The sequence below is a fragment of the Somniosus microcephalus genome, unplaced genomic scaffold (genome assembly GCF_052327205.1).
Source record: "Somniosus microcephalus isolate GS21.2 unplaced genomic scaffold, FLI_Smic_1.0 unresolved_chr4, whole genome shotgun sequence".
NCBI classification, from domain to species: Eukaryota; Metazoa; Chordata; class Chondrichthyes; order Squaliformes; family Somniosidae; genus Somniosus; species Somniosus microcephalus.
The window spans coordinates 1895328-1966278 of NW_028225182.1; the positions used below are offsets into that span (position 1 = coordinate 1895328).

General features: G+C 46.8%; 17 non-coding genes across 17 annotated transcripts; all 17 read right to left on the reverse strand.

Moving 5' to 3' along the window:
* Window positions 1–13466: 13466 nt before the first annotated feature.
* Window positions 13467–13538, reverse strand: trnaq-uug (transfer RNA glutamine (anticodon UUG)). Its single transcript has one exon. It is a non-coding gene; the product is annotated as a tRNA-Gln (tRNA).
* A 1275-nt stretch (window positions 13539–14813) lies between these two features.
* Window positions 14814–14885, reverse strand: trnaq-cug (transfer RNA glutamine (anticodon CUG)). Its single transcript has one exon. It is a non-coding gene; the product is annotated as a tRNA-Gln (tRNA).
* Window positions 14886–16846: 1961 nt separating this feature from the next.
* trnaq-uug (transfer RNA glutamine (anticodon UUG)) lies at window positions 16847–16918 on the reverse strand. Its single transcript has one exon. It is a non-coding gene; the product is annotated as a tRNA-Gln (tRNA).
* A 1283-nt stretch (window positions 16919–18201) lies between these two features.
* On the reverse strand, window positions 18202–18273 carry trnaq-uug (transfer RNA glutamine (anticodon UUG)). Its single transcript has one exon. It is a non-coding gene; the product is annotated as a tRNA-Gln (tRNA).
* A 598-nt stretch (window positions 18274–18871) lies between these two features.
* Window positions 18872–18943, reverse strand: trnaq-uug (transfer RNA glutamine (anticodon UUG)). Its single transcript has one exon. It is a non-coding gene; the product is annotated as a tRNA-Gln (tRNA).
* Window positions 18944–19549: 606 nt separating this feature from the next.
* On the reverse strand, window positions 19550–19621 carry trnaq-uug (transfer RNA glutamine (anticodon UUG)). Its single transcript has one exon. It is a non-coding gene; the product is annotated as a tRNA-Gln (tRNA).
* Window positions 19622–20227: 606 nt separating this feature from the next.
* On the reverse strand, window positions 20228–20299 carry trnaq-cug (transfer RNA glutamine (anticodon CUG)). Its single transcript has one exon. It is a non-coding gene; the product is annotated as a tRNA-Gln (tRNA).
* Window positions 20300–20906: 607 nt separating this feature from the next.
* Window positions 20907–20978, reverse strand: trnaq-uug (transfer RNA glutamine (anticodon UUG)). Its single transcript has one exon. It is a non-coding gene; the product is annotated as a tRNA-Gln (tRNA).
* A 4672-nt stretch (window positions 20979–25650) lies between these two features.
* On the reverse strand, window positions 25651–25722 carry trnaq-cug (transfer RNA glutamine (anticodon CUG)). Its single transcript has one exon. It is a non-coding gene; the product is annotated as a tRNA-Gln (tRNA).
* A 2638-nt stretch (window positions 25723–28360) lies between these two features.
* On the reverse strand, window positions 28361–28432 carry trnaq-uug (transfer RNA glutamine (anticodon UUG)). The gene has a single exon. It is a non-coding gene; the product is annotated as a tRNA-Gln (tRNA).
* Window positions 28433–29715: 1283 nt separating this feature from the next.
* On the reverse strand, window positions 29716–29787 carry trnaq-uug (transfer RNA glutamine (anticodon UUG)). The gene has a single exon. It is a non-coding gene; the product is annotated as a tRNA-Gln (tRNA).
* Window positions 29788–30392: 605 nt separating this feature from the next.
* On the reverse strand, window positions 30393–30464 carry trnaq-uug (transfer RNA glutamine (anticodon UUG)). The gene has a single exon. It is a non-coding gene; the product is annotated as a tRNA-Gln (tRNA).
* A 1283-nt stretch (window positions 30465–31747) lies between these two features.
* trnaq-uug (transfer RNA glutamine (anticodon UUG)) lies at window positions 31748–31819 on the reverse strand. The gene has a single exon. It is a non-coding gene; the product is annotated as a tRNA-Gln (tRNA).
* Window positions 31820–35814: 3995 nt separating this feature from the next.
* On the reverse strand, window positions 35815–35886 carry trnaq-uug (transfer RNA glutamine (anticodon UUG)). The gene has a single exon. It is a non-coding gene; the product is annotated as a tRNA-Gln (tRNA).
* Window positions 35887–39202: 3316 nt separating this feature from the next.
* Window positions 39203–39274, reverse strand: trnaq-cug (transfer RNA glutamine (anticodon CUG)). Its single transcript has one exon. It is a non-coding gene; the product is annotated as a tRNA-Gln (tRNA).
* Window positions 39275–39880: 606 nt separating this feature from the next.
* On the reverse strand, window positions 39881–39952 carry trnaq-uug (transfer RNA glutamine (anticodon UUG)). The gene has a single exon. It is a non-coding gene; the product is annotated as a tRNA-Gln (tRNA).
* A 1294-nt stretch (window positions 39953–41246) lies between these two features.
* On the reverse strand, window positions 41247–41318 carry trnaq-cug (transfer RNA glutamine (anticodon CUG)). Its single transcript has one exon. It is a non-coding gene; the product is annotated as a tRNA-Gln (tRNA).
* Window positions 41319–70951: the final 29633 nt, after the last annotated feature.

The following is a 70951-nucleotide window of genomic DNA, read 5'->3' on the forward strand; positions in this document are numbered from 1 at the left end:
GTAGGATATTGTCATATATCCCTATTGCCCTTATTGAGGTCTTGGACTATATTGTCATATATCCCTATTGCCGTTATTGAGGTATTGGAGGATATTGTCATATATCCCTGTTGCCCATATTGAGGTATTGTAGGATATTGTCATATATCCCTATTGTCCTTATTGAGGTCTTGGAGGATATTGTCATATATCCCTATTGCCGTTATTGAGGTATTGGAGGATATTGTCATATATCCCTATTGCCCTTATTGAGGTATTGGAGGATATTGTCATATATCCCTATTACCGTTATTGAGGTATTGGAGGATATTGTCATATATCCCTATTGCCCTTATTGAGGTATTGGAGGATATTGTCATATATCCCTATTGCCCTGATGTGGGATATGAGAAGCACAGGACATAGAAACAGGAAGAGGCCCTTCAGCCCATCGAGCCTGTCCCTCCATTCAATGAGATCGTGGCTGATCTGTGTCCTAACTCCATCCACCCGACTTAGCTCCAGATCCCTTAATACCCTTGGCGATGATAAATCTATCGAACTCAGATATGAAATTATTATTTGCGCTGACTTCTACTGCTTTTTGTGGGAGAGGGTTCCACACTTCTACCACCCTTTGTGTGAAGAAGTGTTTCCTAAATTCTCTCCTGAATGGCCTGGCTCTGATTTTAAGGTTATTACCCGTTGTTCGAGACTCCTCCACCAGTGGAAATAGTTTTTCTCTATCCTATCAATTCCTTTCAAAATCCTGGACACCTCAATCAACTCACCCCTTAACCTTCTATATTCCAGGAACAGAAGCCAGGTTTATGTAATCTCACCTCATACTTTAACCCTTGGTCCCAGTTAACATGCTCCCAAGTCCAGGATATCCTTTACCAGGTGCAGTGCCCAGAACAGTACACAGTGCTCCAGATGAGATCTAACCAGGGCTTTGTATAGCTCTAGCAATCCCCCTTGTATTCTGGCCCTCTCGATATAAAGGGGGAGTAATTGGGTGAGTAGCGCCACCTGTTAGCACCTAAAGAGGCAGGCAGTGGCTGTAGCGCCACTGGCTGCACCTCCCGCGATATTCAGGAGGGGCGCTAGTGGTGGCGTTAGCCTGTTGCGCTGCACCGCCACCAATGACGTCATCGGTGTGCGCAGCGCCCCATTCGTGCCCCGTTCGCGATATTTGGTAGCGAACAGTGCAGTTGCGCCGTTCGCTACCCTCGCCCGGTTCACGGGGCCTTACTGTGCCGGCAGTGGCGCAAGTTAAGGTGGAGGTGCGGGGCGGCCGCCTGTCAGCACCTCCGTCCCCGGCCTCCTAACCCCACCCCCCGCGGCATGCCGGCTGTTTCCCGAGAGCCCGGCACTTCTCCTTGGTGCCGGGCTCATTTCCCAGCACTCGCGATTGGTGTTCGCGCTGTTGCAGGCACCTCCCCCTTAACAGTGGGAGGAAGGCCTGCAGTACCGCAGCGTGCTGTGCCGCAGTGTGTGGCGCTGCGGCACGTTGCGCTGCGATAATCAGTTTCAGCACCCTAAGAGGGACGCGGAGCGACTCGAGTCTCGCCCCGTGTCCCTCGAGGGGCACTGAAACTGAATTTCTGGCGATCGGTATTACTCCGATTGCTGCGCGAAATCCTGCGCTCAGGCGACTTTTGCGCCACTTTGGCGCCACAACCCAATTTCTAGGCAAAGGCTCACATTCCATTGGCTTTGTTGATTATTTTTTGTACCTGATCACTATATTTTAGTGATCTCTTTACACAAACCCCTAAATGTCTTTGGACCTTCACTGTTCCCAGCTTTCCAACATTTAAACAATACTCACATCTGTCTTTCTTTGGTCCAGAATGGATGACCTCACATTTAACTGTTGAAATCCAGCTGCCACAGTTTTGCCCACTCAGTTAATCTATCAATGTCTCTTTGTAATTTTATGCTCCCCTCTACACTACTTACTGTGCCACCTATCTTTGTGTCATCGGCAAACCTGGATATATGGCTCGCTATTATGTTATCCCTGTCATTAATAAATATAGTGAATAGTTGACCCCCCAGCACAGATTCTTGTGGACACCACAAGTCACTTCCTTCCAATTCGAGTACATTTCCACTGTCCCTACTCTCTGTCTCCCACCGCCTAACCAATCTCCTAACGAGCCCAATAATTTGCCTTCAATTCCATGACCTTTAATTTTAGCTAACAGTCTCTTATACGGAACCTCATTGAATCCATTCTGGAAGTCCATATACAACATATCCACAGACATTCCTCTGTCTACTACTTCAGCTAATTCCTCAAAGTTCAATGAGGTTCGTTAGACATGACCTGCCCTCTACACATCCATATTGCCTCTCTCTAATCAACTCACATTTCTCTCCGTGCTCAGTCACTTTGTCCTTGGCTGTAGGAGATTGTCATATATTCCTATCTCCCGTGTGGATGTATTACAGGATATTGTCAAACATCCTTTATCTCCAATACAAGTTCGAGGTGAAGGGAAACAGTGAAAAAACCTTTGACTTCGTTCAATAAAGTTATAATCAATCAGATACTGAAATATAACCCCTTCCATGCAGTGTATATGTGATATCGGTACCAATAAAACTCACACACCCCAGAGATACCGGCTTTGCTCCTCAAAGAGTCGATTTGAAGAGTTCCCCTTTTTTTATTACTCTGAGCTTCAGATTGCTGTATTCTTATATTTTTCATATTGGGACACGTGTGGGAATCATAAACCATCACTCCCTCCCTGTGTGTATCCTGATGATACAGTGGTTCTCATTTGTTCGGGAAGCCTTGGATGTTTGATCGCTTCCAACCTTTATTGCAAAGACAACGTTTGTCTCTTCTCCACACGAGCAGTCGAAATTCCTGCTTCACACTCCCCCCTGCTGTGATAAAAGTCTGTCTCTTTCAGTGTGTGTCTTTCTCTCGTGTGTTTTAAACTTGCTCCATCCGGAGGGACCACCCGGCATCGAACTCGGCACCAGCTAAGAACACGGCAACGGCACACCCAGCCCCGTCGACCCTGCAAAGTCCTCCTCACCAACATCTGGGCAATTGTGCCAGAATTGGGAGAGCTGTAACACAGACTAGTCAAGCAACAGCCTGACATAGTCATAGTCACAGAATCTTACCTTTCAGCCAATGCCCCAAACTCCTCCATCACTATCCCTGGGTATGTCCTGTCCCACCGGCAGGACAGACCCACCAGGGGTGGCGGCACTGTGGTATACAGTCGGGAGGGAGTGGCCCTGGGAGTCCTCAACATTGACTCCGGACCCCATAAAATTCTCGTTGCTTCAGGTCAAGCATGGGCAAGGAAACCTCCTGCTGATTACCACCTCCCTCCCACCCTCAGCTGATGAATCAGTGCTCCTCCATGTTGAACACCACTTGGAAGAAGCACTGAGAGTAACAAGGGCACAGAATGTACTCTGGGTGGGGGACTTCAATGTCCATCACCATGAGTGGTTCGGTAGCACCACTACTGACCGAGCTGGCTGAGTCCGGAAAGACATATCTGCCAGTCTGGGCCTCCGGCAGGTGGTGAGAGAACCAAAATGAGGGAAAAACCTACTTGACCTCGTCCTCACCAATCTACCTGTCGCAGATGGATCTTTCCATGACAGCATTGGCAGCAGCGACCACCGCACAGTCACTGAGGAGACGAAGGCCCGTCTTCACACCAAGAACACCCTCCATCATGTTGTGTGGCACTACCACCGTGCTAAATGGGACAGATTCAGAACAGATCTAGCAGCTCAAAACTGGGCATCCATGCGGCGCTGTGGGCCATCAGCAACAGCAGAATAGTATTCAACCACAATCTGTACCACCAAGGCCTGGCCTGGTTCAATAAGGAGTGCAGAAAACCATGCCAGGAGTAGCAGCAGGCATACCAAAAATGAAGTGCTAAAAAGCGGAAGCAGCATGCTTTAGACAGGGTGAAGTGATCCCACAATCAATGGATCAGATCAAAGCTCTGCAGTCCTGCCACATTCAGTCGTGAATGGTGGTGGACAATTAAACAACTAACGGGAGGAGGAGGCACCATGAATATCCCCATCCTCAATGATGGCGGAGCCCAGCACGTGAGTGCAAAAACACGGCTGAAGCGTTTACCACCACGTTTATCACCATCTCACCCCCTCTCACTCTCTCTTCGCCCTCTCTCTCTCCCTCCCCTCTCTTTCCCGCCCCCTCTCTCTCCCGCCCCCCTCTCTCTCCCGCCCCCTCTCTCTCCCGCCCCCTCTCTCTCCCGCCCCCTCCCTCTCCCGCCCTCTCTCCCGAACCCGTTCTCTCTCTACCTCCGTTCTCTCGCTCATCCTCTCTCTCTCTCCCTCCCCGCTCTCTCTCCCTCCCCCTCTCTCTCCCTCCCCACTCCCTCTCTTTCTCTCCCTCCCCCTCCCTCTCTTTCTCTCTCTTCCTCGCTCCACCCCTCTCCCACCCTACGATTCACACTGTTGTCTCCCTATTAATGTGTCCAGTTTTAGATGTGGCCGTGTAATAATACTGTGTAATGTCGATGTAATGAGTACAGACTCTGAACACAAAGCTTCCTGTGGGTAATTGGGGAGAGGAACACCAGCAGACTCTGCAGGAATTCCCACTGGGAGCACAAATTCATAACATCAACTAGTTTATGTCGATTAGATTTGATTGGCTTTCAGGGAAATATTTTTACATCAATTTAAACATCAACCCACAGCTGTACGATGGGGTTAATTATGAGGTCATTGTGATGAAATATTCCATTCATCACTGCCTGTGACTGTGATTGGTTTCAGGTTCCCCCTTACCATTGTATTGCCTGTGACTGTGGTTGGTTTCAGGTTTCTCCTCACCATTGTATTGTGTATTGGAATGTATTGAATGTGTTGTGTGTAGGGCTCCACCCATACCTGGCCTCTATGTAAGCCAGCTCAGTCTGGCCTCACAGCCAGTACTGCAGACCTCCAGGGAAGATACCTCTCTCCACTGCGTGTTATCTTCTAAGTTAATAAAAGCCTTGTTTTGTTTCGCTAACATGGAGTCTCGGGATTATTGAGGCACATCAATTTTATTAACTTATTTTTCAACACAATGGATCAACTCCTGAAACCCGAACGTTTGGATTTGGATCAGCATGCTCCGGACGCATCAGCACGCTTCGGACACTGGTTTATGTGTATGGAATTCTTCCTGGACAATTCCGCAGCCGTCAAAGACGCTACGGACGCTGCGAGTATGAAACTCGGAATTCTGCGGAATTGGGTAAGCCACCGGGTTTACCCCCTCATCCAAGACGCCGACACGTAACTGGCCGCCTGCGACATCTTAAAGGCGCATTACCAGCAGCCTACGAATGAGGTGTATGCTGGGCATCTGCTCGCCACTCGCGCACAGCAACCTGGGGAATCGGTGGAGGAGTTCCTCGGCACCCTGAAAATGCTTGGCAAAGACTGGAAGTGCCGAGATGTAAAAGCCGCAGTGTACACGGACGAGCTTGTTCGCGATGCCTTTATCACAGGCCTCAGCTCCACTTACATCCGGCAAAGACTGCTGGAAAAAACGGGATTGGACCTGAAACAGGCTGCGGACACCGCGCGATCACTGGATGTGGCCCAGAGAAACTCGGACGCCTACTCTTCAGCCCGTGCCGTCCACGCCGCCACGTGTGCACCAAGGGCACCGCCATCTTGGAAGGCATCTTCCCCGCCCGGCAGCCCGACACCGTCGGGGCCCCGCTCTCCCCCGCAGAAGCCCTACGACAGCCGCGACGCGTCGGGGACCCAACTGCTACTTCTGCGGGCAGCCAAAGCACACCAGAAACCTGTGCCCGGCGAAAGGCACCACCTGCTTTTAGTGCGGTAAGAAGGGGCACTTTGGGAAGGTGTGCAGAGGGAACCCCGCTGGAAAACCAAAACCCGCCACCGCCGCGTGTGCGCCGTGGGAGAGGCCATCTTGGACGCCATCTTGCCCGACCTCGTGGGGTCGCCATCTTGTGAGCAGACAGCGCGGACGCCATCTTGTCTCGATCAGGGCCCTACAGTGGCATCGGTCACAGTGGACCAGACCAGGCCTCACCCGCTATCCAAATCAATGGTGGACATCGAGGTAAACGGGTGCGGGGTTAAATGTTTAATTGACAGTGGAAGCACGGAGAGTTTTATCCACCCGGAACTGGCACGACAACTCTCCCTAAAGGTGGTCCCTACTCGGGGTACCATCTCTATGGCTGATAAAACCCAGACATCGACCATTCTGGGTTACTGCACAGTACAATTGTCCATTAACGGGACTGTATACGATAATTTTAAAGTATTAATCATGAAGAATCTATGCGCGAGCGTGATCTTGGGCCTGGATTTCCAGTGCAACCACCAAAGCATCACGCTCAAGTACGGTGGGTCCCAGCCGCCCCTCACAGTGTGCGGCCTGGCTACCCTGAAGGTAAAGCCGCCTTCGCTATTCGCGAACCTCACCCCTAACTGCCGGCCAATAGCGACCAAAAGCAGGAGGTACAGCTGGGAGGACAGGCGGTTTATCGCAACCGAGCTAGACAGGCTCCTGAAAGAGCGCATTATTGAATGCAGCAATAGCCCGTGGCGCACCCAAGTGGTGGTGGTAAGGGGTAGCGAGAAGAAATGGATGGTGATCGACTATAGCCAAACGATCAACAGGTACACCCAACTAGACGCCTACCCGCTACCCCGCATATCAGAAATGGTGAACCAAATCGCCCAATACCGGGTGTTCTCCACCATCGACCTCAAGTCAGCGTACCAGCAGCTCCCTATCAGACCAGAGATCCGCCCGTACACCGCCTTCGAGGCAAACGGACGCCTCTACCAATTCCTCAGAGTCCCCTTTGGGGTGACGAATGGGGTCTCGGTCTACCAGAGGGAGATGGATCGCATGGTCGATGACCACCACTTGCAGGCAACCTTCCCCTACCTCGACAACGTCACCATCTGCGGTCACAACCAGCAGGATCACGACTCGAACCTCGAGAGGTTCCTGAAAACCGCACAAAAACTCAACTTCACCTACAACGAGGACAAGTGCGTTTTCAATACCACGCGCCTCTGCATACTAGGCAGCGTGGTGGAGAATGGGGAAATCGGACCAGACCCCGACCGATTGCGCCCCCTACGGGAGCTGCCCCTGCCCAACACTCCCAAAGCCCTGAAAAGGTGGCTGGGGTTATTTTCTTATTATTCCCAATGGGTCCCCAACTACTCCGACAAAGCCCGCCCCCTCTTGAAAGCATCCTCTTTTCCGCTCTCTGCTGAGGCCCACGCCGCCTTCAAAAGCATTAAGCAGGATATTGAGCGGGCCACGCTACAGGCAGTGGATGAGAACACTCCATTTCAAGTGGAAAGTGATGCGTCTGACTTTGCCTTGGCGGCCACCCTCAACCAGGCGGGGCGGCCCGTAGCTTTCTTCTCGAGGACCCTCCAAGGGCCCGAGATCAGACACTCCTCCGTGGAAAAGGAGGCCCAAGCCATCGTGGAGGCAGTGCGCCACTGGCGCCACTACCTAGCCGGCAAACGCTTCACCCTACTTACCGACCAGCGGTCGGTAGCGTTTATGTTCAATAACAAACAGAGGGGGAAGATCAAAAATGATAAGATTCTTAGGTGGAGGATCGAGCTCTCCACCTTCGAGTATGACATCATTAACCGGCCAGGGGCCCTTAACGAATCCCCAGATGCCCTCTCACGAGGGATTGTGCCTGTGCCAGCGCCACCGGGGATCGGCTACAGACCCTCCACAACGACCTCTGCCACCCAGGGGTCACGCGGCTGTTCCACTTCATAAAGTCCCGCAACTTACCCTACTCGATTGAGGAAGTTCGGTCTCTGACCAGGAACTGCCGCACTTGCGCTGAGTGCAAGCCTCGGTTCTACCACCCTGATAGAGCCCACTTAATCAAAGCTACACGGCCCTTTGAGCGGCTCAGCTTAGATTTCAAGGGCCCCCTCCCGTCCGTCGACCGCAATGTTTACTTCCTGAACATTGTGGACGAATACTCCCGGTTCCCATTCGCCTTCCCCTGCCCAGACATGACCAGCGCCACGGTCATTAAATGCCTCAACAGCCTGTTCTGCCTGTTCGGTATGCCGAGCTACATCCACACGGATAGGGGGGTGTCCTTCATGAGTGAAGAGCTACGCCAGTACATGCTGTCCAGGGGTATCGCCACGAGCCGTACCACCAGCTACAACCCCCGGGGTAATGGTCAAGTGGAGCGAGAGAACGGGACAGTATGGAAAGCAGTCACTCTAGCTCTAAGGACCAAGGGCCTCCCTATCTCCCGCTGGCAGGAAGTCCTCTCAGATGTGCTCCATTCGATACGGTCGCTATTGTGTACTGCCACTAATGCCACGCCTCATGAACGAATGTTTAGCTTCCCCCGGAAATCCACCTCAGGCGTATCCATGCCGTCATGGCTCTCCACCCCGGGTCCGGTATTCGTGCGAAGGCATGTGAGGGGCCATAAGACGGACCCTCTCGTGGAGCCAGTGCACCTACTCCACACCAACCCCCAATACGCGTATGTCCGGCACGCCGACGGAAGGGAGGACACCGTGTCAATAAAAGATGTCGCCCCAGCCGGTGACGACAACAACCACGGCAATAGCAGCAACAACGACCACAGCAACTCTTACCCACCCACTACTCTTTCATCACCCCCGGAAGAACATCGACCAACGGCACCCCCACCAACTACCCCTTCAACAACCCTGGTGGCACCCCCGGCAGAGACCCAGGAGGCCACCGGGGACACCCAGCCGACACCCGCGACACCACAACAGCCACGTCGGTCGCAGAGGATTACCAAACCCCCGAACAGACTAAATCTATAGAAGGGGTGAATGTGATTAAATATTCCATTCATCACTGCCTGTGACTGTGGTTGGTTTCAGGTTCCCCCTTACCATTGTATTGCCTGTGACTGTGGTTGGTTTCAGGTTTCTCCTCACCATTGTATTGTGTATTGGAATGTATGGAATGTGTTGTGTGTAGGGCTCCGCCCATACCTGGCCTCGATGTAAGCCAGCTCAGTCTGGTCTCACAGCCAGTACTGCAGAACTCCAGGGAAGATACCTCTCTCCACTGCGTGTTATCTTCTAAGTTAATAAAAGCCTTGTTTTGTTTCGCTAACATCGAGTCTCGGGATTATTCAGGCACATCAGTCATCATCAGCAGTGAGGTCATCAGCTGACAGGTCAGGTGACCGCTTGAGCCACAAGGCATCACAACCCGATCTATGACTGGATTCAGTGCCCAAACCCTGTCACAATGGCCTTTTCAAATCAACTTACTGGCTGCTGGAAAACACAGCAGGTAAACTTTGTGTTTGACCGCGAGGAGCGCAAGTGAGAGATTTACAAAACACAATCAACTCTTGTGAAGATCAGTGAGTTACGGCTGAGAGCTCTGTGCTCGAGCAGACCGTGAGTTTATCAATAGGAGATAGGCCGAGAAATTCCTTTCCCCGAGAATGGGTGCGGGGATCGGAATGGGCTCGCAACACAGGCCCGTTCGGAGGACTGCAGGCAGTTTGCCAACTTCGTGCTGCCGACTCTGCTGAGCACTGAGCATGGGGGGGTGAATAACGCCAAGGGCGCGGGTCCGATCCCCGTACGGGCCAACAGCCTAATTTTATGGTCTTTCCGAAAATATAAAATACAAACTTTAGAAGGAAGCTAATGCAGACAGAATCTCACGGGGGATTTATTTGGATTAACATCCACTGCACCTTTGCCACCGGGGCTGAGAGACACATCTTTCTGTTTATTTGTCTTTCTGGGTTTGCTGATGAAAGTTGAACAGGAGGCCTGTTCCCGATAATGGTCACAAGCAGGTAAGAGACAGACAGAGCGGCTCTGACCCCGCGGGATGGGCAAAAGGCTTCAGTTCAGGAGAAATGCATCAATGAATTGTTCGCCCAGCACCGAGAGAGACAACATCCAGAGAAAAACACAGGAGGAAATCGATTTCAAGTGGATGCCTACCCGCAATTGGTGCCGTGCTTTCGCAAACACGTCTTTTGTGTGCTCGTCTAAAAAATGTCATTTTGTCCGAACAGTTTGCCTGTCGCGAAAGGATCTGAATTGCAAAGGAGCAGGCAGGAACAACTGCATTGCTGTGCTTGCTGCAGCTTCCCTGGTGGTCTACTGGTTAGGATTCGGCGCTCTCATCGCCGCAGCCCGGGTTCGAATCCCAGTCAGGGAACAGTGCGTTTTGGGGCTGTTTGAATTGCCCGATTTGCAGAGCCTCTCAATCGAGCTTGAGCCCACCAGACGGCCGGAAGGGTCAGCGCGCTACCTGCTTCCAGCACGATTCGCTGGAACCACAGTCTCTCCCGCAATTCTCCAAACACCGCTGGATTCTTTGGGCGGTTGCCCTCGGTCGGCGCCCGTTGCTCAGACTACGACCTTCCAGGACCTTCCTTTCAGGTGAGATCCCCGTGAGATGATGCCACACTGCAGGTGAGTTCGAACTTACTCGTCGCCACTGTAAAGTCTGCACCTCAATAATACACGCACTTCGGGAGAACAGTTTAACATGGTACTTTACTGAACAAGAGGCAGCTTGAAACTGAAACTGCAGAAGCCTGCTAGGGCCTTTTATGCAGGGGTGGTCACTGCCAGTACTGCAGTCTAAGACCAGTTATTCCCTTAAAGGTACATACACAACAGAGAACAATAAATCAACTGTCATTGATTCAGGCAGCAAACGGTCCAGCAACCGTGGTTGGTACACAGATGCCTTCACCCTGTATGTCCGAAATTTCCAGCAACTGGGACAACAAGAATTCAGGTTCCACCGAGATTTGAACACTGATTGCTGGATTCAGAGTCCAGAGTGCTAACCATTACACCATGGAACCGTTGCTGAAGATTTCCTTAGCTCTTTTCTCAAAATCAACAACATTAACGCCTCCACCATTCAACTTTGTCTCGGCCTGGTCTCATCCTTAACTTCAGCTTGCCCACTTGCCCCTCTGCTAAGCCTCGGTTCTGAGCATATCACACAGCCGCCTTGATGGATCTTGGTTCTCAAAACGCTGCTTCTTTCTCACACTGCTCAGAGCAGCTTGTATTACAGTCCTGCCTGATAAAATGTGTATAAACCTTGCAAGGCACTGCTGCACTAAAGAAAAGCAATTGTTAACTTTTTTCGAGAATACGAAGTGCAATGCCTACGTTTCAAGAAGCTCTGCTTTCAATTTCAACAAGTATGCCAGCCGAATGCAGCTTGCAAAGAAAATGTTGAGCAATCTGCTGTGGAATCAAATGAAGCACTGAAAAACACACATCTTTCTGCTCCGCTCATTTGGAACTGGGAATGAGAGGTTCAGCCTATCATCTGATGTCAAGAACAATAAATCAACCGTCATTGATTAAGGCAGCAAAAGCCCAGTAACCGTGGTTGGTATGCAGATGCCAAGCATGTATGCCCTAAATTTCCAGCAGCTGGGACAACAAGAATTCAGATCCCACCGAGATTTGAACACGGATCACTGGATTTAAAATCCAGAGTGCTCACCATTACACCATGTAACCGTTGCTGAAATGTTCATTAGATTCTTTGCTCGAAATCAACAACATTACCGTCTCCACCATTATACTTTGTCTTCGCCTGGTCTCATCCTTAACTTCAGCTTGCCCACTTGCCCCTCTGCTAAGCTTCGGTTCTGAGTAAATCACACAGCTGCCTTGATGGCTATCGGTTCACAAATCTCTGTTTCTTTTTCACACTGCTCATAGCATCTTGTATTGCAGTCCTGCCAGGTAAAATGAGTATAATCTTTGCAAGGCACTGCTGCACGAAAGATGAGCAATTGTTAACTTTTTTCGAGAATATGAAGTGCAATGCCTACGTTTCAAGAAGCACTGCTTTCAATTTCAACAAGTATGCCAGCCGAATGCAGCTTGCAAAGAAAATGTTGAGCATTCTGCTGTGCAGTCAAACGAAGCACTGGACAACACACATTTTTCTCCCCCGCTTATTTGGAACTGGGAATAAGAGGTTAAGCCTATCATCTGATGTCGAGAACAATAAATCAACCGTCAAGATTCAGGCAGCAAACGGTCCCGTAAACATGGTTGGTATGCAGATGCCAAGTTTGTGTGTCACAAATTTCCAGCAGCTGGGACAACAAGAATTCAGGTTCCACCGAGATTTGAACTCGGCTCGCTGGATTCAGAGCCAAGAGTGCTTACCATTACACCATGGAACCTTTGCTGAGCAATTCCCTCGATTCTTTTCTCAAAATCAACAACATTACCATCTCGATAGCAAAATACTGCAGATGTTGGAAATCCGAAATAACAACAGAAAATGCTGGAAAAACTCAGCAGGTCAGGCAACATCCGTGGAGAGAAATTTGAGTTGACTTTTCGGGTTTGACCCTTCTTCAAAACTGGAGAGAAAAGGAACTAGATCGAAGGCAGGGCTGCGATCGGACAAAAGAATAAAAGAAGCAAAAGAAGTAAAAGAGATTAGAAGCTAGACGAGATGGTAATAGGCTGGGATTAGGTGTAAAGTGTACTGGCAGGGCAAATGATAGCTGCCAGGTGTGAGAGAGAAACAAAAGGAAAGGGGGGGGAGGAAAGGAGTGGAAAAATATAAGTAAAAATGAAATAGGGGCCGAGGTTATGATCTGAAATTGTTGAACTCGATATTGAGACCGGAAGGCTGCAGAGTGCCTAATCGGAAGATGAGGTGCTGTTCCTCCTTTTGGTTCTTCTGGTTCTTTTATTCTTTTGTCCGATCGCAGCCCTGCCTTCGATCTAGTTCCTTTTCTCTCCAGTTTTGAAGAAGGGTCAAACCCAAAACGTGAACTCAAATTTCTCTCCACGGATGTTGCCTGACCTGCTGAGTTTTTCCAGCATTTTCTGTTGTTATTTAACATTACCATCTCCACCATTATACTTTGTCTCGGCCTGGTCTCATCCTTAACTTCAGCTTGCCCACTTGCCCCTCTGCTAAGCTTCGGTTCTGAGCAAATCAAACAGCTGCCTTGATGGCTATCGGTTCACAAATCTCAGCTTCTTTTTCACACTGCTCATGGCAGCTTGCATTGCAGTCCTGCCAGGTAAAATGTGTATAATCTTTGCAAGGCACTGCTGCACGATAGATAAGCAATTGTTAACTTTTTTCGAGAATACGAAGTGCAATGTCTACGTTTCAAGAAGCACTGCTTTCAATTTCAACAAGAATGCCAGCCGAATGCAGCTTGCAAAGAAAATGTTGAGCAATCTGCTGTGCAGTGAAACGAAGCACTGGACAATGCACATCTTTCTCCCCCGCTTATTTGGAACTGGGAATGAGAGGTTGAGCCTATCATCTGATGTCGAGAACAATAAATCAACCGTCATTGATTCAGGCAGCAAACGGTCCCGTAACCGTGGTTGGTATGCAGATGCCAAGCTTGTATGTCCCAAATTTCCAGCAGCTGGGACAACAAGAATTCAGGTTCCACCGAGATTTAAACTCGGATCGCTGGATTCAAAGTCCAGAGTGCTCACCGTTACACCATGGAACCTTTGCTGATAAATTCATTTGAATCTTTTCTTAAAATCAACAACATTACCGTCTCCACCATTATATTTTGTCTCGGCCAGGTCTCATCCTTAACTTCAGCTTGCCCCTCTGCGAAGCCTCGGTTCTGAGTAAATCACACAGCTGCCTTGATGGCTATCGGTTCACAAATCTCTGTTTCTTTTTCACACTGCTCATAGCATCTTGTATTGCTGTCCTGCCAGGTAAAATGTGAATAATCTTTGCAAGGCACTGCTGCACGATAGATAAGCAATTGTCAACTTTTTTCGAGAATACGAAGTGCAATGTCTACGTTTCAAGAAGCACTGCTTTCAATTTCAACAAATATGCCAGCCGAATGCAGCTTGCAAAGAAAATGTTGAGCAATTTCTGTGCAGTGAAACGAAGCACTGGACAATACACATCTTTCTCCCCCGCTTATTTGGAACTGGGAATGAGAGGTTGAGCCTATCATCTGATGTCGAGAACAATAAATCAACCGTCATTGATCCAGGCAGCAAATGGTCCCGTTACCGTGGTTGGTATGCAGATGCCAAGTTTGTATGTCCCAAATTTGCAGCAGCTGGGACAACAAGAATTCAGGTTCCACCGAGATTTGAACTCGGATCGCTGGATTCAGAGCACAGAGTGCTTACCATTACACCATGGAACCTTTGCTGAGCAGTGCCCTCGATTCTTTTCTCAAAATCAACAACATTACCATCTCCACCATGATACTTTGTCTCGGCCTGGTCTCATCCTTAACTTCAGCTTGCCCACTTGCCCCTCTGCTAAGCTTCGGTTCTGAGCAAATCACACAGCTGCCTTGATGGCTATCGGTTCACAAATCTCAGCTTCTTTTTCACACTGCTCATAGCAGCTTGTATTGCAGTCCTGCCAGGTAAAATGAGTATAATCTTTGCAAGGCACTGCTGCACGAAAGATGAGCAATTGTTAACTTTTTTCGAGAATATGAAGTGCAATGCCTACGTTTCCAGAAGCACTGCTTTCAATTTCAGCAAGTAAGCCAGCCGAATGCAGCTTGCAAAGAAAATGTTGAGCATTCTGCTGTGAAGTCAAACGAAGCACTGGACAACACATATCTTTCTCCCCCTCTTATTTGGAACTGGGAATAAGAGGTTGAGACTATCATTTGATGTCGAGAACAATAAATCAACCGTCATTGATTCAGGCAGCAAACGGCCCCGGAACCGTGGTTGGTATGCAGATGCCAAGTTTGCATGTCCCAAATTTCCAGCAGCTGGGACAACAACAATTCAGGTTCCACCGAGGTTTGAACTCGGGTCGCTGGATTCAGAGCCCAGAGTGCTTACCATTACACCATGGAACCTTTGCTGAACAGTGCCCTAGATTCTTTTCTCAAAATCAACAACATTACCATCTCCACCATTATACTTTGTCTCGGCCTGGTCTCATCCTTAACTTCAGCTTGCCCACTTGCCCCTCTGCTAAGCTTCGGTTCTGAGCAAATCACACAGCTGCCTTGATGGCTATCGGTTCACAAATCTCAGCTTCTTTTTCACACTGCTCATAGCAGCTTTTATTGCAGTCCTGCCAGGTAAAATGAGTATAATCTTTGCAAGGCACTGCTGCACGAAAGATGAGCAATTGTTAACTTTTTTCGAGAATATGAAGTGCAATGACTACGTTTCAAGAAGCACTGCTTTCAATTTCAACAAATATGCCAGCCGAATGCAGCTTGCAAAGAAAATGTTGAGCAATCTGCTGTGCAGTGAAACGAAGCACTGGACAATACACATCTTTCTCCCCCTCTTATTTGGAACTGGGAATAAGAGGTTGAGACTATCATCTGATGTCGAGAACAATAAATCAACCGTCATTGATTCAGGCAGCAAACGGTCCCGTAACCGTGTTTGGTATGCAGATGCCAAGCTTGTATGTCCCAAATTTCCAGCAGCTGGGACAACAAGAATTCAGGTTCCACCGAGATTTAAACTCGGATCGGTGGATTCAAAGTCCAGAGTGCTCACCATTACACCATGGAACCTTTGCTGATAAATTCATTTGAATCTTTTCTTAAAATCAACAACATTACCGTCTCCACCATTATACTTTGTCTCGGCCAGGTCTCATCCTTAACTTCAGCTTGCCCACTTGCCCCTCTGCTAAGCCTCGGTTCTGAGTAAATCACACAGCTGCCTTGATGGCTATCGGTTCACAAATCTCTGTTTTTTTTCATACTGCTCATAACAGCTTGTATTGCAGTCCTGCCAGGTAAAATGTGAATAATCTTTGCAAGGCACTGCTGCACGATAGATAAGCAATTGTCAACTTTCTTCGAGAATACGAAGTGCAATGTCTACGTTTCAAGAAGCACTGCTTTCAATTTCAACAAATATGCCAGCCGAATGCAGCTTGCAAAGAAAATGTTGAGCAATCTGCTGTGCAGTGAAACGAAGCACTGGACAATACACATCATTCTCCCCCGCTTATTTGGAACTGGGAATGAGAGGTTGAGCCTATCATCTGATGTCGAGAACAATAAATCAACCGTCATCGATCCAGGCAGCAAACGGTCCCATAACCGTGGTTGGTATGCAGATGCCAAGTTTGGATGTCCCAAATTTCCAGCAGCTGGGACAACAAGAATTCAGGTTTCACCGAGATTTGAACTCGGATCGCTGGATTTAGAGCCCAGAGTGCTTACCATTACACCATGGAACCTTTGCTGAGCAGTTCCCTCGATTCTTTTCTCAAAATCAACAACATTACCATCTCCACCATTATACTTTGTCTCGGCCTGGTCTCATCCTTAACTTCAGCTTGCCCACTTGCCCCTCTGCTAATCTTCGGTTCTGAGCAAATCACACAGCTGCCTTGATGGCTATCGGTTCACAAATCTCAGCTTCTTTTTCACACTGCTCATAGCAGCTTGTATTGCAGTCCTGCCAGGTAAAATGAGTATAATCTTTGCAAGGCACTGCTGCACGAAAGATGAGCAATTGTTAACTTTTTTCGAGAATATGAAGTGCAATGCCTACGTTTCAAGGAGCACTGCTTTCAATTTCAGCAAGTAGGCCAGCCGAATGCAGCTTGCAAAGAAAATGTTGAGCATTCTGCTGTGCAGTCAAATGAAGCACTGGACAACACACATCTTTCTCCCCCTCTTATTTGGAACTGGGAATAAGAGGTTGAGCCTATCATCTGATGTCGAGTAAAATAAATCAACCGTCATTGATTCAGGCAGCAAACGGTCCCGTAACCGTGGTTGGTATGCAGATGCCAAGCTTGTATGTCCCAAATTTCCAGCAGCTGGGACAACAAAAATTCAGGTTCCACCGAGATTTAAACTCGGATCGCTGGATTCAAAGTCCAGAGTGCTCACCATTACACCATGGAACCTTTGCTGATAAATTCATTTGAATCTTTTCTTAAAATCAACAACATTACCGTCTCCACCATTATACTTTGTCTCGGCCAGGTCTCATCCTTAACTTCAGCTTGCCCACTTGCCCCTCTGCTAAGCCTCGGCTCTGAGTAAATCACACAGCTGCCTTGATGGCTATCGGTTCACAAATCTCTGGTTTTTTTCATACTGCTCATAACAGCTTGTATTGCAGTCCTGTCAGGTAAAATGTGAATAATTTTTGCAAGGCACTGCTGCACGATAGATAAGCAATTGTCAACTTTTTTCGAGAATACGAAGTGCAATGTCTACGTTTCAAGAAGCACTGCTTTCAATTTCAACAAATATGCCAGCCGAATGCAGCTTGCAAAGAAAATGTTGAGCAATCTGCTGTGCAGTGAAACGAAGCACTGGACAATACACATCTTTCTCCCCCGCTTATTTGGAACTGGGAATGAGAGGTTGAGCCTATCATCTGATGTCGAGAACAATAAATCAACCGTCATCGATCCAGGCAGCAAACGGTCCCGTAACCGTGGTTGGTATGCAGATGCCAAGTTTGTATGTCCCAAATTTCCAGCAGCTGGGACAACAAGAATTCAGGTTCCACCGAGATTTAAACTCGGATCGCTGGATTCAGAGCCCAGAGTGCTTACCATTACACCATGGACCCTTTGCTGAGCAGTTCCCTCGATTCTTTTCTCAAAATCAACAACATTACCATCTCCACCATTATACTTTGTCTCGGCCTGGTCTCATCCTTAACTTCAGCTTGCCCACTTGCCCCTCTGCTAAGCTTCGGTTCTGAGCAAATCACATAGCTGCCTTGATGGCTATCGGTTCACAAAGCTCAGCTTCTTTTTCACACTGCTCATAGCAGCTTGTATTACAGTCCTGCCAGGTAAAATGAGTATAATCTTTGCAAGGCACTGCTGCACGAAAGATGAGCAATTGTTAACTTTTTTCGAGAATATGAAGTGCAATGACGACGTTTCAAGAAGCACTGCTTTCAATTTCAACAAATATGCCAGCCGAATGCAGCTTGCAAAGAAAATGTTGAGCAATCTGCTGTGCAGTGAAACGAAGCACTGGACAATACACATCTTTCTCCCCCGCTTATTTGGAACTGGGAATGAGAGGTTGAGCCTATCATCTGATGTCGAGAACAATAAATCAACCGTCATCGATCCAGGCAGCAAACGGTCCCGTAACCGTGGTTGGTATGCAGATGCCAAGTTTGTATGTCCCAAATTTCCAGCAGCTGGGACAACAAGAATTCAGGTTCCACCGAGATTTAAACTCGGATCGCTGGATTCAAAGTCCAGAGTGCTCACCATTACACCATGGAACCTTTGCTGATAAATTCATTTGAATCTTTTCTTAAAATCAACAACATTACCGTCTCCACCATTATACTTTGTCTCGGCCAGGTCTCATCCTTAACTTCAGCTTGCCCACCTGCTAAGTATCGGTTCTGAGCAAATCACATAGCTGCCTTGATGGCTATCGGTTCACAAATCTCAGCTTCTTTTTCACACTGCTCATAGCAGCTTGTATTACAGTCCTGCCAGGTAAAATGAGTATAATCTTTGCAAGGCACTGCTGCACGAAAGATGAGCAATTGTTAACTTTTTTCGAGAATATGAAGTGCAATGACTACGTTTCAAGAAGCACTGCTTTCAATTTCAGCAAGTAGGCCAGCCGAATGCAGCTTGCAAAGAAAATGTTGAGCATTCTGCTGTGCAGTCAAACGAAGCACTGGACAACACACATCTTTCTCCCCCTCTTATTTGGAACTGGGAAGAAGAGGTTGAGCCTATCATCTGATGTCGAGAACAATAAATCAACCGTCATTGATTCAGGCAGCAAACGGTCCCGTAACCGTGGTTGGTTTGCAGATGCCAAGCTTGTATGTCCCAAATTTCCAGCAGCTGGGACAACAAGAATTCTGGTTCCACCGAGGTTTAAACTCGGATCGCTGGATTCAAAGCCCAGAGTGCTCACCATTACACCATGGAACCTTTGCTGATAAATTCATTTGAATCTTTTCTTAAAATCAACAACATTACCGTCTCCACCATTATACTTTGTCTCGGCCAGTTCTCATCCTTAACTTCAGCTTGCCCACTTGCCCCTCTGCTAAGCCTCGGTTCTGAGTAAATCACACAGCTGCCTTGATGGCTATCGGTTCACAAATCTCTGTTTCTTTTTCATACTGCTCATAACAGCTTGTATTGCAGTCCTGCCAGGTAAAATGTGAATAATCTTTGCAAGGCACTGCTGCACGATAGATAAGCAATTGTCAACTTTTTTCGAGAATACGAAGTGCAATGTCTACGTTTCAAGAAGCACTGCTTTCAATTTCAACAAATATGCCAGCCGAATGCAGCTTGCAAAGAAAATGTTGAGCAATCTGCTGTGCAGTGAAACGAATCACTGGACAATACACATCTTTCTCCCCCGCTTATTTGGAACTGGGAATGAGAGGTTGAGCCTATCATCTGATGTCGAGTACAATAAATCAACCGTCATCGATCCAGGCAGCAAACGGTCCCGTAACCGTGGTTGATATGCAGATGCCAAGTTTGTATGTCCCAAAATTCCAGCAGCTGGGACAACAAGAATTCAGGTTCCACCGAGATTTAAACTCGGATCGCTGGATTCAAATTCCAGAGTGCTCACCATTACACTATGGAACCTTTGCTGGTAAATTCATTTGAATCTTTTCTTAAAATCAACAACATTACCGTCTCCACCATTATACTTTGTCTCGGCCAGGTCTCATCCTTAACTTCAGCTTGCCCACTTGCCCCTCTGCTAAGCCTCGGTTCTGAGTAAATCACACAGCTGCCTTGATGGCTATCGGTTCACAAATCTCTGTTTCTTTTTCATACTGCTCATAACAGCTTGTATTGCAGTCCTGCCAGGTAAAATGTGAATAATCTTTGCAAGGCACTGCTGCACGATAGATAAGCAATTGTCAACTTTTTTCGAGAATACGAAGTGCAATGTCTACGTTTCAAGAAGCACTGCTTTCAATTTCAACAAATATGCCAGCCGAATGCAGCTTGCAAAGAAAATGTTGAGCAATCTGCTGTGCAGTGAAACGAAGCACTGGACAATACACATCTTTCTCCCCCGCTTATTTGGAACTGGGAATGAGAGGTTGAGCCTGTCATCTGATGTCGAGAACAATAAATCAACCGTCATCGATCCAGGCAGCAAACGGTCCCGTAACCGTGGTTGGTATGCAGATGCCAAGTTTGTATGTCCCAAATTTCCAGCAGCTGGGACAACAAGAATTCAGGTTCCACCGAGATTTGAACTCGGATCGCTGGATTCAGAGCCCAGAGTGCTTACCATTACACCATGGAACCTTTGCTGAGCAGCTCCCTCGATTCTTTTCTCAAAATCAACAACATTACCATCTCCACCATTATACTTTGTCTCGGCCTGGTCTCATCCTTAACTTCAGCTTGCCCACTTGCCCCTCTGCTAAGCTTCGGTTCTGAGCAAATCACATAGCTGCCTTGATGGCTATCGGTTCACAAATCTCAGCTTCTTTTTCACACTGCTCATAGCAGCTTGTATTACAGTCCTGCCAGGTAAAATTAGTATAATCTTTGCAAGGCACTGCTGCAAGATAGATAAGCAATTGTCAACTTTTTTCGAGAATACGAAGTGCAATGTCTACGTTTCAAGAAGCACTGCTTTCAATTTCAACAAATATGCCAGCCGAATGCAGCTTGCAAAAAAAATGTTGAGAAATCTGCTGTGCAGTGAAACGAAGCACTGGACAATACACATCTTTCTCCCCCGCTTATTTGGAACTGGGAATGAGAGGTTGAGCCTATCATCTGATGTCGAGCACAATAAATCAACCGTCATCGATCCAGGCAGCAAACGGTCCCGTAACTGTGGTTGGTATGCAGATGCCAAGTTTTGTTTGTCCCAAATTTCCAGCAGCTGGGACAACAAGAATTCAGGTTCCACCGAGATTTGAACTCGGATCGCTGGATTCAAAGTCTAGAGTGCTTACCATTACACCATGGAACCTTTGCTGGTAAATTCATTTGTATCTTTTCTTAAAATCAACAACATTACCATCTCCACCATGATACTTTGTCTCGGCCTGGTCTCATCCTTAACTTCAGCTTGCCCACTTGCCCCTCTGCTAAGCTTCGGTTCTGAGCAAATCACACAGCTGCCTTGATGGCTATCGGTTCACAAATCTCAGCTTCTTTTTCACACTGCTCATAGCAGCTTGTATTGCAGTCCTGCCAGGTAAAATGAGTATAATCTTTGCAAGGCACTGCTGCACGAAAGATGAGCAATTGTTAACTTTTTTCGAGAATATGAAGTGCAATGCCTACGTTTCCAGAAGCACTGCTTTCAATTTCAGCAAGTAAGCCAGCCGAATGCAGCTTGCAAAGAAAATGTTGAGCATTCTGCTGTGAAGTCAAACGAAGGCACTGGACAACACACATCTTTCGCCCCCTCTTATTTGGAACTGGGAATAAGAGGTTGAGACTATCATCTGATGTCGAGAACAATAAATCAACCGTCATTGATTCAGGCAGCAAACGGCCCCGGAACCGTGGTTGGTATGCAGATGCCAAGCTTGTATGTCCCAAATTTCCAGCAGCTGGGACAACAAGAATTCAGGTTCCACCCAGGTTTGATCTCGGATCGCTGGATTCAGAGCCCAGAGTGCTTACCATTACACCATGGAACCTTTGCTGAACAGTGCCCTAGATTCTTTTCTGAAAATCAACAACATTACCATCTCCACCATTATACTTTGTCTCGGCCTGGTCTCATCCTTAACTTCAGCTTGCCCACTTGCCCCTCTGCTGAGCTTCGGTTCTGAGCAAATCACACAGCTGCCTTGATGGCTATCGGTTCACAAATCTCAGCTTCTTTTTCACACTGCTCATAGCAGCTTTTATTGCAGTCCTGCCAGGTAAAATGAGTATAATCTTTGCAAGGCACTGCTGCACGAAAGATGAGCAATTGTTAACTTTTTTCGAGAATATGAAGTGCAATGACTACGTTTCAAGAAGCACTGCTTTCAATTTCAACAAATATGCCAGCCGAATGCAGCTTGCAAAGAAAATGTTGAGCAATCTGCTGTGCAGTGAAACGAAGCACTGGACAATACACATCTTTCTCCCCCTCTTATTTGGAACTGGGAATAAGAGGTTGAGACTATCATCTGATGTCGAGAACAATAAATCAACCGTCATTGATTCAGGCAGCAAACGGTCCCGTAACCGTGTTTGGTATGCAGATGCCAAGCTTGTATGTCCCAAATTTCCAGCAGCTGGGACAACAAGAATTCAGGTTCCACCGAGATTTAAACTCGGATCGCTGGATTTAAAGTCCAGAGTGCTCACCATTACACCATGGAACCTTTGCTGATAAATTCATTTGAATCTTTTCTTAAAATCAACAACATTACCGTCTCCACCATTATATTTGTCTCGGCCAGGTCTCATCCTTAACTTCAGCTTGCCCACTTGCCCCTCTGCTAAGCCTCGGTTCTGAGTAAATCACACAGCTGCCTTGATGGCTATAGGTTCACAAATCTCTGTTTCTTTTTCATACTGCTCATAACAGCTTGTATTGCAGTCCTGCCAGGTAAAATGTGAATAATCTTTGCAAGGCACTGCTGCACGATAGATAAGCAATTGTCAACTTTCTTCGAGAATACGAAGTGCAATGTCTACGTTTCAAGAAGCACTGCTTTCAATTTCAACAAATATGCCAGCCGAATGCAGCTTGCAAAGAAAATGTTGAGCAATCTGCTGTGCAGTGAAACGAAGCACTGGACAATACACATCATTCTCCCCCGCTTATTTGGAACTGGGAATGAGAGGTTGAGCCTATCATCTGATGTCGAGAACAATAAATCAACCGTCATCGATCCAGGCAGCAAACGGTCCCATAACCGTGGTTGGTATGCAGATGCCACGTTTGGATGTCCCAAATTTCCAGCAGCTGGGACAACAAGAATTCAGTTTCCACCGAGATTTGAACTCAGATCGCTGGATTCAGAGCCCAAAGTGCTCACCATTACACCATAGAACCTTTGCTGAGCAGTTCCCTCGATTCTTTTCTCAAAATCAACAACATTACCATCTCCACCATTATACTTTGTCTCGGCCTGGTCTCATCCTGAACTTCAGCTTGCCCACTTGCCCCTCTGCTAAGCTTCGGTTCTGAGCAAATCACACAGCTGCCTTGATGGCTATCGGTTCACAAATCTCAGCTTCTTTTTCACACTGCTCATAGCAGCTTGTATTGCAGTCCTGCCAGGTAAAATGAGTATAATCTTTGCAAGGCACTGCTGCACGAAAGATGAGCAATTGTTAACTTTTTTCGAGAATATGAAGTGCAATGCCTACGTTTCAAGGAGCACTGCTTTCAATTTCAGCAAGTAGGCCAGCCGAATGCAGCTTGCAAAGAAAATGTTGAGCATTCTGCTGTGCAGTCAAACGAAGCACTGGACAACACACATCTCTCTCCCCCTCTTTTTTGGAACTGGGAATGAGAGGTTGAGCCTATCATCTGATGTCGAGAACAATAAATCAACCGTCATCAATCCAGGCAGCAAACGGTCCCGTAACCGTGGTTGGTATGCAGATGCCAAGTTTGTATGTCCCAAATTTCCAGCAGCTGGGACAACAAGAATTCAGGTTCCACCGAGATTTAAACTCGGATCGCTGGATTCAGAGCCCAGAGTGCTTACCATTACACCATGGAACCTTTGCTGAGCAGTTCCCTCGATTCTTTTCTCAAAATCAACAACATTACCATCTCCACCATGATACTTTGTCTCGGCCTGGTCTCATCCTTAACTTCAGCTTGCCCACTTGCCCCTCTGCTAAGCTTCGGTTCTGAGCAAATCACATAGCTGCCTTGATGGCTATCGGTTCACAAAGCTCAGCTTCTTTTTCACACTGCTCATTGCAGCTTGTATTACAGTCCTGCCAGGTAAAATGAGTATAATCTTTGCAAGGCACTGCTGCACGAAAGATGAGCAATTGTTAACTTTTTTCGAGAATATGAAGTGCAATGACTACGTTTCAAGAAGCACTGCTTTCAATTTCAACCAATATGCCAGCCGAATGCAGCTTGCAAAGAAAATGTTGAGCAATCTGCTGTGCAGTGAAACGAAGCACTGGACAATACACATCTTTCTCCCCCGCTTATTTGGAACTGGGAATGAGAGGTCGAGCCTATCATCTGATGTCGAGAACAATAAATCAACCGTCATCAATCCAGGCAGCAAACGGTCCCGTAACCGTGGTTGGTATGCAGATGCCAAGTTTGTATGTCCCAAATTTCCAGCAGCTGGGACAACAAGAATTCAGGTTCCACCGAGATTTTAACTCGGATCACTGGATTCAAAGCCCAGAGTGCTCACCATTCCACCATGGAACCTTTGCTGATAAATTCATTTGAATCTTTTCTTAAAATCAACAACATTACCGTCTCCACCATTATACTTTGTCTCGGCCAGGTCTCATCCTTAACTTCAGCTTGCCCACTTGCCCCTCTGCTAAACCTCGGTTCTGAGTAAATCACACAGCTGCCTTGATGGCTATCGGTTCACAAATCTCTGTTTTTTTTCATACTGCTCATAAAAGCTTGTATTGCAGTCCTGCCAGGTAAAATGTGAATAATCTTTGCAATGCACTGCTGCACGATAGATAAGCAATTGTCAACTTTCTTCGAGAATACGAAGTGCAATGTCTACGTTTCAAGAAGCACTGCTTTCAATTTCAACAAATATGCCAGCCGAATGCAGCTTGCAAAGAAAATGTTGAGCAATCTGCTGTGCAGTAAAACGAAGCACTGGTCAATACACATCATTCTCCCCCGCTTATTTGGAACTGGGAATGAGAGATTGAGCCTATCATCTGATGTCGAGAACAATAAATCAACCGTCATCGATCCAGGCAGCAAACGGTCCCGTAACCGTGGTTGGTATGCAAATGCCAAGTTTGTATGTCCCAAATTTCCAGCAGCTGGGACAACAAGAATTCAGTTTCCACCGAGATTTAAACTCGGATCGCTGGATTCAGAGCCCAGAGTGCCTACCATTACACCATGGAACCTTTGCTGAGCAGTTCCCTCGATTCTTTTCTCAAAATCAACAACATTACCATCTCCACCATTATACTTTGTCTCGGCCTGGTCTCATCCTTAACTTCAGCTTGCCCACTTGCCCCTCTGCTAAGCTTCGGTTCTGAGCAAATCACACAGCTGCCTTGATGGCTATCGGTTCACAAATCTCAGCTTCTTTTTCACACTGCTCATAGCAGCTTGTATTGCAGTCCTGCCAGGTAAAATGAGCATAATCATTGCAAGGCACTGCTGCACGCAAGATGAGCAATTGTTAACTTTTTTCGAGAATATGAAGTGCAATGCCTACGTTTCAAGGAGCACTGCTTTCAATTTCAGCAAGTAGGCCAGCCGAATGCAGCTGAAAAGAAAATTTTGAACATTCTGCTGTGCAGTCAAACGAAGCACTGGACAACACACATCTCTCTCCCCCTCTTATTTGGAACTGGGAATAAGAGGTTGAGCCGATCATCTGATGTCGAGAACAATAAAGCAACCGTCATCGATCCAGGCAGCAAACGGTCCCGTAACCGTGGTTGGTATGCAGATGCCAAGCTTGTATGTCCCAAATTTCCAGCAGCTGGGACAACAAGAATTCAGGTTCCACCGAGATTTGAACTCGGATCGCTGGATTCAGAGCCCAGAGTGCTTACCATTACACCATGGAACCTTTGCTGAGCAGTGCCCTCGATTCTTTTCTCAAAATCAACAACATTACCATCTCCACCATGATACTTTGTCTCGGCCTGGTCTCATCCTTAACTTCAGCTTGCCCACTTGCCCCTCTGCTAAGCTTCGGTTCTGAGCAAATCACACAGCTGCCTTGATGGCTATCGGTTCACAAATCTCAGCTTCTTTTTCACACTGCTCATAGCAGCTTGTATTGCAGTCCTGCCAGGTAAAATGAGTATAATCTTTGCAAGGCACTGCTGCACGAAAGATGAGCAATTGTTAACTTTTTTCGAGAATATGAAGTGCAATGCCTACGTTTCCAGAAGCACTGCTTTCAATTTCAGCAAGTAAGCCAGCCGAATGCAGCTTGCAAAGAAAATGTTGAGCATTCTGCTGTGAAGTCAAACGAAGCACTGGACAACACACATCTTTCTCCCCCTCTTATTTGGAACTGGGAATAAGAGGTTGAGACTATCATTTGATGTCGAGAACAATAAATCAACCGTCATTGATTCAGGCAGCAAACGGCCCCGGAACCGTGGTTGGTATGCAGATGCCAAGCTTGTATGTCCCAAATTTCCAGCAGCTGGGACAACAAGAATTCAGGTTCCACCGAGATTTAAACTCGGATCGCTGGATTCAGAGCCCAGAGTGCTTACCATTACACCATGGAACCTTTGCTGAACACTGCCCTAGATTCTTTTATCAAAATCAACAACATTACCATTTCCACCATTATACTTTGTCTCGGCCTGGTCTCATCCTTAACTTCAGCTTGCCCACTTGCCCCTCTGCTAAGCTTCGGTTCTGAGCAAATCACACAGCTGCCTTGATGGCTATCGGTTCACAAATCTCAGCTTCTTTTTCACACTGCTCATAGCAGCTTTTATTGCAGTCCTGCCAGGTAAAATGAGTATAATCTTTGCAAGGCACTGCTGCACGAAAGATGAGCAATTGTTAACTTTTTTCGAGAATATGAAGTGCAATGACTACGTTTCAAGAAGCACTGCTTTCAATTTCAACAAATATGCCAGCCGAATGCAGCTTGCAAAGAAAATGTTGAGCAATCTGCTGTGCAGTGAAACGAAGCACTGGACAATACACATCTTTCTCCCCCTCTTATTTGGAACTGGGAATAAGAGGTTGAGACTATCATCTGATGTCGAGAACAATAAATCAACCGTCATTGATTCAGGCAGCAAACGGTCCCGTAACCATGTTTGGTATGCAGATGCCAAGCTTGTATGTCCCAAATTTCCAGCAGCTGGGACAACAAGAATTCAGGTTCCACCGAGATTTAAACTCGGATCGGTGGATTCAAAGTCCAGAGTGCTCACCGTTACACCATGGAACCTTTGCTGATAAATTCATTTGAATCTTTTCTTAAAATCAACAACATTACCGTCTCCACCATTATATTTGTCTCGGCCAGGTCTCATCCTTAACTTCAGCTTGCCCACTTGCCCCTCTGCTAAGCCTCGGTTCTGAGTAAATCACACAGCTGCCTTGATGGCTATCGGTTCACAAATCTCTGTTTTTTTTCATACTGCTCATAACAGCTTGTATTGCAGTCCTGCCAGGTAAAATGTGAATAATCTTTGCAAGGCACTGCTGCACGATAGATAAGCAATTGTCAACTTTCTTCGAGAATACGAAGTGCAATGTCTACGTTTCAAGAAGCACTGCTTTCAATTTCAACAAATATGCCAGCCGAATGCAGCTTGCAAAGAAAATGTTGAGCAATCTGCTGTGCAGTGAAACGAAGCACTGGACAATACACATCATTCTCGCCCGCTTATTTGGAACTGGGAATGAGAGGTTGAGCCTTTCATCTGATGTCGAGAACAATAAATCAACCGTCATCGATCCAGGCAGCAAACGGTCCCATAACCGTGGTTGGTATGCAGATGCCAAGTTTGGATGTCCCAAATTTCCAGCAGCTGGGACAACAAGAATTCAGTTTCCACCGAAATTTGAACTCGGATCGCTGGATTCAGAGCCCAGAGTGCCTACCATTACACCATGGAACCTTTGCTGAGCAGTTCCCTCGATTCTTTTCTCAAAATCAACAACATTACCATCTCCACCATTATACTTTGTCTCGGCCTGGTCTCATCCTTAACTTCAGCTTGCCCACTTGCCCCTCTGCTAAGCTTCGGTTCTGAGCAAATCACATAGCTGCCTTGATGGCTATCGGTTCACAAAGCTCATCTTCTTTTTCACACTGCTCATAGCAGCTTTTATTGCAGTCCTGCCAGGTAAAATGAGTATAATCTTTGCAAGGCACTGCTGCACGAAAGATGAGCAATTGTTAACTTTTTTCGAGAATATGAAGTGCAATGACTACGTTTCAAGAAGCACTGCTTTCAATTTCAACAAATATGCCAGCCGAATGCAGCTTGCAAAGAAAATGTTGAGCAATCTGCTGTGCAGTGAAACGAAGCACTGGACAATACACATCTTTCTCCCCCTCTTATTTGGAACTGGGAATAAGAGGTTGAGACGATCATCTGATGTCCAGAACAATAAATCAACCGTCATTGATTCAGGCAGCAAACGGTCCCGTAACCATGTTTGGTATGCAGATGCCAAGCTTGTATGTCCCAAATTTCCAGCAGCTGGGACAACAAGAATTCAGGTTCCACCGAGATTTAAACTCGGATCGCTGGATTCAAAGTCCAGAGTGCTCACCATTACACCATGGAACCTTTGCTGATAAATTCATTTGAATCTTTTCTTAAAATCAACAACATTACCGTCTCCACCATTATATTTGTCTCGGCCAGGTCTCATCCTTAACTTCAGCTTGCCCACTTGCCCCTCTGCTAAGCCTCGGTTCTGAGTAAATCACACAGCTGCCTTGATGGCTATCGGTTCACAAATCTCTGTTTCTTTTTCATACTGCTCATAACAGCTTGTATTGCAGTCCTGCCAGGTAAAATGTGAATAATCTTTGCAAGGCACTGCTGCACGATAGATAAGCAATTGTCAACTTTTTTCGAGAATACGAAGTGCAATGTCTACGTTTCAAGAAGCACTGCTTTCAATTTCAACAAATATGCCAGCCGAATGCAGCTTGCAAAGAAAATGTTGAGCAATCTGCTGTGCAGTGAAACGAAGCACTGGACAATACACATCTTTCTCCCCCGCTTATTTGGAACTGGGAATGAGAGGTTGAGCCTATCATCTGATGTCGAGAACAATAAATCAACCGTCATCGATCCAGGCAGCAAACGGTCCCGGAACCGTGGTTGGTATGCAGATGCCAAGTTTGTTTGTCCCAAATTTCCAGCAGCTGGGACAACAAGAATTCAGGTTCCACCGAGATTTGAACTCGGATCGCTGGATTCAGAGCCCAGAATGCCTACCATTACACCATGGAACCTTTGTTGAAGAGCTCCCTCGATTCTTTTCTCAAAATCAACAACATTACCATCTCCACCATTATACTTTGTCTCGGCCTGGTCTCATCCTTAACTTCAGCTTGCCCACTTGCCCCTCTGCTAAGCTTCGGTTCTGAGCAAATCACACAGCTGCCTTGATGGCTATCGGTTCACAAATCTCAGCTTCTTTTTCACACTGCTCATAGCAGCTTGTATTGCAGTCCTGCCAGGTAAAATGAGTATAATCTTTGCAAGGCACTGCTGCACGAAAGATGAGCAATTGTTAACTTTTTTCGAGAATATGAAGTGCAATGCCTACGTTTCAAGGAGCACTGCTTTCAATTTCAGCAAGTAGGCCAGCCGAATGCAGCTTGCAAAGAAAATGTTGAGCATTCTGCTGTGCAGTCAAACGAAGCACTGGACAACACACATCTTTCTCCCCCGATTATTTGGAACTGGGAAGAAGAGGTTGAGCCTATCATCTGATGTCAAGAACAATAAATCAACCGTCATTGATTCAGGCAGCAAACGGTCCCGTAACCGTGGTTGGTTTGCAGATGCCAAGCTTGTATGTCCCAAATTTCCAGCAGCTGGGACAACAAGAATTTTGGTTCCACCGAGGTTTAAACTCGGATCGCTGGATTCAAAGCCCAGAGTGCTCACCATTACACCATGGAACCTTTGCTGATAAATTCATTTGAATCTTTTCTTAAAATCAACAACATTACCGTCTCCACCATTATACTTTGTCTCGGCCAGTTCTCATCCTTAACTTCAGCTGGCCCACTTGCCCCTCTGCTAAGCCTCGGTTCTGAGTAAATCACACAGCTGCCTTGATGGCTATCGGTTCACAAATCTCTGTTTCTTTTTCATACTGCTCATAACAGCTTGTATTGCAGTCCTGCCATGTAAAATGTGAATAATCTTTGCAAGGCACTGCTGCACGATAGATAAGCAATTGTCAACTTTTTTCGAGAATACGAAGTGCAATGTCTACGTTTCAAGAAGCACTGCTTTCAATTTCAACAAATATGCCAGCCGAATGCAGCTTGCAAAAAAATGTTGAGCAATCTGCTGTGCAGTGAAACGAAGCACTGGACAATACACATCTTTCTCCCCCGCTTATTTGGAACTGGGAATGAGAGGTTGAGCCTATCATCTGATGTCGAGAACAATAAATCAACCGTCATCGATCCAGGCAGCAAACGGTCCCGTAACCGTGGTTGGTATGCAGATGCCAAGTTTGTATGTCCCAAAATTCCAGCAGCTGGGACAACAAGAATTCAGGTTCCACCGAGATTGAAACTCGGATCGCTGGATTCAAAGTCCAGAGTGCTCACCATTACACCATGGAACCTTTGCTGGCAAATTCATTTGAATCTTTTCTTAAAATCAACAACATTACCATCTCCACCATTATACTTTGTCTCGGCCAGGTCTCATCCTTAACTTCAGCTTGCCCACTTGCCCCTCTGCTGAGCCTCGGTTCTGAGTAAATCACACAGCTGCCTTGATGGCTATCGGTTCACAAATCTCTGTTTCTTTTTCATACTGCTCAAACCAGCTTGTATTGCAGTCCTGCCAGGTAAAATGTGAATAATCTTTGCAAGGCACTGCTGCACGATAGATAAGCAATTGTCAACTATTTTCGAGAATACGAAGTGCAATGTCTACGTTTCAAGAAGCACTGCTTTCAATTTCAACAAATATGCCAGCCGAATGCAGCTTGCAAAGAAAATGTTGAGCAATCTGCTGTGCAGTGAAATGAAGCACTGGACAATACACATCTTTCTCCCCCGCTTATTTGGAACAGGGAATGAGAGGTTGAGCCTATCATCTGATGTCGAGAACAATATATCAACTGTCATCGATCCAGACAGCAAACGGTCCCGTAACCGTGGTTGGTATGTAGATGCCAAGTTTGTATGTCCCCAATTTCCAGCAGCTGGGACAACAAGAATTCAAGTTCCACCGAAATTTGAACTCGGATCGCTGGATTCAGAGCCCAGAGTGCTTACCATTACACCATGGAACCTTTGCTGAGCATTTCCCTCGATTCTTTTCTCAAAATCAACAACATTACCATCTCCACCATTATACTTTGTCTCGGCCTGGTCTCATCCTTAACTTCAGCTTGCCCACTTGCCCCTCTGCTAAGCTTCGGTTCTGAGCAAATCACACAGCTGCCTTGATGGCTATCGGTTCACAAATCTCAGCTTTTTTTCACGCTGCTCATAGCAGCTTTTATTGCAGTCCTGCCAGGTAAAATGAGCATAATCTTTGCAAGGCACTGCTGCACGAAAGATGAGCAATTGTTAACTTTTTTCGAGAATATGAAGTGCAATGTCTACGTTTCAAGAAGCACTGCTTTCAATTTCAACAAATATGCCAGCCGAATGCAGCTTGCAAAGAAAATGTTGAGCAATCTGCTGTGCAGTGAAACGAAGCACTGGACAATACACATCTTTCTCCCCCGCTTATTTGGAACTGGGAATGAGAGGTTGAGCCTGTCATCTGATGTCGAGAACAATAAATCAACCGTCATTGATTCAGGCAGCAGACGGTCCCGTAACCGTGGTTGGTATGCATATGCCAAGCTTGTATGTCCCAAATTTCCAGCAGCTGGGACAACAAGAATTCAGGTTCCACCGAGATTTAAACTCGGATCGCTGGATTCAAAGCCCAGAGTGCTCACCATTACACCATGGAACCTTTGCTGATAAATTCATTTGAATCTTTTCTTAAAATCAACAACATTACCGTCTCCACCATTATACTTTGTCTCGGCCAGGTCTCATCCTTAACTTCAGCTTGACCACTTGCCCCTCTGCTAAGCCTCGGTTCTGAGTAAATCACACAGCTGCCTTGATGGCTATCGGTTCACAAATCTCTGTTTCTTTTTCATACTGCTCATAACAGCTTGTATTGCAGTCCTGCCAGGTAAAATGTGAATAATCTTTGCAAGGCACTGCTGCACGATAGATAAGCAATTGTCAACTATTTTCGAGAATACGAAGTGCAATGTCTACGTTTCAAGAAGCACTGCTTTCAATTTCAACAAATATGCCAGCCGAATGCAGCTTGCAAAGAAAATGTTGAGCATTCTGCTGTGCAGTGAAACGAAGCACTGGACAATACACATCTTTCTCCCCCGCTTATTTGGAACTGTGAATGAGAGGTTGAGCCTATCATCTGATGTCGAGAACAATAAATCAACCGTCATTGATTCAGGCAGCAAACGGTCCCGTAACCGTGGTTGGTTTGCAGATGCCAAGCTTGTATGTCCCAAATTTCCAGCATCTGGGACAACAAGAATTCAGGTTTCACCGAGATTTAAACTCGGATCGCTGGATTCAAAGCCCAGAGTGCTCACCATTACACCATGGAACCTTTGCTGATAAATTCATTTGAATCTTTTCTTAAAATCAACAACATTACCGTCTCCACCATCATACTTTGTCTCGGCCAGGTCTCATCCTTAACTTCAGCTTGACCACTTGCCCCTCTGCTAAGCCTCGGTTCTGAGTAAATCACACAGCTGCTTTGATGGCTATCGGTTCACAAATCTCTGTTTCTTTTTCATACTGCTCATAACAGCTTGTATTGCAGTCCTGCCAGGTAAAATGTGAATAATCTTTGCAAGGCACTGCTGCACGATAGATAAGCAATTGTCAACTATTTTCGAGAATACGAAGTGCAATGTCTACGTTTCAAGAAGCACTGCTTTCAATTTCAACAAATATGCCAGCCGAATGCAGCTTGCAAAGAAAATGTTGAGCAATCTGCTGTGCAGTGAAATGAAGCACTGGACAATACACATCTTTCTCCCCCGCTTATTTGGAACTGGGAATGAGAGGTTGAGCCTATCATCTGATGTCGAAAACAATAAATCAACCGTCATCGATCCAGGCAGCAAACGGTCCCGTAACCGTGGTTGATATGTAGATGCCAAGTTTGTCTGTCCCAAATTTCCAGCAGCTGGGACAACAAGAATTCAAGTTCCACCGAAATTTGAACTCGGATCGCTGGATTCAGAGCCCAGAGTGCTTACCATTACTCCATGGAACCTTTGCTGAGCATTTCCCTCGATTCTTTTCTCAAAATCAACAACATTACCATCTCCACCATTATACTTTGTCTCGGCCTGGTCTCATCCTTACCTTCAGCTTGCCCACTTGCCCCTCTGCTAAGCTTCGGTTCTGAGCAAATCACACAGCTGCCTTGATGGCTATCGGTTCACAAATCTCAGCTTCTTTTTCACACTGCTCATAGCAGCTTGTATTGCAGTCCTGCCAGGTAAAATGAGTATAATCTTTGCAAGGCGCTGCTGCACGAAAGATGAGCAATTGTTAACTTTTTTCGAGAATATGAAGTGCAATGCCTACGTTTCAAGGAGCACTGCTTTCAATTTCAGCAAGTAGGCCAGCCGAATGCAGCTTGCAAAGAAAATGTTGAGCATTCTGCTGTGCAGTCAAACGAAGCACTGGACAACACACATCTTTCTCCCCCTCTTATTTGGAACTGGGAATAAGAGGTTGAGCCTATCATCTGATGTCGAGAACAATAAATCAACCGTCATTGATTCAGGCAGCAAACGGTCCCGTAACCGTGGTTGGTTTGCAGATGCCAAGCTTGTATTTCCCAAATTTCCAGCAGCTGGGACAACAAGAATTCAGGTTCCACCGAGATTTAAACTCGGACCGCTGGATTCAAAGCCCAGAGAGCTCACCATTACACCATGGAACCTTTGCTGATAAATTCATTTGAATCTTTTCTTAAAATCAACAACATTACCGTCTCCACCATTATACTTTGTCTCGGCCAGGTCTCATCCTTAACTTCAGCTTGCCCACTTGCCCCTCTGCTAAGCCTCGGTTCTGAGTAAATCACACAGCTGCCTTGATGGCTATCGGTTCACAAATCTCTGTTTCTTTTTCATACTGCTCATAACATCTTGTATTGCAGTCCTGCCAGGTAAAATGTGAATAATCTTTGCAAGGCACTGCTGCACGATAGATAAGCAATTGTCAACTATTTTCGAGAATACGAAGTGCAATGTCTACGTTTCAAGAAGCACTGCTTTCAATTTCAACAAATATGCCAGCCGAATGCAGCTTGCAAAGAAAATGTTGAGCAATCTGCTGTGCAGTGAAATGAAGCACTGGACAATACACATCTTTCTCCCCCGCTTATTTGGAACAGGGAATGAGAGGTTGAGCCTATCATCTGATGTCGAGAACAATATATCAACCGTCATCGATCCAGACAGCAAACGGTCCCGTAACCGTGGTTGGTATGTAGATGCCAAGTTTGTATGTCCCAAATTTCCAGCAGCTGGGACAACAAGAATTCAAGTTCCACCGAAATTTGAACTCGGATCGCTGGATTCAGAGCCCAGAGTGCTTACCATTACACCATGGAACCTTTGCTGAGCATTTCCCTCGATTCTTTTCTCAAAATCAACAACATTACCATCTCCACCATTATACTTTGTCTCGGCCTGGTCTCATCCTTAACTTCAGCTTGCCCACTTGCCCCTCTGCTAAGCTTCGGTTCTGAGCAAATCACACAGCTGCCTTGATGGCTATCGGTTCACAAATCTCAGCTTTTTTTCACGCTGCTCATAGCAGCTTTTATTGCAGTCCTGCCAGGTAAAATGAGCATAATCTTTGCAAGGCACTGCTGCACGAAAGATGAGCAATTGTTAACTTTTTTCGAGAATATGAAGTGCAATGTCTACGTTTCAAGAAGCACTGCTTTCAATTTCAACAAATATGCCAGCCGAATGCAGCTTGCAAAGAAAATGTTGAGCAATCTGCTGTGCAGTGAAACGAAGCACTGGACAATACACATCTTTCTCCCCCGCTTATTTGGAACTGGGAATGAGAGGTTGAGCCTGTCATCTGATGTCGAGAACAATAAATCAACTGTCATTGATTCAGGCAGCAGACGGTCCCGTAACCGTGGTTGGTATGCATATGCCAAGCTTGTATGTCCCAAATTTCCAGCAGCTGGGACAACAAGAATTCAAGTTCCACCGAGATTTGAACTCGGATCGCTGGATTCAGAGCCCAGAGTGCTTACCATTACACCATGGAACCTTTGCTGAGCAGGTACCTCGATTCTTTTCTCAAAATCAACAAAATTACCATCTCCACCATTATACTTTGTCTCGGCCTGGTCTCATCCTTAACTTCAGCTTGCCCACTTGCCCCTCTGCTAAGCTTCGGTTCTGAGCAAATCACACAGCTGCCTTGATGGCTATCGGTTCACAAATCTCAGCTTCTTTTTCACACTACTCATAGCAGCTTGTATTGCAGTCCTGCCAGGTAAAATGAGTATAATCTTTGCAAGGCACTGCTGCACGAAAGATGAGCAACTGTTAACTTTTTTCGAGAATACGAAGTGCAATGCCTACGTTTCAAGGAGCACTGCTTTCAATTTCAGCAAGTAGGCCAGCCGAATGCGGCTTGCAAAGAAAATGTTGAGCATTCTGCTGTGCAGTCAAACGAAGCCCTGGACAACACACATCTTTCTCCCCCTCTTATTTGGAACTGGGTATAAGAGGTTGAGCCTTTCATCTGATGTCGAGAACAATAAATCAACAGTCATTGATTCAGGCAGCAAACGGTCCCGTAACCGTGGTTGGTATGCAGATGCCAAGCTTGTATGTCCCAAATTTCCAGCAGCTGGGACAACAAGAATTCAGGTTCCACCGAGATTTAAACTCGGATCGCTGGATTCAAAGTCCAGAGTGCTCACCATTACACCATGGAACATTTGCTGATAAATTCATTTGAATCTTTTCTTAAATCAACAACATTACCGTCTCCACCATTATACTTTGTCTCGGCCAGGCCTCATCCTTAACTTCAGCTTGCCCACTTGCCCCTCTGCTAAGCCTCGGTTCTGAGTAAATCACACAGCTGCCTTGATGGCTATCGGTTCACAAATCTCTGTTTCTTTTTCATACTGCTCATAACAGCTTGTATTGCAGTCCTGCCAGGTAAAATGTGAATAATCTTTGCAAGGCACTGCTGCACGATAGATAAGCAATTGTCAACTTTTTTCGAGAATACGAAGTGCAATGTCTACGTTTCAAGAAGCACTGCTTTCAATTTCAACAAATATGCCAGCCGAATGCAGCTTGCAAAGAAAATGTTGAGCATTCTGCTGTGCAGTGAAACGAAGCACTGGACAATACACATCTTTCTCCCCCGCTTATTTGGAACTGTGCATGAGAGGTTGAGCCTATCATCTGATGTCGAGAACAATAAATCAACCGTCATTGATTCAGGCAGCAAACGGTCCCGTAACCGTGGTTGGTTTGCAGATGCCAAGCTTGTATGTCCCAAATTTCCAGCATCTGGGACAACAAGAATTCAGGTTTCACCGAGATTTAAACTCGGATCGCTGGATTCAAAGCCCAGAGTGCTCACCATTACACCATGGAACCTTTGCTGATAAATTCATTTGAATCTTTTCTTAAAATCAACAACATTACCGTCTCCACCATCATACTTTGTCTCGGCCAGGTCTCATCCTTAACTTCAGCTTGACCACTTGCCCCTCTGCTAAGCCTCGGTTCTGAGTAAATCACACAGCTGCTTTGATGGCTATCGGTTCACAAATCTCTGTTTCTTTTTCATACTGCTCATAACAGCTTGTATTGCAGTCCTGCCAGGTAAAATGTGAATAATCTTTGCAAGGCACTGCTGCACGATAGATAAGCAATTGTCAACTATTTTCGAGAATACGAAGTGCAATGTCTACGTTTCAAGAAGCACTGCTTTCAATTTCAACAAATATGCCAGCCGAATGCAGCTTGCAAAGAAAATGTTGAGCAATCTGCTGTGCAGTGAAATGAAGCACTGGACAATACACATCTTTCTCCCCCGCTTATTTGGAACTGGGAATGAGAGGTTGAGCCTATCATCTGATGTCGAAAACAATAAATCAACCGTCATCGATCCAGGCAGCAAACGGTCCCGTAACCGTGGTTGATATGTAGATGCCAAGTTTGTCTGTCCCAAATTTCCAGCAGCTGGGACAACAAGAATTCAAGTTCCACCGAAATTTGAACTCGGATCGCTGGATTCAGAGCCCAGAGTGCTTACCATTACTCCATGGAACCTTTGCTGAGCATTTCCCTCGATTCTTTTCTCAAAATCAACAACATTACCATCTCCACCATTATACTTTGTCTCGGCCTGGTCTCATCCTTACCTTCAGCTTGCCCACTTGCCCCTCTGCTAAGCTTCGGTTCTGAGCAAATCACACAGCTGCCTTGATGGCTATCGGTTCACAAATCTCAGCTTCTTTTTCACACTGCTCATAGCAGCTTGTATTGCAGTCCTGCCAGGTAAAATGAGTATAATCTTTGCAAGGCGCTGCTGCACGAAAGATGAGCAATTGTTAACTTTTTTCGAGAATATGAAGTGCAATGCCTACGTTTCAAGGAGCACTGCTTTCAATTTCAGCAAGTAGGCCAGCCGAATGCAGCTTGCAAAGAAAATGTTGAGCATTCTGCTGTGCAGTCAAACGAAGCACTGGACAACACACATCTTTCTCCCCCTCTTATTTGGAACTGGGAATAAGAGGTTGAGCCTATCATCTGATGTCGAGAACAATAAATCAACCGTCATTGATTCAGGCAGCAAACGGTCCCGTAACCGTGGTTGGTTTGCAGATGCCAAGCTTGTATTTCCCAAATTTCCAGCAGCTGGGACAACAAGAATTCAGGTTCCACCGAGATTTAAACTCGGACCGCTGGATTCAAAGCCCAGAGAGCTCACCATTACACCATGGAACCTTTGCTGATAAATTCATTTGAATCTTTTCTTAAAATCAACAACATTACCGTCTCCACCATTATACTTTGTCTCGGCCAGGTCTCATCCTTAACTTCAGCTTGCCCACTTGCCCCTCTGCTAAGCCTCGGTTCTGAGTAAATCACACAGCTGCCTTGATGGCTATCGGTTCACAAATCTCTGTTTCTTTTTCATACTGCTCATAACATCTTGTATTGCAGTCCTGCCAGGTAAAATGTGAATAATCTTTGCAAGGCACTGCTGCACGATAGATAAGCAATTGTCAACTATTTTCGAGAATACGAAGTGCAATGTCTACGTTTCAAGAAGCACTGCTTTCAATTTCAACAAATATGCCAGCCGAATGCAGCTTGCAAAGAAAATGTTGAGCAATCTGCTGTGCAGTGAAATGAAGCACTGGACAATACACATCTTTCTCCCCCGCTTATTTGGAACAGGGAATGAGAGGTTGAGCCTATCATCTGATGTCGAGAACAATATATCAACCGTCATCGATCCAGACAGCAAACGGTCCCGTAACCGTGGTTGGTATGTAGATGCCAAGTTTGTATGTCCCAAATTTCCAGCAGCTGGGACAACAAGAATTCAAGTTCCACCGAAATTTGAACTCGGATCGCTGGATTCAGAGCCCAGAGTGCTTACCATTACACCATGGAACCTTTGCTGAGCATTTCCCTCGATTCTTTTCTCAAAATCAACAACATTACCATCTCCACCATTATACTTTGTCTCGGCCTGGTCTCATCCTTAACTTCAGCTTGCCCACTTGCCCCTCTGCTAAGCTTCGGTTCTGAGCAAATCACACAGCTGCCTTGATGGCTATCGGTTCACAAATCTCAGCTTTTTTTCACGCTGCTCATAGCAGCTTTTATTGCAGTCCTGCCAGGTAAAATGAGCATAATCTTTGCAAGGCACTGCTGCACGAAAGATGAGCAATTGTTAACTTTTTTCGAGAATATGAAGTGCAATGTCTACGTTTCAAGAAGCACTGCTTTCAATTTCAACAAATATGCCAGCCGAATGCAGCTTGCAAAGAAAATGTTGAGCAATCTGCTGTGCAGTGAAACGAAGCACTGGACAATACACATCTTTCTCCCCCGCTTATTTGGAACTGGGAATGAGAGGTTGAGCCTGTCATCTGATGTCGAGAACAATAAATCAACTGTCATTGATTCAGGCAGCAGACGGTCCCGTAACCGTGGTTGGTATGCATATGCCAAGCTTGTATATCCCAAATTTCCAGCAGCTGGGACAACAAGAATTCAGGTTCCACCGAGATTTGAACTCGGATCGCTGGATTCAGAGCCCAGAGTGCTTACCATTACACCATGGAACCTTTGCTGAGCAGGTACCTCGATTCTTTTCTCAAAATCAACAAAATTACCATCTCCACCATTATACTTTGTCTCGGCCTGGTCTCATCCTTAACTTCAGCTTGCCCACTTGCCCCTCTGCTAAGCTTCGGTTCTGAGCAAATCACACAGCTGCCTTGATGGCTATCGGTTCACAAATCTCAGCTTCTTTTTCACACTACTCATAGCAGCTTGTATTGCAGTCCTGCCAGGTAAAATGAGTATAATCTTTGCAAGGCACTGCTGCACGAAAGATGAGCAACTGTTAACTTTTTTCGAGAATACGAAGTGCAATGCCTACGTTTCAAGGAGCACTGCTTTCAATTTCAGCAAGTAGGCCAGCCGAATGCGGCTTGCAAAGAAAATGTTGAGCATTCTGCTGTGCAGTCAAACGAAGCCCTGGACAACACACATCTTTCTCCCCCTCTTATTTGGAACTGGGTATAAGAGGTTGAGCCTTTCATCTGATGTCGAGAACAATAAATCAACAGTCATTGATTCAGGCAGCAAACGGTCCCGTAACCGTGGTTGGTATGCAGATGCCAAGCTTGTATGTCCCAAATTTCCAGCAGCTGGGACAACAAGAATTCAGGTTCCACCGAGATTTAAACTCGGATCGCTGGATTCAAAGTCCAGAGTGCTCACCATTACACCATGGAACATTTGCTGATAAATTCATTTGAATCTTTTCTTAAATCAACAACATTACCGTCTCCACCATTATACTTTGTCTCGGCCAGGCCTCATCCTTAACTTCAGCTTGCCCACTTGCCCCTCTGCTAAGCCTCGGTTCTGAGTAAATCACACAGCTGCCTTGATGGCTATCGGTTCACAAATCTCTGTTTCTTTTTCATACTGCTCATAACAGCTTGTATTGCAGTCCTGCCAGGTAAAATGTGAATAATCTTTGCAAGGCACTGCTGCACGATAGATAAGCAATTGTCAACTTTTTTCGAGAATACGAAGTGCAATGTCTACGTTTCAAGAAGCACTGCTTTCAATTTCAACAAATATGCCAGCCGAATGCAGCTTGCAAAGAAAATGTTGAGCAATCTGCTGTGCAGTGAAACGAAGCACTGGACAATACACATCTTTCTCCCCCGCTTATTTGGAACTGGGAATGAGAGGTGGAGCCTATCATCTGATGTCGAGAACAATAAATCAACCGTCATCGATCCAGGCAGCAAACGGTCCCGTAACCGTGGTTGGTATGCAGATGCCAAGTTTGTATGTCCCAAATTTCCAGCAGCTGGGACAACAAGAATTCAGGTTCCACCGAGATTTAAACTCGGATCGCTGGATTCAGGGCCCAGAGTGCTTACCATTACACCATGGAACCTTTGCTGAGCAGTTCCCTCGATGCTTTTCTCAAAATCAACAACATTACCGTCTCCACCATTATACTTTGTCTCGGCCAGGTCTCATCCTTAACTTCAGCTTGCCCACTTGCCCCTCTGCTAAGCCTCGGTTCTGAGTAAATCACACAGCTGCCTTGATGGCTATCGGTTCACAAATCTCTGTTTCTTTTTCATACTGCTCATAACAGCTTGTATTGCAGTCCTGCCTGGTAAAATGAGAATAATCTTTGCAAGGCACTGCTGCACGATAGATAAGCAATTGTCAACTTTTTTCGAGAATACGAAGTGCAATGTCTACGTTTCAAGAAGCACTGCTTTCAATTTCAACAAATATGCCAGCCGAATGCAGCTTGCAAAGAAAATGTTGAGCAATCTGCTGTGCAATCTGCTGTGCAGTGAAACGAAGCACTGGACAATACACATCTTTCTCCCCTGCTTATTTGGGACTGGGAATGAGAGGTTGAGCCTATCATCTGATGTCGAGAACAATAAATCAACTGTCATCGATCCAGGCAGCTAACGGTCCCGTAACCGTGGTTTGTATGCAGATGCCAAGTTTGTATGTCCCAAATTTCCAGCAGCTGGGACAAAAAAATTCAGGTTCCACCGAGATTTGAACTCGGATCGCTGGATTCAGAGCCCAGAGTGCTTACCATTACACCATGGAACCTTTGTGGAGCAGTTCCCTCGATTATTTTCTCAAAATCAACAACATTACCATCTCCACCATTATACTTTGTCTCGGCCTGGTGTCATCCTTAACTTCAGCTTGCCCACTTGCCCCTCTGCTCAGCTTCGGTTCTGAGCAAATCACACAGCTGCCTTGATGGCTATCGGTTCACAAATCTCAGCTTCTTTTTCACACTGCTCATCGCAGCTTGTATTGCAGCCCTGCCAGGTAAAATGAGTATAATCTTTGCAAGGCACTGCTGCACGAAAGATGAGCAATTGTTAACTTTTTTCGAGAATATGAAGTGCAATGCCTACGTTTCAAGAAGCACTGCTTTCAATTTCAGCAAGTATGCCAGCCGAATGCAGCTTGCAAAGAAAATGTTGAGCATTCTGCTGTGCAGTCAAACGAAGCACTGGACAACACACATCTTTCTCCCCCTCTTATTTGTCACTGGGAATAAGAGGTGGAGACTATCATCTGATGTCGAGAACAATAAATCAACCGTCATTGATTCAGGCAGCAAACGGTCCTGTAACCGTGGTTGGTATGCAGATGCCAAGCTTGTATGTCCCAAATTTCCAGCAGCTGGGACAACAAGAATTCAGGCTCCACCGAGATTTGCACTCGAATCACTGGATTACAGAGCCCAGAGTGCTTACCATTACACCATGGAACCATTGCTGAGCAATTCCCTCGATTCTTTTCGCAAAATCAACAACATTACCATCTCCACCATTATACTTTGTCTCGGTCTGGACTCATCCTTAACTTCAGCTTGCCCACTTGCCCTTCTGCTAAGCTTCGGTTCTGAGCAAATCACACAGCTGCCTTGATGGCTATCGGTTCACAAATCTCTGTTTCTTTTTCATACTGCTCATAACAGCTTGTATTGCAGTCCTGCCAGGTAAAATGTGAATAATCTTTGCAAGGCACTGCTGCACGAAAGATAAGCAATTGTTAACTTTTTTCGAGAATACGAAGTGCAATGTCTACGTTTCAAGAAGCACTGCATTCAATTTCAACAAGTATGCCAGCCGAATGCAGCTTGCACAGAAAATGTTGAGCAATCTGCTGTGCAGTCAAACGAAGCACTGGACAACACACATCTTTCTCCCCCGCTTATTTGGAACTGGGAATGAGAGGTTGAGCCTATCATCTGATGTCGAGAACAATAAATCAACCGTCATTGATTCAGGCAGCAAACGGTCCCGTAACCGTGGTTGGTATGCAGATGCCAAGCATGTATGTCCCAAATTTCCAGCAGCTGGGACAACAAGAATTCAGGTTCCACCAACGTTTGAACTCGGATCGCTGGACTCAAAGTCCAGAGTGGTCACCATTACACCATGCAACCGTCGCTGAAGAATTCATCAGAAACTTTTCTTAAAATCAACAACATTACCGTCGCCACCATTATACTTTGTCTCGGCCTGGTCTCATCCTTAACTTCAGCTTGCCCACTTGCCCCTCTGCTAAGCCTTGGTTCTGAGTAAATCACACAGCTGCCTTGATGGCTGTCGGTTCACAAATCTTAGCATCTTTTTCACACTGCTCATGGCAGATTGCATTGCAGTCCTGCCATCTTAAATGATTATAATCTTTGCAAGGCACTGCTGCACGAAAGATAAGCAATTGTTAACTTTTTTCGAGAATACGAAGTGCAATGCCTACGTTTCAAGAAGCACTGCTTTCAATTTCAGCAAGTATGCCAGCCGAATTCAGCTTGCAAAGAAAATGTTGAACATTCTGCTGTGCAGTCAAACGAAGCACTGGACAACACATATCTTTCTCCCCCTCTTATTTGGAACTGGGAATGAGAGGTGGAGCCTATCATCTGATGTCGAGAACAATAAATCAACCGTAATTGATCCAGGCAGCAAACGGCCCCGTAACCGTGGTTGGTATGCAGATGCCAAGATTGTATGTCCCAAATTTCCAGCAGCTGGGACAACAAGAATTCGGGTTTTACCGAGATTTGAACTTGGATCGCTGGATTCAGAGTCCAGAGGGCTTACCATTACATCATGGAACCTTTGCTGAACAGTTCCCTAGATTCTTTTCTCAAAATCAACAACATTACCATCTCCACCATTATACTTTGTCTCGGCCTGGTCTCATCCTTAACTTCAGCTTGCCCACTTGCCCCTCTGCTAAGCTTCGGTTCTGAGCAAATCACACAGCTGCCTTGATGGCTATCGGTTCACAAATCTCAGCTTCTTTTTCACACTGCTCATAGCAGCTTTTACTGCAGTCCTGCCAGGCAAAATGAGAATAATCTTAGCAAGGCACTGCTGCACGAAAGATGAGCAATTGTTAACTTTTTTCGAGAATATGAAGTGCAATGACTACGTTTCAAGAAGCACTGCTTTCAATTTCAACAAGTATGCCAGCCGAATGCAGCTTGCAAAGAAAATGTTGAGCAATCTGCTGTGCAGTGAAACGAAGCACTGGACAACACACATCTTTCTCCCCCACTTATTTGGAACTGGGAATGAGAGGTTGAGCCTATCATCTGATGTCGAGAACAATAAATCAACCGTCATTGATTCAGGCAGCAAACGGTCCAGTAACCGTGGTTGGTATGCAGATGCCAAGCTTGTATGTCCCAAATTTCCAGCAGCTGGGACAAGAATTCAGGTTGCACCGAGATTTAAACTCGGATCGCTGGATTCAAAGTCCAGAGTGCTCACCTTTACACCATGGAACCTTTGCTGATAAATTCATTTGAATCTTTTCTTAAAATCAACAACATTACCGTCTCCACCATTATACTTTGTCTCGGCCAGGTCTCATCCTGAACTTCAGCTTGCCCACTTGCCCCTCTGCTAAGCCTCGGTTCTGAGTAAATTACACAGCTGCCTTGATGGCTATCGGTTCACAAATCTCTGTTTTTTTTCATACTGCTCATAACAGCTTGTATTGCAGTCCTGCCAGGTAAAATGTGAATAATCTTTGCAAGGCACTGCTGCACGATAGATAAGCAATTGTCAACTTTTTTCGAGAATACGAAGTGCAATGTCTACGTTTCAAGAAGCACTGCTTTCAATTTCAACAAATATGCCAGCCGAATGCAGCTTGCAAAGAAAATGTTGAGCAATTTCTGTGCAGTGAAACGAAGCACTTGACAATACACATCTTTCTCCCCCCCTTATTTGGAACTGGGAATGAGAGGTTGAGCCTATCATCTGATGTCGAGAACAATAAGTCAACCATCATCGATCCAGGCAGAAAACGGTCCCGTAACCGTGGTTGGTATGCAGATGCCAAGCTTGTACGTCCCAAATTTGCAGCAGCTGGGACAACAAGAATTGAACTTGGATCGCTGGCTCAAAGTCCAGAGTGGTCACCATTACACCATGCAACCTTCGCTGAAGAATTCATTCGAATCTTTTCTTAAAATCAACAACATTACCATCACCACCATTATACTTTGTCTCGGTCTGGTCTCATCCTTAACTTCAGCTTGCCCACTTGCCCCTCTGCTAAGCCTCGGTTCTGAGTAAATCACACAGCTGCCTTGATGGCTATCGGTTCACAAATCTCTGCTTCTTTTTCACACTGCTCATGGCAGATTGCATTGCAGTCCTGCCAGGTAAAATGTGAATAATCTTTGCAAGGCACTGCTGCACGAAAGATAAGCAATTGTTAACTTTTTTCGAGAATACGAAGTGCAATGTCTACCTTTCAAGAAGCACTGCCTTCAATTTCAACAAGTATGCCAGCCGAATGCAGCTTGCAAAGAAAATGTTGAGCAATCTGCTGTGCAGTCAAACGAAGCTCCTGATTCTTATGTAACTTATGTAACAGGTTACGGAGTTGGGGATAATTGGTGTAGGGCTTCCAGACATCATTGGGTCCCCATTTTAAAGCCCCCACATTGTGGTTTACAACCAAGCTTAGAGTAATATGCCAGGTAGCTACAGTGGGTTGAACCAGAGAACGGTGGACAATGAGAAGCTGGGGCAGGTAATTCTGGACGGCTGCAGTGGCACCAACTGGTGACATAGAGAGTTGCCTTCATCATTATTATTATTGACAGAGCAATTTACTACAGAAAAGTTGGCACAGAAGTGTGACAAAATAGGGACAGGAGGTTTTGTAATAAGGAACTGGCGCAGATGAAATGTTTTTATTACATTTTATTGAACCGATACATATATGGAATGAGTGATACAGTAATTTGATACATTTGAACATATATAAAGTGCACGTGGGGATATTGAGAGTATTTGGATATAATCATTCTTGCATATTATGGACATTGTGCCCGGGTACGAGAACTAAATCAAGCAGGTTATTGTTCCTCAACATGTAAAGGAAATCAAATGTAATTAGTCCTGCCTCTCGTCAGAAGTCAATTCAAAGTGGATTTGTGTCATATATATGTGTGTATATATAAATCAATTTAATATTTACTTAATAGTTGTTTCAAGACCAGCAAAACACAGAACACTGGGCATAACGGCATGAGATCATGGGGCAACCGTAACTTACAGGTTATAATAGTTAATCCATCCTAGGATCACAGCCATCTAACAACTCTGCCCAGAACTGAATACAATACTCCAACTGAGGCCTAAACAGGGCTTTGTATAGCTGCAGCATAACTTCTGCCCCGTTGTATTCTAGCTTTCTAGATATTAAGGCCAGCATTCCATTTGCCTTTTTGATTATTTTCCATACCTGTTCATGAGATTTTATTGATCTATGTACATGGAACCTCGAGTCTCTTTGGACAGCAAAGGGGTGCAAAAACACTGTAGAAAGGGAATGCAAGAATAAACCTGTGAAAAGTTTTTACTGGTATAGTATGATAAAGAGGGAGGCGAAGGAGAATGTGGGCCCCTTAAAGACAGAGTCCTTTCTACAAAACTTCCTATCACTTTTTTGTCACACTTCTGTGCCAACTTTTCTGCAATAAATTGCTCTGTCCATAAGAATAATGGCAACTCTCTATGTCACCACTTGGTGCCGCTGCAGCAGCACAGATTTACCAGCCCAGCTTCTCAGTGTTCACTCGTCTCTGGTTCAACCCACTGTAGCTGCCTTGCATATTACTCTAAGCTTTGTTGCAAACCACAATGTGGGGACTTTAAAATGGAGAACCAATGAAGTCTGGAGGCCCTACTCCAATTAACCCCAACTCCCTAACCCTGTCATGTAAGAAACATAAGAATCAGGAGCAGGATTAGGCCTTTCAGCCCCTCAAGCCTGCTCCGCCATTCAATGAGATCATGGCTGATCTTCGGCCTCAACTACACTTTCCCACCCGATCCCCATATTTCCTGATTCCCTCAGGGCCCAAAAGCACTGACAATTGCAGGGATGAGAGACTTACTCCTCACTTTTATATTCCAAACCCCTTGCAATAAAGGCCAAAATGCATCCACCTTCCTAATTTTTTGGTGTACCTTCATATTGTAGGCGGGCATTCTTTACCTGCTTTATGGCAATTTACCTTCCTTTACCTGGTTTACGGTACTTTACCTGGTCAGACAGCCTTTTTGCCACTGCACTTTGACCAGCTCCAATCAGCGGTCTCGAATCGCTAAAGTCCTCCTTCGAGTTCTGACGGGAGGAACTTATAATTAATGATATATTAAAACGGACAAATGGTCTGGATGCAAGAAAGTCAAACTTTATTAAAACTAAGAAACTACACCACACGATCTTGTAATCACGCTAAAATTGCTTAAAGAGGGGAGGAAAAAAACGGACACAACGAGGGAAATCGACTAAAATACAATTCTAATGAAATCCCCACTTTACTCCCACCCCTAAGCCTATCCTAAGTTGCCTTGTGGAAGACCAGAAAAATATATGCTCACCACTGCAGTGCCAGCTGCGTGTCCCACGAGCTCTTCACTGTCCTGAAGTAAAGAAACACCCCAGTGTTTTAAAAGCAAACTGCTGGTGTTACTTCTTCAGACAGACTGCCACACTGTAGAGAGCACATGGAGGCAAGCCAGAGAGAGAGAGATGCCTCTGAGAAGCTATCTCTTACACTCCAGTTTTGGGGCCGAAATGTTCCCGCCCAGATCCGGAAGTTTCTGGGCTAAAGCAAAAGGGATCCAACTGTCCCCATTGTCCAGAAATGGGTGCTTCAAACCCATTCATTTTAAACTGTTCCCTTCCTCAGTTTAAGTGTTTCTTTTCAAATGTCTGTGCTGAGCCTTCGAACCATCTCCATTCACCCTGATGGGTTTTGAATGGAGTTGTATTACTATGTAAACAGAAACCCATTATCTTGTGGCCACTGCAACCGCAGTCAATTGGTTTAATCCCTTGTGCAAATAGCCTTTTGCAGTTTCTGTAAACAAACATCGATTGTCTCTGCAGGGAGGGAACCTCCCCTTCTGATTGACAGAATTTGACTGCCGTTGCTTCACAGACACAGAAAGCTGCTTCCAGGCCCTTTGTCCTTGGCCACGCAGTCTGACGGCCATTTTATCCCTGGGCAATTTACCAAACTCAAGAGTACCTTTTTTTAATAAAAATGTACTGTATTAAGGTGTCCGATTTTTTTACAAAGTTCTTTGATTGAGGTGTTGTCCAAGTGCTGCCTAGCTTAACGCAGACTTCTTGCGGTTCTGGGTATGTTATAAAAAAAATCCAACCTAGAGACAATTTAAATCACGCAAACTCTTCGTCCACGATGTGGGTTAATATTTCCCGATCTTCGGGGGCTGAGGGGATTTTGCAAACCCCTACATTCGCACCTTGGATACTTCCAACTTGCTTGTAGTATCCTCTTGAAGAAGTGAGCAAAGATTTCTGACACCCGACAAACAACCATCCCCTGTATTTACCTATAGCTACCTATCACTGATTCCCCGACCCGTCTATTCCACTCAAATCTGAGAAAACCGTGGTACGGTAGGCATCTACAGATACATCAATTACAAAATGTTACAATAAGGGTCTCATACCCCTGCACCACTTGTTACATTATAACATATTACAAAATGTTGCAATCTTGGTTATACAATGTAATCAGAATGATTTCAAGCACGTAGAGTGTCCCACGCCTCTGCAGCACTTGGAACTGTAAAACAAAATACAAAAATCTCCATTAAATATTTGAAACAAAATGCTGAAATAAACCCCGACCATCACGTGCCAATGAAGGGCCACGAAATTTGAGTAAGTATTGCTCCTCCAACCCGGGCAGTAAATGTTCCTTCCACCCCCCCCTTTTAATGGTCTTAAACTTTTAAAACATACAGAATGGATTTTACAGAACAGTCTGCTCCGCCAGCCCCAAGCCATTCCCTTCTCCCTTTGTGGAGGCGGGGTACCCCTCATGTTTCACAGACCGAGACCGGGGAGTATGGGATCGCAACTCCCAGTCCCTCCCCCTCCCATCTTCCCTTGACTGGCTGCAGAAAATGATTGGTGCCTGTGTGGCGTCTCTCACTGGCCCCACACTCAAACTTGGATCCCAGATCCAGCCACTCACTCATCCTTCCCAGCCACAGTTACACTCCAACTTTGCCTGTGGGCCCCGGGTGAGTTCCTCCCTTCCCCGAATGCACCCATGCGACTCTTGAGTCTCCCCCTCCCCTTTACAATCTTTCCTGGGCCATCACCACCCAGTCCCCGGGGAACGCGTCCCTATCTGACAAGGCGCCTGTGCTTCCCCACCATGACTCCTCAATAGCGAGGTCTCCAGCAAGTGAAATTCGGTCAGGATAGTGCTGGGTTGGGGCTGTGCCCCACCTAGCTGGGGCCATCCCTTCCACGTAGGATGAATCACAGAATCTACAGTGCAGATAGAGGCCATTTCGGCCCATCGAGCCTGCACCGACACATATCCCACCCTATCCCCGTAACCCCACGTATTTAATCCCCTAACACTAAGGGTCAATTTATCATAGCCAGATCAACCTAACCTGCACATCTTTGGACTGTGGGAGGAAACCGGAGCACCCAGAGGAAACCCACGCAGACACAGGGAGAATGTGCAAACTCCACACAAACAGCCACCCGAGGCCAGATTTGAACGCGGGTCCCTAGCGCTGTGAGGTAACAGTGCTAACCACTATGCCACCGTGCCCCCCTTGAGTAGGCAGGTTCCTCCGGAGTCTGTCCGGTTTCTCCCGAAGGTCACTGTGGGGTCTCCTTCTGGATTTGTCCAATGGCGAGGTGATCACCAGCATTCTGTATAACCATATCTTCATTCGATGCCCAGCTCGGGCTGGGCGAACAGGTCTGCTCCTTTGTCCACTCTCCTGCAAAAGAACTTAAAAGGACATGCAGCCAGGTCTCTCACTGACCTGCTGCCTTAGGTGGAGACATGGTCGGGTCCCTTGACCTCGGACCAAAATACAAATATTTGGCGCACTTACAAGCTTAAACTTTAAACTACTAGTTACATTCTAAACTTAAAATTTAAACACCTTAAAAGCAAGCTATAAACACTGGTAACTTAACACAAAGCTATAATACAAATGCCGCCCGTCTCCGGACGGCCAGGCTAATCTCTGGTGTCACTGTCACAGATTACTGCTGCCTGCAGTGAAGCTGCACTGCCTCCTGCTTCTGGTCCCTGGCAGCTTATGGCTGCTAGTTGGGGACCTCTGTGATCTGTTTCCTCCCTGCTCGGAAGATTGCTCTTTGTGACAGGTACCCTGGTGACCATCTTATATTAGGCTTGTGGACCCGCTGAGACTTTCTGAGGGTCGTCTCTGCGGGGAAACTTTGGCTGACAGACCCTGAGCCTGGGTCACAGCCCTAGCTGGCTAGGAACCTTCTCCCCCTGATGCAAACAGACCGCACTGTTTAATATACCTGGCAGCCTGCCAGTAATCTGGGTTTGTCTCCTTTTCCCTACCCACTCCTGTACTGGGGGCAGGCATCCCCTCACCACCCGCTGCTGGTGACTGAAAATCTTCCTCTGCAGGTCCAAAACCTGGTACCGGCTCCTTCCATATGTCCCCCACAAGAGGAATTTCAATCCTTTCCTCCCCAGAGTCCCACACCATAGGGGGAACCACTCTAGAAGCGGGCTGGGAAGTTTGTCCCTTGAAACAGGCAACTGCGCCTGCACGAACCTCCTCCCCTGAGTCCCCCGGCAGAGGCTGTGAAATCTCTGTATTCAAACAGGCGACAGCGCCTGCGCGGGAAAACTGAAGAGGAGCCGCTGGGGTCACAGGCTGGGGAACTGCACCTGTGCGAACCTGGTGTTGGGAAACCTCTCCCCGTGAACCTCCTGTTCAAAAGACTGGGGAATTCCTGTCTCCAGACCAGCGACTACACATGTGCGGGCAGTCTCTTCTGGGAATGAACTCGCAGCACCCTGCAGATTTTTACTCTCAGGCGGCTGTTTCTCTGTTTCTGAACTAGATAACTGGCTCAAATTTAAACTTCGGCCAAAACTTAGGTCCCACTGGGGCGGGGAAGTGTCCCAATTGGTGCGCCGGACAGCTTTTCCCTTGGAACAAGCCACAGTGCCTGTCTTTACAGCCTGTGAACTTGAACTTGTTACAATTTACATTGGTTGGCGTGGAACTACTTTGTGCACCGGGGTAGTTTTACTGCATAGACCATGGGGCTGTCCCTATCAACTATAATAGTATAGTCCCATGTAGAGTGGCTCTAAACTTCCCACCTGGGCATTGTATCTTACCATCACTAGGTCTCCTATCTCCCACTGGTGGCTCCTGCTAGGCTCCAGCAGCAGCCGCTTATTCCAATGCTGCTTCCTCATGCTGTCTGCTGCCTGCAGAAAAAATTCCCTTTTCCCATCTGTCGCTCATAGGGCTGCTGCGGTCTGCAGGTCTCCCATTAACTTAACAAATGCTGCCTGGCATCCCTCAACCCAGGACCACTCCACTCCCTTGTGTAGGAGACGGAGCAGAAGGGCCGCTGTGGCTGCATAGTCCTCTATAAATTCCCTGCAGTACCCCGTCAATCCCAGGAACGACCTCAGCCCTCGTACTGATTTGGGAATCGGTAACTCCTGGACCGCTTCCATCCTTGCCTTATCTATCGACCTCTCTCCTGTGCGGACAGTCAGACCCAGGAATTAAACTTCTTGCTGACCCATCTGCGCCTTCTTGGGGTTGACTTTAAACCACTTTCTCTGCAGCAGCTCAGCCAGCAGTGGGCCATGCTCCACGACCGAGTCGGTAAATAAGAGCAGATCATCCACCTACTGCAGTAATTGAGTGGTTTGACTGAACTCCTTTAAACTATCCTTCATTCATTGGTGGAAGATGCCTTGGCTGTTGTAGAAAACCTGTGGCAGACAGGTCCAGGTATACTGCTGTCCCTTAAAGGTGAAGGCAAACTTATATTGCTCCTCCCATTTTAAAGGGATGGACCAGAACCCATTCGAAATTTCCAGCACCGTGAATGTGTTCGCGGATGCTGGAATACTGCTAATAATATTAGCCACTGCTTCTACTCTGGGGGCACACACGGGGATATTGCTGTTAAGCACCCGATAGTCCACCGTGGCTCTCCATGAATTGTCCGGTTTCCTAACCGGCCAAAGTGGAGAATTAACATGAGTGGCTATGGGCCTCAACACTCCCTGATTAACTAAGGAGGTGATGGCTGCCTCCATGTCGGGTTCTGCCTCCTTGGGGAAATTGTACTGCTTCTGTGGTCGGGTCATGGGTTCCCCATTTATTTTAAACTCAAACCCTGTGATCCTTCCGCAGACGTGGTTATGGGTGGCAAAGGCTGTGAGGTTTGCCTGCACGACTGCCTGCAGTGCCTCCGGGACACCATTTACCATGAGCCTGAGGTCGTAACCTTCTTTGGGCTTCACAGTACACAAGGTCCCCTTTCCCTCCTTGGCCGGGATGACCACTACACCTTCTTCCCTGTCTGTGCTAGCCCCCCAAAGGCAATGGTTGCGGAGATCCACGAGGATCCCGTGGCCCACCAGGAAGTCGGCTCCTTGGATCCCGTTTCCTTCCTCCTTATTCCACTTTGCCAGGATGCACGTCCACTTAGTTAGGAGCGTGCCCAGAGGGACGGAGAGGGATCTGGAGTAAACCCCCGCCTGCTACTGACTGGTGAATTCCGATAGTATGTTTGGAACCCCATCAAACAGAGGTGTGGTGGTGGGATTATCCATATGGATCACGATGCATGATGCCCCCGTATCCAATAGATAAGTCCCTGTAACCTTCTCTGTCTCCATCTATACGAGCGGTCTCTTCCATTCATCTTACCGGAGATTACACAGATGGACAGGCTGCGCATGCTCCAGTCATTGTGGGGAGGCAAAGGTGGGCAAGGGGTTTGCAGCACCACTGATGGCTGCTACCTTTCCCTGATTGGCCCTGAGGAACGGTTTTATCGACTCCATGATGGACTCGACTGTATCGGGAGGAGTTTCTGTCTCTGCCTTCTGAGTTGGGGCTGTGGGGGTGCTGGCTTTATCGTCTCTCCAGGCTTTTTACAATCCCTGCACCAGTGGCCATCCTCCCCGCTCCTGTAACAAGTGACCTTGTTCTTGGAGGGTTGGCTCCCCTCCTGGCGACGCTATTTCTTGAATTGAGTCCCAGGTTTAACCTCGTGGACCTTACCCTTTTGCTGGGGCTCCCACTATTCCTACTGTTCCTATATGCTACTGTGAGCTGCCGGATTACAGTCTCTTCGGTTGCTAGGGGGTCTCGGTGGTCAAACCAAGTATCAGCCTTTGCTTTTATCTGGGGCAGACAATTGGACACCAGGCAACAAAGCCATTGGGTCCGCTGCTGTGGGTTCAGGCGTGCCCTATTTTGTCCCCCTGTACATGCACTGTTGTAGACTGGCTACCGCCTGTCTGCAAATGTCTGTGGGGTCTCCCCTTCCTTCTGCGGTGTTTTTCCTATGCGATCGAACGGACTGCCGTCGTTCGCACCCATGGCTTCCAGTATTTCCTCCTTTAGGTCCTCAAAACCCTTCTGCCCTCTCTTAGCCTCATCTGAAAGGGTCTGATAGAGCTTAGTATCTACAGAGAAAAGGAACATTTTGGCTTTCTCTTCATCATCACAGCCATTAACACAGGCTGCCTGTTCTATCCCTTGCAAGTGCACTGAGGGGTCTCTCTTTTCGGAGAGCAGGGGAATATGTTTCACCAGGCCTCTGAGCTGTGGGGTATCATAGGGCACCAGATAGGTATGCTGAGCAGTCCCTGGGTCTTTACCGTTCACGGGCGGCCCGTACCTCCGTTGTGGGAGGGGGTACACTGGTTCTGATCCCCGCCTGCCGAGCGGGACCTGCTGGCGTTCTGCTACCACCCCATTGTCCACCCCTTCTTGCTGCCAGAGCTCCTCAAAACTCGGTGCCGTGGGCTGCTGTCTTGGGATCTCTAATTCCCTAGCAAGCTCTGTTCTGGGTGCTGCCTGTGGGGCGGTTTTATTTGGGCTGCTGGTACTGTCCGATGGACTTCCCTTCGGATTATGAGGCAATCCATCCCTTCAGTCCTTAATAACTCCATACCCAAACTCTCAATCATTCTGTTACATGGGGTATGATCTGCTCCACTAAACCTTTGGTCGCAGGCCAGCTTATAAGCTGCCTTTACCTCCTTAACCTTTTCCTCCTGCTCTGTTACTTCTGAGGTGAGGTGGGTATTCTCTTCCCGCAGTCTCATCTCGTTCCTCCTTGCTTCTGTAATTTGGCACTTTAGGAACTCTATCTTGTGCCTCACGTGGCTTTTGCCATCACTAGTTTCTTGGGTGAGGTGTGCGTTTTCCTCCTGTAGCTTCATCTCACTGTCCCTAGCCACTGTGGCTTCCTGCACAAGGCGCTCTATCTCAGCCTGGCATTTCATGACCTCTAGTGTAAGGCGTGCATTTTCTTCCCGCACCCTCATCCCACTATCTCTGGCCTTATTCACCTCTCTTATGAGGCATTCTACCTCCGCCTGGCATTTTTCAAACTCTGACTCCCGATTCTTGGCCTCTTTAACCTCCTCCCGCACCCTCATCTCACCCTTCTTAACCCAGCCACCTATACCATAAACGGTGAGCTTACACACTGCCGCTAACTTCTGCAGGGCTACCCACAGACTAAAAGCAAGAAAAGCAAGAGCTGGTGCTTTCTCCAGGTCCAGACCACTTATCATATCAAAAACTGCCTCCAGTCCTGCCACGGTCGCAAATTTGAAGGGGGCATTCTTTACCTGGTTTACGGTAATTTACCTTCCTTTACCTGGTTTACGGTAATTTACCTGGTCAGGCAGCGTTTTTGCCACTGCACTTTTTGCACTGCACAGCGGTTTCAAATCACAAAACCCCTCCTTCCAGTTCTGACTGGAGGAACTTATAATTAATGATATATTAAAATGGACAAATGGTCTGGATGCAAGAAAGTCAAACTTTACTAAAACTAAGAAACTACAACACACGATCTTGTAATCACGGTAAAATTGCTTAAATAGGGAAGGAAAAAAACGGACACAACGAGGGAAATCGACTAAAATACAATTCTAACGAAATCCCCACTTTACTCCCACCCCTAAACCTATCATAAGTTGCCTTGTGGAAGGCCAGAAAAATATATGCTCACCACTGCAGTGCCAGCTCCATGTCCAACGAGATCTTCACTGTCCTGAAGTAAAGAAACACCGCAATGTTTTAAAAGTAAACTGCTGGTGTTCTTACTTCTTCAGACAGACTCCCACGCTGCAGAGGGCACACGGAGGCAAGCCAGAGAGAGAGAGATGCCTCTGAGAAGCAATCTCTTATACCCCAGTTTTGGTGCCGAAATGTGCCCGCCCAGATCCGGAAGTTTCTGGGCTAAAACAAAAGTGATCCAACTGTCCCCATTTTCCAGTAATGGGTGGTTCAAACCCATTCATTTTAAACTGTTCCCTTCCTCAGTTTAAGTGTTTCTTTTCAAATGTCTGTGCTGAGCCTTCGAACCATCTCCATTCAACCTGATGGGTTTTGAATGGAGTTGTATTACTATGTAAACAGAAACCCATTATCTTGTAGTCACTGAAACCGCAGTCAATTGGTTTAATCCCTTGTGCAAATATCCTTGTAGCAGTTTCTGTAAACAAACATCGATTGTCTCTGCAGGGAGGGGAAACTCCCCTTTTGATTGACAGAATTTGACTGCCGTTGCTTCACAGACACAGAAAGCTGCTTCCATGCCCTTTGTCCTTGGCCATGCAGTTTGACAGCCATTTTATCCCTGGGCAATTTACCAAACTCAAGAGTTCCTTTTTTTAATAAAAATGTACTGTCTTAAGGTGTGCGATTTTTTTACAAAGTTCTTTGAATCCGGTGTTGTCCAAGTGCTGCCTAGCTTAACGCAGCCTTCTTGCGGTTCTGGGTATGTTTTAAAACATTGTCCAACCCAGAGACAATTTAAATCACGTAACGTCTTCGTCCACGATGTGGGTTAATATTTCCCGATCTTTGGGGGCTGAGGGGATTTTGCGAACCCCTACAATGTTACCTCTCTGTGTTTCGTGTACAAGGCAGACAAAGCCCTCTGAGCACCAACATTTAACAGTTCCTCGCCGTTTAATAAAATGTTCTGTTTTCTGATTTTTCCTACCAAAGTGAATAACCTTACATTTCCCCACAGTATACTCCGTCTGCCACCTTATTGCACTCTCACTTAACCTGTCTATATCCCTTTGCAGGTTCTTTGTGTCCTCCTCACAGCTTACTGTCCCACCTATCTTTGTATCGTCAGCAAACTTGGGCACATTACACTCGCTCCCTTCATCTAACTTATTGATATAGAGTGTTTCGCCTTAATACCACACCTAGGGGGGAAATTCAGTTGTTTGCACCTCCCATTAGCGCCTTAAGAGGGCACTAAATGGGCGTAAAGCAACTCGTGCCCGGGCGCAGCGATGCTTGCGCCACTCGCGAAATTAACTAGACTTTTGCGGCGGCACTAAACACTACCGCCACGATCTCTTGGGCCGGCAGATCGTGACGTCAGTCAAGTGCACAATGCCCCGGTAGTGCCCCGGACCAGATATTTAGTAGCGCCCCCTGCCTTACCGCCTGCCGCTAGCAACAATAGTTTGAGGAGAGCATTATGCAGTCAGAAAGGGACTGGGGGAGCGCTACTTAAAGGTGACCGCTTCCTGCCTTTTTTTGTTGGTGACATTTTTGCACCACGCATTCTGAGAGAGAGAGCGAGAGAGACTTCTGGAGAGATTCAATGCTGTGTGAAGGGGTTTTGGGTACAGAGCAGCACTTTGCAGGTTTATTTTGGTTTGCCCTTACTTGCTTCGCCAGCGCTCTGAGGTATCGCATCACTCCTCGGACTTTTTGCCTTAAGACTGGTGTGAAGCACCTGATTTAGCACTCCAATCACCTCCAGGGGCAATAAAAGCCAAGTTTGCCGTCGGAGGCGATAATTAGTGCGCCAGGCACTAAATTTTGCGCATGGCCGATAATGCCGCCCCAAACGGGGCGATACTGAACTTTTCCCCCCTAGTCACAGTGCCCCGTGTGTGGCACTAATGGAGATTAACTGATAATAATCGAATGCTATTGAAAGATATAAATATAGTCAGTATCCTAAGGTACTGCACATGGCAAGGTTCCTCTTCGCTGTGTGTGCTATTTCTCTCTGTCTCCTCCTTTGCTTCTTTCTCCCTATTTCCCTTCTCTTCAATCCTCAATTCCTATGTTCGCTTCTCTTTTTCTCCTTTTCTCCCCCTACCCTTTTTCTTCTTTCCTTTCGCATGGGAGCTGCTGGTTTGCATCGTGTGGTGGTGCACAATAAGCAGCCGCCAATGTGTTCCGGAAGCAATTTGTGGGTAGGACTTGGCCGGAATTCCCTCCCGACCCATCCCCAAACACTCACGCCTCACACCCCTCATTCCCATTGCATCCCCTGTACCGTTACCTTCCCACTGACCCCGCCCATTATCTTCCCCTCTCAAGAACATGAGAAATAGTAGCAGGAGTCAGCCATATGGTCCCTCAAGCCAGCTCCGCCATTTAATAAGATCATGGCTGATCTTCGACCTCAACTCCACTTTCCCACCTGATCCCCATATCCCTTGATTCCCCTAGAGTCTAAACAGCTATCGATCTCAGCCTTGAATATACTCAACGATTCAGCATTCACAGCCCTCTGGGGTAGAGAATTCCAAAGATTCACCACCCTCAATGAAGAAATATCTCCTCATCTCAGTCGCCCCCTCCTTCTGGACTCTCCAGCCAGGGGAAACAGCTTCTCAGCATCTACCCTGCCAAGCCCCTGAAGAATTTTACACGTTTCAATGAGATCACCTCTCATTCTTCCAAACCCCAGAGCGCATAGTCCCAATCTACTCAATCTCTCTTCATAGGACAGCCCTCTCACCCCAGGAATCAATCTGCTGAACCTTCATTGCACTCCCTCTAAGGCAAGTTTATCCTGCCTTAGGAAAGGAGACCAAAACTCTGCACAGTACTCCAGGTGTGGTCTCAGCAAGGCCCTCTACAATCGCAGCGACACTTTCCTCACTCTTACATTCAAACCCATTGAATTTCGTCTGCCATGTGCTCGCCCATTCCACCAGCCTGTCAATGACCTCCGTGTACACAGGGAAAAATAAACATAGAAACATAGAAGATAGGAGCAGGAGTAGGCCATTCGCCCCCTCGAGCCTACTCCGCCATTCAATGAGATCATGGCTGATCATCCCAACACAGTACCCTGTCCCTGCCCTCTCCCCATATCCCTTGATACCTTTAGCCTTAAGAAATATATCTAACTCCTTCTTGAATATATTTAATGAATTGGCCTCAACTGCCTTCTGTGGTAGAGAATTCCACAGGTTCACCACTCTCTGGGTGAATAAATTCCTCCTCATCTCAGTCCTAAATGGCTCACCCCTTATCGTTAGACTGTGACACCTGGGTCTGGACCGCCCCGCCATCGGGAACAGCCTTCCTGCATCTAGTCTGTCTAGTCCTGTTAGAATTTTATAAGTTTCAATGAGATCACCTCTCATTCTTCTGAACTCCAGCGAGTATAAGTCCAATATAACTCATACGTCATTCCTGCCATCCCAGGTATCAGTCTGGTGACTCTTCGCTGCTCTCCGTCCATGGCAAGAACATCCTTCCTCAGACAAGGCGACCAAAACTGCACGCAATACTCAAGGTGTGGTCTCACCAAGGCCCTGTACAACTGCAGCAAGACATCCTTGTTCCTGTACTCAAACCCTCTCGATATGAAGGCTAACATACCATTTGCTTTCTTAACCGCCTGCTGCACCTGCGTGCTTACCTTCAGCGACTGGTGCACAAGGACACTCAGGTCTCGTTGCACTGACCCTTCTCCTAATCTATTGCCGTTCAGATAATAATCTGCCTTCATGTTTTTGCCAGCAAAGTGGATAACCTCAAATTTATTCACATTATACTGCGTATGCCATGCATCTGCCCAATCAGCCAACCTGTCCAAATCATCCTGGAGTTTCTCGGTATCCTCCTCACAGCACACACACCCACCCAGCTTTGTGTCATCTGCAGACTTGGAGGTGTTGGTTGAAGGATAAACATTTGTCCAGGAGAATACCCCGGTGTTCTTCCAAATACAACTGTGGAATCTTTTACGTCCACCTGAGATGGAAAACAGAGCCTCGGTTTAACATCTCATCCAAAAGACGACACCTCCAACAGTGCTGCGCTCCCTCAGTACTATTTCACAGGAATTTGTGCTTCAGTCAAGTGGAGCTTGCACCTACGACTCACGCGAGCACGCAAACAACTGAGCCGAGGCTGACACCCAACATCAACCAGAAAGCCCCCTTAGAACAGAATAACCTAAGAATTAGGAGCAGGAGTCAGCCATACGGCCCCTCGAGCCTGCTCCACCATTCAATGAGATCATAGCTGATCATCGAGCTCAACTCCACATTCCCGCCCGATCACCATGTCCCTTGATTCCCCTGCAGTCCAAAAATTATATCTATCTCAGTCTTGACTATGCACAAAGACTCAGCATCCACAGCCCTCTGGGGCAGAGAATTCCAAAGATTAACCACACTCTGAGTGAAGAAATTCCTTCTCATCTCAGTCTTAAATGGCCGACCCCGTTTCCTGAGACTATGCCTAGTTCTATACACTCCAGCCAGGGGAAACAACCTCTCAGTGTCTACCCTGTCAATCCCCATGGAACATAGGAACAGGAGGAGGCTATTCAGCCCCTCGAGCCTGTTCCGCCATTCAATGAGATTATGACTGATCTGTGATCTAACTCCATCTATCCGCCTTTGCCCATACCCCTTATTACCTTTGGTTAACAATTATCGATCAATCGCAGATTTAATTTTAACAATGGACCCAGCATCAGTTGCTGTTTGTGGAAGAGAGTTCCAAACTTCTACCACCCTTTGTGTGTAGAAATGTTTCCTAACTACACTCCTGAAAGGCCTGGATCTAATTTTTAAGCTATGTTCCCTAACCCTAGACTCCCCAACTGGGGGAAATAGTTTCTCTCTACCTACCCTATCAGTTCCCCCTTAAATATCAAACCAAACTTGGGGGTGTGGCAAACATTGAGGTTGATACCAATCGACGGCAACAGGAAATAGAAAGGCTAGCAGAATGGGCAGATGGAATTTAATACAGAGAAGTGTGAGGTGATGCATTTTGGCAGAAGGAACAGGGAGAGGCAATATACACTTAATGGCACAGTCTTAAAGAGTTTTCAGGGACAGAGGTACCTGGGAGTTAATGTACATAGGACACTATGGAGGGATTTTCTAGATTTAATATGATAATTTCTAGCAGGCATTTGAGAAGATTTCACACAAGCGACTGTTAGCAAAAATTTAATTCTACGTTAAATTAGTAACTGTTAATAATATATTGCATTGATAACTTTAATTAGGTACATCTTAGTCTTAATATTCTGTAAAGTTAGTTAATAGTCGAATAAATAAAGGCAGGGCAGCTCAGTCCCACGGAATGTGCATCCTGTGCCATGTGGGAAATCCAGGACGTATCCCATGTCCTGGACAACCACGTGTGCAGGTCGTGTCGTCAGCTGGAGGAGCTCGCGGTTTCGGAGCTTGATCAGCAGCTGGCATCACTGCAGTGCATCCGCGAGGCTGAGAGCTACGTGGACAGCACGTTTCAGGAGGTGGTCACCCCGCAGCTAAGGAGTGTACAGGCAGAGAGGGAATGGGTGACCGTTAGACAGACGAGGAGAACAGACATGACTCCAGGATGGGGAGACAGGGACTGAATTTATATGGCTAGAGTTAAGATATAATAGAGGGGCCGTTACACTACTAGATGTATTCTATAGGCCACCAACTAGTGAGAAAATATGGAGAAGCAAATTTGCAGAGAAATTACAGAGAGATGTAAGAACTATTCAAGAAAGGCTGTAAGGATAATTCTAGTAACTACAGGCTGGTCAGTTTAACATCAATGGTGGGTAAAGTTCTAGAAACAATAATCAAGGAAAATATTAACGGCCAGTTGGAGAGGTTTAAGCTAATTAAGGAGAGCCAACATGGATTTGTAAAAGGCAGATCGTGTTTGACTAATATAATTGAATTTTTTGATGAAGTGACAGGGAACATTGACCAAGAGAATGCAATGGATGTTGTCTGCATGGATTTTAGGAAGGCGCTTGATAAGGTACCACGTAGAAGGCTGGATAACCAAATTGAGGCTCATGGAATAGATGGGTCAGTGGCAGCTTGGAGAAGGAATTGGCTTAAGGATAGAAAACAGCGAGTTGTGGTAAATGTGTGTTTTTTCAGACTGGAGGATGGTAGACAGTGGTGTCCCCCAAGGGTCAGTGCTGGGGCCACTGCTTTTTATGATATATATGTAATTGACCTGGATATTGGAATACAGAGTAGAATTTCTAAATTTACCGATGGCAACAAACTTTGGGGTGTGGCAAACAGTGAGGATGATACCAGTCAAATACAGCAGGATATAGAAAGGCTAGCAGAATGGGCAGACAAATGGCAGATGGAATTTAATACAGAGAAGTGTGAAGTGATGCATTTTGGTCGAAGGAACAGGGAGAGGCAATATACACTTAATGGCACAGTTGTAAAGAGTGTGCAGGGACAGAGGGACCTGGGAGTTAATGTACATAGGTCTCTGAAGGTGGCAGGACATATTGAGAGAGTGGTTAGCAAAGCATATGGGATCTTGGGCTTCATAAATAGAGGTATTGCGTACAAAAGTAGAGAAGTTATGCTGAACCTTTATAAAGCGCTGTTTAGGCCACGACTGGAGTATTGCGTCCAGTTCTGTTCACCATACTTTAGGAAGGATGTGAAGGCCCTTGAGATGGTGCAGAGGAGATTTACCAGAATGGTTCTGGGGATGGGGCATCTTAGCTACAAGGACAGGTTGGAGAAGCTGGATTTGTTTTCATTACCACAACAACAACAACAACAACCTCTATTTATATAGCACCTTTAACGTAGTAAAACGTCCCAAGGCGCTGGACAGGATGATTTTAAGGCAAAGGAGGTTGAGGGGTGATTTGATAGACGTGTACAAGATTATGGCGGGTTTGGATACACGAGACGGGAAAAGGCTGTTCCCACTAGTTCATTGTACAAGGACTGGTGGACACAGATTTAAGGTTTTGGGCAAGAGATACAGGAGGGATGTGAGGAAAACTTTTTTACTCAGCGAGTGGTGAGGACTTGGGACTTGCTGCCAACGGAAGTCGTAGAAGCAGAGACACTCAATGTTTTCAAAGGGAGACTGGTTAGAAACTTGAGGGAAATAGACTTGCAGGGCTATGGGGACAGAGCGGGGGAATGGGACTGAATGGATAGCTCCACAGAGAGCTGGAACAGAATCAATGGGCCGAATGGCCTCCTTCTGTGCCGTTACGACTCTATGACAATGAAGTATAGACTAGTGATAATGGGGGCTTCAACTATCCTAATATATCTGACTTTCGAGAGTTCAGATTAGAAGTGAAAAGGAAAATAAGAGGGGCAAAGAGAGGGTCTGAGAAAAGAATGGCAGCTAACATAAAAGGTAATCCCAAAGTCTTCTACAGGCATATATTACCAAGTTTAATGACACTAAGTTAGTGGCAGAGTAAGTAGTGTGGAAGGGAGCAGAAAATTGCAAAGGGACATTGGTTGAGTGGGCAAAACTAGAGACGTCAGATTCAGAGGGAAGGAAATTCGGGATTTAATGAGTTTGAATGGAACATTTTTGACTTGTGCAGTTCGGTCAGAGAAATGCCAGTGAAAGGAAATCATTGCAGAAAGAGCGATTCTGTAGTGTCCCTTCTGTCTGAACAGTGCTTTGTCGATAATTAACTAAGCAGAGGTCTCCAGAGTGTAGCGGTTATCACGTTCGCCACACACGTGAAAAGTCCCTGGTTCGAGCCCGTGCGGAAACATTATGTTCCTGATGATTTTTTCTCTGTAATAAATTTAATAGGTTTCTTGTGTCAGGAAAAATGAACAATTTTAAACAGATTCCTAAAATACAGAGTGCGTAAATTCTGATAGGGTATAAATCTTCGTCAATGAATAAACTTTCACAAATTAATAAAGTTAAATTACTCAACTTTTGACTGTCCCTTACTGTGAGCATTTCTTTCATTCTGCAAAACAACGCTTTCGGTTAATGAATGTTGATTAAAACAATTAAACCACTAAACTACCAGAACACACATTAAAGAGTTGAACACAATTGCTGATATTTCTTATCTTTTTTCTTGTGTTTTTTCAGCTCTTGGTCCTTTTCAGCTACTGACTGCGGATATTCCTCTGATTAAACGTGAACAAAATGAAATATCTCGCAGCCCCGGCCTCGGTTAATACCAACAGATCTAAGCCGCATTTCAGGCCAGAAAACAAATCCATTAATTATTCGCTCTTCCCCAGCTCCAGAGTTCAGAATAATACTGCCCATCCCTGGAGCTGCAAGATACCAGGGACCCAGGGCAAACCACCCCATGCACCGAGCACAGGCTCAGGAAAACCCCGGGGGAGAAGATGTCCCGGTCACTGAGCCTTCAACATCATTGAACAAGCACCTGGACTGAAACGTTCTTCATGTGGAAGTGATGAGATGCACAAATTAATCAAATAAGTCAGGATGACCGAGTGGTCTAAGGCACTGCGTTCAAGTCGCAGTCTCCTCTTGAAAGCATGGGTTCGAATCCTACTTCTGGCAGTCTTTACTTTTAATTACGAAGCGGAACTGATTTATTTTCACACCACTGTCAAGCACTTTGGGACATCCCTTAAAAGTGGGATTCAGCGGTTCACCTGCTCCATTCACATAGAAACATGGAAGAAAGGAGCAGGAGTAGGCCATTCGGCCCCTCGAGCCTGCTCCGCCATTTAATGCGATCATGGCTGATCATCCACATTCAGTACCCTGTCCCTGCTTTCTCCCCATATCCCTTTAACTCTTTAGCCTTAAGAAATATATCTAACTCCTTCTTGAATATATTTAATGAATTGGCCTCAACTGCCTTCTGTGGTACAGAATTCAACAGGTTCACCACTCTCTGGGTGAAGAAATTCCTCCTCATCTCAGCCCTAAATGGCTTACCCCTTATCCTTAGACTGTGACCGCTGGTTCTGGATTCCCGCACCATCGGGATCATTCTTCCTGAATCTAGTGTGTCTAGTCCTGTTAGAATTTTGTAAGTTTCAATGAGATCCCCTCTCATTCTTCTAAACTCTAGCGAATATAAGCCTAATCATCTCAATCTGTCTTCATACGTCATTCCTGCCATCCCATGTATCAGTCTGGTGAATCTTCGCTGCACTACCTCCATGGCAAGAACATCCTTCCTCAGATAAGGTGACCAAAGCTGCACACAATACTCAAGTTGTGGTCTCAGCAAGGCCTTGTACAACTGCAGCAAGACATGCTTGCGCCTGTACTCGAATCCACTCACTATAAAGGCCAACATTTGCCTTCTTAACCACCTGCTGCACCTGCATGCTTACCTTCAGCGATTGGTGCACAAGGACACCCAAGTCTCATTGCAGTGCCCCTTTTCCTAATCTATTGATGTTCTGATAATAAGCTGTCTTCCTGTTTTTGCCACCAAAGTTGATAACCTCACGTTTATCCACATTATACTGCGTCTGCCATGCATCTGCTAAATCACCTAACCTGTCCACATCATAATGGAGTTTCTCTGCATCCTCCTCACAGCACACATGCCCACCCAGCTTTGTGTCGTCTGCAAACTTGGAGTTATTACATCTAGTTCAACCTTCTACATCATTAATATATATTGTGAGTAGCTGAGGTCCGAGCACTTATCCCTGCCCTACCCCACTAGTATCTGCCTGCCACTTGGAAAAAGACCCGTTTAGACATACTCTTTGCTTCCTGTCTGCCAACCAGTTCTCTATCCAAGTCAGTACCTTACCCCCGATCCCATGTGCTTTAACTTTGCACGCCAATCTCTTATCTGGGACCTTATCGAAAGCCTTCTGAAAGTCCAAATACACCACATCCACTGGTGCTCCCTTATCTATTCTACCAGTTACATCCTCAAAAAATTTTAACATTTCCATGACTGGTGATGCGCTATCAATTACTCAAAAGACTGAGGTTAAGTGAGTAACTAACAGGCTTTTATTAACAAGAGAATGAAGGTGTGCCTCGAGTGGTCGACCAGTCCAGAATACAGAGGGACTGTGGAGCAGTCACCTTTATACCTGGACTCGTGGGAGAAGTCAGCCGAGGCATGTACAGACATGTACACAGTGGAATACAAACACCCACACAGGCAGGTATAACAGTGGTTTACGACATTCACCCCTTGTTTAAGAATGAGTCCAGCGGGGTGAAGTGTACTAAAAGTTTGTGTATTGGAGTCTCTCCGGAGGTCTTGTCTGCCGCTGTGATCGACGTGGCGATGGCAGGGGTAGTGAAGCTTCCGGCGTCGACTCCCGCGTAGGCTGGGGCACTGGTGTGTAGTCCTCGTGGGTGTCAAGCGGGTCGCGGGGCCCAGGCATGCCATCTGCTGGGGTTGGATATTGGATCGTGGGGGGGGCCGGTGGTAGTGGGTAGTGGGCTACTGGGACCACCGAGGGTGCGAAGTCTCGTATGGAGACTGTGTCTTCCCGCCCGTCCGGGTACGCAATGTATGCATACTGGGGGTTGGCGTGGAGGAGGTCGACCCTCTCGACCAGGGTGTCCGTTTTATGGATCCTCACGTGTCTTCTCAGTAGGACCGGTCCTGGGGACGTCAGCCATGGCAGTAGCGATGTCCCCGATGTGGACTTCCGTGGGAAGACAAACATTTTCTCATGAGGGGTGGCATTAGTGGCAGTGCAGAGCAGTGACCGAATAGAGTGGAGCACATCGGGGAGCACATCCTGCCAGTGGGAGGTCAGAAGGCCCCTAGACTTTAAGGCTAGCAGGGCGGCCTTCCAAACTGTCGCATTCTCTCTTTCCACCTGTCTGTTCCGCCGGGGGTTGTAACTGGTGGTCCTGCTTGTGGCAATACCCCTAGCCAACAGGTACTGGTGGAGTTCGTCGCTCAATAAACGATGAGCCCCGGTCGCTATGGATATAGCTGGGGAAACCGAACAGGGTGAAGAGGTCGTTCAGACATTTAATGACGGTGGCACTGGTCATGTCCGGGCAGGGGATGGCGAATGGGAAACGGGAGTGCTCATCAATAATGTTGAGGAATTACACATTGCAGTCGGAGGAGGTGAGAGGCCCTTTAAAATCAACACTCAGGCACTCGAAGGGGCGAATGGCTTTTATTAGGTGAGCCCTGTCTGGTCTATAAAAGTGCGGTTTGCACTCAGCGCAGACTTGGCAGTTCCTGGTCATGGTCCTTACCTCCTCAATGGACTAAGGCAGGTTGCGGGCCTTGATGAAGTGGAAGAACCTGGTGACCCCCGGGTGGCAGATGTCATTGTGGAGGGCCCGCAGTCTATCAATCTGCGCGCTGGCGCAGGTGCCACGCGATAGAGCATCCGAGGGTTCATTGAGCTTCCCGGGCTGGTGCAAGATCTCGTAATTGTAGGTGGAAAGTTCGATTCTCCACCTCAAGATCTTGTCGTTTTTGATTTTGCCCCTCTGCTTGTTGTTAAACATAAAAGCAACTGAACGCTGGTCAGTGAGCAGGGTAAATCGTTTTCCGGCCAGGTAGTGCCTCCAATGACGCACAGCCTCCACAATAGCCTGTGCCTCCTTCTCAACAGTGGAGTGTCTGGTCTCCGGGCCCTGGAGGGTTCGTGAAAAGAAGGCCACGGGTCTCCCTGCCTGATTAAGAGTAGCGGCCAGGGCAAAGTCGGACGCGTCGCTTTCCACCTGGAAGGGGATGGATTCATCCACTGCGTGCATGGTGGCTTTGGCAATGTCTTCCTTGATATGGTGGAAGGGTAAGCGGGCCTCTGCCATCAAGGGGAAAGAGGTGGACTTGATCAGCGGACGGGCCTTGTCCACATAGTAGGGGACCCATTGGGCATAATAGGAGAAAAACCCGAGGCACCTCTTCAGGGCCTTGAGGCAGTGGGAGTTCCATAAGGGGACGCATCCGGTCGGGGTCGGGACCGATGACTCCGTGTTCCACAACGCAGCCAAGGATGGCGAGGCGGGTTGTGCGGAATATGCACTTCTCCTTGTTATACGTCAGGTTCAGGAGTTGGGCGGTGCAGAGGAATTTTTCGAGGTTTGCGTCATGGTCCTGCAAGTCATGGCCGCAGATGGTCACATTGTCCAGGTATGGGAAAGTGGCCTGCAACGCATTTTGATCGACCATCCGGTCCATCTCCCTTTGGAAGACGGAGACCCCGTTGGTGACGCCAAAGGGAACCCTAAGGTAGTGATAGAGGCGGCCGTTTGCCTCAAAGGCAGTATACTGGCGGTCCTCAGAGCGGATAGGGAGCTGGTGGCACGCTGATTTCAGGTCAATGGTGGAGAAGACGTGGTACTGCGCGATCTGGTTGACCATATCAGCTATGTGGGGGAGTGGGTAAGCCTCCAGCAGGGTGTAGCGATTTATTGTCTGGCTGTAGTCGATGACCAGGCGCTGCTTCTCGCCGGTCTTAATGACCACAACCTGGGCTCGCCAGGGGCTGGTGCTGCCCTCAATAATCCCCTCCTTCAGGAGCCGCTCCGCTTCGGTTTTAATGAAAACCCTGTCCCCGGCACTTTATCGCCTGCTCTTTGTGGCGATGGGCTTACAGTCGGGGGTGAGGTTAGCAAACAGTGGGGGTGGGGGTGACTCTGAGTGTGGAGAGGTTGCACCTGGTGCGCAGCGGGCAGTTTGGAAGCTGCTGGCTGTGGACTGTGAGTGGGGGGAGGGGTCCACCGTACGCCATCGTAACACTTTTAAGGTGGCACTGAAAATCTAGCCCCAGTAGAACGGCAGTGCAGAGGTGGGGCAGGACCAGAAGTTTAAAATGCTCATACACAGTCCCGTCTACTAAGAGTGTCACCATGCAGTAGACGCCAATGTCCGCCGACTGGGACTCGGAGGCCATAGAAATCCGCTGGTGCGCAGGCAGGACTGGGAGAGAGCAACGCCGCACCGTGTCGGGGTGGATGAAGCTCTCCGTGCTCCCAGAGTCAAAAAGGCAGGTTGTTTTGTGACCATTTACCTTAATGTCCATTGTGGACCGGGCCAGTTGGTGCGGTCTCGCTTGGTCCAGCGTAACGGAGGCCAGCGTAGGGGTCGGTATGTCGCTGCGGGTATCAGATGAGGCGGTGTTGGGGGCCTGCTGCGTCCCGGCTGGCATCCAAGATGGCGGCGTCCATGATCCCCATGTGGCTGGAGGCGTCCAAAATGGCTGCTGTTCCGGTGGTTCGCACATGGCTGGGGAGGCCCAAGATGGCGGCCCGCACGGCCCACACACGGCTCTGCTGGGGTTCGGGGTGGCTTTGGCACTGCAGACGCTGGCGTAGTGTCCCTTCTTCCCGCAGCCCGAGCAGATCGCATTTTTCGTTGGGCAGCGCGCTCTGGGGTGTCTGGCCTGGCCACTGAAGTAGCATTTCTGGCCTTGGGACACTGCTGCGGTAGTTGGGCCGTTGCTGGAATGTGGCTGGTGTGGCACGGCGCTATGAGACGGTCCTACCATGTCCCAGGCTGTCGTTCCCCACGGCGTCCACGGTGCAGAGAAGTAGGCATCCATGCCCCGTTAGGCTGCGTCCAATGATAGTGCGAGTTAGGAGGCCTTGTTGAGGTCGTGGTCACTCTGCTCCAACAGTCGCTGTCGGGTGTAATTCGACCTGTGGCCCGCTACAAAAGCGTCCCGGATAAGTTCCTCTGTGTACACGGTGGCCTTTACATCCTTACAACCACAGGCCCGGCCAAGCACAGACAGTGCCTGAAGGTATTCCTCGGTCGATTCCCCAGGTTGTTGTTTACGACTCCCCAGGAGGTGCCTGGCACACAGCTCGTTCACTGGGCACGTGTACTGGTCCTTGAGGAGCTTGAGAGCAGCCGTGTATGAGGTCGCATCCTGGATGACCGAGTATGCTCGGTGGTTCACTTTGGAGGTCAGGACATCCAGTTTGTCCTCATCCGATTTGACCGATGCAGCGGAGGCGATCAGGAATCTTTCAAAGCACCTAAGCCAGTGAGCAAACTTGGTGGATGCGTCCGCCTCCTGATGGTCTAAATCGAGGCATGCTGGTGTGAGGATCTTCTCCATTATAAAAAATCTTGTTAATAAAATTGATGCGCTATCAATTACTCAAAAGACTGAGGTTAAGCGAGTAACTAACAGGCTTTTATTAATAAGAGAATGAAGGTGTGCCTCGAGTGGTCGACCAGTCCAGAATACAGAGGGACTGTGGAGAAGTCACCTTTATACCTGGACTCGTGGGAGGAGTCAGCCGAGGCATGTACAGACATGTACACAGTGGAATAAAAACACCCACACTGGCAGGTATAACAGTGGTTTACCACACCTGGTACTGAAAGTGGAGACGGTTCCACAGTATAGCAGTTATCCCGTTTGCGGAATCATTTTGTTGGAACTTGCTCCTTCTGCTTGTCCAGGGGCGAGATTGCTCTCCTGTGTGAGGAAATAACAACTAAGAACAAAAGAATTAGGAGCTGGAGTAGCCCATATATTGTGTAAAATGAGATATGGGTAACAGTTAACAGTTAACATGCAAAGCACAAAACATGCTGACAAGTGTGGTGCTGTTGCTGTTTGGCGAACCGACCTCTACCTAGTGGAAGCTGTACGCCAACTCTCCAACACCTCCTCCTACCTCCGCCTGGACCATGACCCCACTGCCGAATATCAAGCCACCATTTGCAAGACTGTCACTGACCTCGTATGAGAAGAGATTGAGTAAACTAGGCCTGCAATCTCTTGAATTCGGAAGAATGAGAGGGGATCTCATTAAGCATGCAAAATTATTACATGGTTTGATCGGTTGGATGCTGGGAGAATGTTTCCCTTGGCTGGGGAGTCTAGAACCAGGGGCCACAGCCTCAGGATAAAGGTTAGGCCATTCAGGACTGAGAGGAGAATAAATTTCTGCACACAGAGGGTGGTGAATATTTGGAATTCTCTACCCCAGAGGGCTGTGGAGGCTCAGTCATTGGGTATGTTCAAAACAGAAGTCGGTAGATTTCTGACTGGTAAGGGCATCAATGGATATGGCGATAGGGCCGGTGAATGGAATTGAGGCAGGAGATCAGCCATGATCTCATAGAATCCCCTACACTTGCTTAAAAATCTGTTCCATTACCACTTTTTTCCAGTTCTGACGAAAGGTTATCGACCTGAAACGTTAACTCTGTTTCTCTCTTCGCAGAAGCTGCCTGACCTGCTGAGTACCTCCAGCATTTTCTGTTTCAATTCAGATTTCCAGCATCTGCAGTATTTTCTCAGTTCGCATTTCTTTCATTGTGCAAAACAAGGTTATCGCTCAATTAATTGGCCAGAAATTCGTGAGCAAATGCGTGAGTACGGTTGGGGTACTCACGCATCTGGCCGTTGGAAATGCCAGCGTTCAGCATGCACAGCGCATGCGGGGAACGCCGGCATTTCCAGTGCTCAGAACGAAGGGGTTCATAGGCACAGCGCGTGCGACTGCACAGGCAGCGCTTGCGCAGTGAATTTCGTAGATTTCATTCATGGATTCAGTGAGGGTAAGTCCTTACAAGTTACACTTGAAAAAAGCAGGTGTAATGTTGTTCCAAGGCTGCGGAGGAAGATATATTTTATCGTGGAGCTTCTGAAAGGCAATATTTTTGTTTGGGAAAGGGAGGGAAGTTATTTTAAGAAATTTTAAGTAAGTTTTAAACATAATTTTTTTTTTAAACGGGTTTTCAGAACGGTAGGTAGAAGGAGCAATTGTGGCTGTGTGAATGGAATGTGAAAATGAGTGTTCTAAAATGAGTAATGTAACATTTCCAGCACTTTTAAGAAACAAACTTTTCATCAGTAATAAGTAATTCTGTATGTATGTCCGCATATATTCCTTTACATATATGTATGTATGTTTTATATTCCTTTACTTATGTGTATGAATGTATGTTTTTAATTATGATTTTCCAATAAGTTACTTTCTCTGAAAGTCATAATTAAATAATACATTCATACACATAAGTAAAGGAATATATACATAACACGCAAAGGAATATATACAGACATACATACTTTCAGAAGCTCCACGATAAGAAATATCTTCCTCCGCAGCCTCTGGAGCAACTGTACCCATGCTTTTTTCATGTGTAAGTTGTAAGGACTTGACCTC